Raw genomic sequence first — 52,961 nt, 5'->3', positions numbered from 1 at the left:
AAAAAAAAAAACACAAAAAAAAACAAAACAAAACAAAACAAAACAAAAACATGTGACTTGGCTTTCGTCCAAACTTTTCCGTGAATCAAGGATTACCAATTACACTATTGGAATAGGCGGTTGTATCCACTCCAACGAAACTTTTGCTTTGTTCATGAAGGATAAATGACGTCACAACAAGACATTCCGCTTATCAAAGTGACTGGTCCGAATTGTATGATGAAATTGTGTGGGAATAGTGGACGATGTAAACACGCACACAAGCACACACACACACACGCACGCAGACATACAAATGTACGTAACACGCACGAGACCATGCGTGGCAAAACGGCGTTAGGCTGCGTTCACATAGAAGTATTCGGTATTCGCTATTCGCTATTCGCTATTCGAGCACTGAATACACCGCCACCCGCACCGTCAACTCACCATCCCATGTAGTGAGGATTTCTTCCTCCTACATCGCAGCAAATCTTATTAACAATTTCTAAACTGCATCAGAATGTCAGTCTACATGCTTATTTTTGCTAACGGGCAAATCCAGACCAAAATTGTCATTATTTCATAAACGAGAGACGGTATACGCTGCAAGAAAATCGAACAAGCTCGATTCCCACTTTGCTATACTTTTCGCAGGTATTCGGTACTTTCGAATAGTGCCCTCCTATGTGAACCGGTGTGAGGAAATCCTATCGTTCGATTCAAGCTATTCGCGTGCCCTCGAAAAACGAGCCCGAATACCCGAATAGTATACTTCTATGTGAACGCAGCCTTATGGTACTCAGAACCTGTGGGGTATTCACGTACAAAAATCAGTGTGCGGCGCGGTGTGGTCAACCTCCATTGAAAAAGCTCGCGAGTCGAGCAAGTTGTGCGCGGCGGCTGCCCATTGTGGTGGTACACACAACGTGTAAAGGAGTGGTGCGGTGATAAATGTGTATGATTCCAAAGTATAGCAGCACTAACGATCTCCTTCTTGATGTTGAGGCATTCCCTGAAAATCTCTTTTGCCTGTCGAAGAACACCCTCTCTTCCGATATTTTCTCTTACCTCAGTCCCATATAGTGTAGTTAACGACTCAACAAGGCGACTGCGCCACGACGGCTGCAGCAGCAGCAAATTTGTAACGTTGTCGTCATCTTTTAAGAGCAACTTTCGCAGCATCTGCTCTACTACTGCAGTCCGACACTGCAAGTCTGACAAAATCTTGGACAAAATGGATGGTGCAGTGGATAATGAGACGAAACTCAAAGCTTACACATGGTGTCAAGAGTACCTCGGAGGTGTGTGGAAGCAGATCGATTTGGAGGATTTCCAAATAAAAGATTTGAGGTGAGTGAGGAAAAGGTCTTAATTTGCCATCTCGATGATCTCTGTCTAATAATTTTGTACATGGGCGTTGGTGCATATGGTGAGAGGCGTTTTCGACGCATTGTAATTGTGTACTGAGTACCGATCTTTGGTCAATTTGCGGCGTCTGCGTCCACGTCCATCGTCCATGAAACGTGCAATGTGGTCATGCGCGTTTGAAGTAGTCTGGTGTACACAAACGTAAACGTACACGTGTCATCCAATCATGTTAAAGATAATAAAAAGTTTTGGTACCTCAAAAGCTTCCCTGAATTTCCTTGTCTTGGTTTGTGTTTCAGGTTAAAGTACGTTGTCTGTGAGAATTACTTGCCCCAAAGTGCTCTCATCATGTCTTAGTAATCATGCAATAATGGTTTCGTACCAGAGCCGACGCTGTACAGCGTCGATAAATATTGTACGAAACCACTGACTGCGACCAGCAGCGTGCAGCCCATTGTAGGCATAGCTAACTGCGACCAGCAGCCCCATACGCATAGCGTAATGGGGCTTCGCATGGTAGCATTCAGGATCATGACAGAATTAGTACCGCGGGTAAATGTCAACTTAAAATCCAAAAATTTCTTCGATTTGAAGACTTACCAATTATGTTAAAGTATTGAAAACAGGCTTCGAACAACGTTTGGTTCTGCCAATAGTCCCTTTCTGTTCGAATTGATGACTGAATGTGACTCGGTCGAGAGGACCTTGGGAGAGCTACATACACTGGATACCATGGCCAGCGCATGCGCACACAAACAGCTTATCCGTTCATGGATTTGAAATTTGTGTGCATGTGATGTGTTCGCATGCACTGGCTGTAGTATTCAGTGTACTGTATGTAGCTCTCCTGAGGTCCTGTCGACCGAGTCACATTCAGTCATCAATTCGAACAGAAAGGGACTATAGGCAGAACCAAACGTTGCCCGAAGCCTGTTTTCAATACTTCAACTTAGTTGGTAAGTCTTAAAATTGAAGAATTTATGGGATTTTAAGTTGACATTTACCCTGCGATACTAAATCTGTCATGATCCTGAATGCTACAATGCGAAGCCCGATTACGCTATGCGTATGGGACTGCTGGTCGCTATGCGTATGGGGCTGCTGGTCGCAGTTAATTGCATGATTATTAAGACATGAGAGCACTTTGGGGCGAGTAAGTCTCACAGTGTTAGTTATATGAAAGGTACTTTAACCTGAAACACAAACTAAGACAAGGAAATTCAAGGACACTTTTGAGGTACCAAAACTTTTTATTATCTTTAATCCATAAAAATTGATCATACTGTTGGCCTACACGGTGTGACGTGGTGAATATTGTGGCGTCCAGTCTACTCCATATCTTGTAAGTCAAGATATGAGAGACATTTAGGGGGCTAAATCTAAATTGAATACCAGGGGCCTGTCTTATAAAGACTTGCGATAGAAATCAATCACAACAAGTTTTGTGAGAGCTGCAATGCAAGTTGCGATTGATTTGGGGACTTGCGATTGATTTTAAGGCTTTATAAGACGGTGCCCAGAATATAAAAACGACCCAAGTCCAAATTTTAGTCATTGTTTTTGGAGAGCCGAGACCCTTTTTTACACATAATCAGTCAAATAAGTTAAAGACACATAATCAAATAAATTTAAGTCAAATAAGTCAAATAATAAATCAATTTCTAAGTCAAATGAGACACATAATCAGTCAAATGTGAATGTTTTAGTTTCTAAATTTTCTGTAATACTCCTAACCCTGGACTTGAGTGGTTTCATATTCAGGTACTGAGTTATTTGCCTTGGCTTCTGTAGCTTCTTCTTTTTTTAAAGGACAAGTTCACCTTCATAAACATAAGGATTGAGAGAATGCAACAATATTAGTAGAACACATCAGTGAAAGTTTGAGGAAAATTGGACAATCGATGCAAAAGTTATGAATTTTCAAAATTTTTGTGTTGGAACCACTGGATGAGGAGACTACTACAGCTTGTGAGTCATATGCGTACAACAGTATAAAGAAAATGTAAAAGAAAATTCAACATATTTTCACTTTTTTCGCATGATAAAAGAGCTCTTGACTTGCCGCTTTCTAAAGGCAGGGGGAATAATATTACCCATAACATTTGTCGGTAACGAGTCAGGGGAATGTGTACTTTTTTCAAAAGATGGCATTTTGTGAAATTCTCTTTATATTTTCCTTATATTGTTGTACGCATGTGACATCTAGGTTATTCATACACTGCAGTAGTCTTCTCATCCAGCGGTTACTGCACAAAAACTTCAAAAATTCATAACTTTTGAACGGATTGTCTGATTTTCCTCAAACTTTCAATGATGTGTTCTACTAATATTTCTACATTCTCTCAATCCTTATGTTTATGAAGGTGAACTTGTCCTTTAAAAAACAGTTTTCTATTAACTCCTATGAACTAGGGACAGGGTTCCTCATTCTGTGTATGTGTGTGTGTTTTTTTTTAAATAAATGTAGTAAAGAAACCGACCAAGAAACCACACCAAACACCAACATCAAAGAGATTACACACCAGATAAGTATCACTATCAGCATGAATAGTTGCAAGCATCAAGATCAGTCAAACAGTCATTTTGTTATTTTTTGCCTTTTTTCCTGGAAGTTACCCCTAGAATGTCATATGTGCATACGTGTACAATAGAACTGTTGCAGTAGGATGCCTTAAATTGCTGCACTTTTTTATGACTAATGATTCTGAATACAAATGTACATTGACAATATATTCAGAAAACTCAAGTTCTTGTTTATTTCTGGCATTTAATACATCTTTGAAGAAAAAAATTCCATCTGATTTGTGCAGTTTTGATGAACTTTCATTTTCATGTATTATTATTATTATTATTTTTTTTTTTTTTGTAAGGACAGTGTGAGGTGCCAATTGATGTAATAATAGCCAATTGATGATCATACTATTCTATGCAACCATGAACATTTCTTGGGAGTTGATGGACTGTGATTTTAAGGGACATTTTTTTTTTAAAGAAAATGTTCCTTTGTGAAATGGTAATTAAGCCAAACGGTGAGATGATTATAGAAATAGTTGTTTTTAATAGATGTCATTAAAAGCCTCAGACTTCCTAAAACTTCACTGCATTTATCAGGGCTCCACATCAGCAGTGGCTTAGCCTGGAGCCCCAGCAGCCCTGGGGCAACTAAAAATTGAATGTGATGTCAGGCCACCACATATCCTAGAAAGGTATAATTGTATCTTTTGGTGGTGTGATCAGGCTATGAAGATTCAAAATGGATATGTAACTTCCATTTATTTTGGATCACTAAAATTTGAGATTTTAAGATTTGAGTGGCCCATTCAGCCCACCAGCGACCATACATAGTAGTTAATAAATAGTGGCAAGCCCCATGCTTTGTATTCTCTCTCACTTAATGGAACTTGCATAACATGCACTGTAGACTTCTATGTCTCACTTTTTATCAAGTCTGCTTTCAATAATTGCAAGAAATAAGCTTAAGGATGTTTGTAAAGGCAAATGTGACATCTGGAAGCTCCGGACAAGACAATTGATACAATGTATTTGAATGAGGATTGGTATCTTGACTTCACTGGATGAGTACATGTTAGGAACAGTGAAGAGCTTCTGTTGTACATCCTACAGTAAGTGAAACCACTCATAGATAACACTAAAGATGATTGTATAATGACCACTACTGCAGTTTAAACTACAACTACAGTGTACTAGTCTTTTTCTTTTCTTTCCTTCTTGCTACACATGTAGTATGATTGTTCATTTCCTTTAAGGAAAAATTGTATCAATTCAGCGACTGAAGAAGTGCAGTATTCTTCCAACAAATCTTCTTGACATGATGAATAGGCCTACGTGTAGTTTTCCCCTAAAATCTCAACAGCACTTACGTTTCCACACAATATCCCTGTAGACTTCTCTAGTATTATTGTTTGTAACCCTGTGCCAGTTGAGACTGATTATTGATTTGGCTCTTTAAAGAACCAAAACAAAAAAAAAAAATAGTAAAAAAAAAATGTTGTGAATGCTTGTTCAAGTTTCAGGGTAAGAAAGGTTCATATGAGGCTAAACGGAAACTGATTCTGATAGGTCACATCTCATCTGAGGAGACCACATTGTGGAGCTGATATTAGTTGCCCTGATACATGGAAGGTTATAATGTTCTTCACGGGTCTGCTACTCATGATTAGCTTTACATGCTTCCTGTGCTGAGTTCATGAGGAGGGTAACCACCCATAGTACATTCATTTAGTAGAATGGTATGCCATTATAATGTTGAACAAAACGGGGGGGGGGGGGGGGGGGTGGAGTTCTTTACCCTGAAATATATTGCAGGGTCATGCACAACCTGACGAAGGAGTTAAATTGGCAAATCGGGGAGGTGGAAAGATCCTAGTTTGCAGACACAAACCCTTGTCAGTTGTTACAAACATTGCATCAAAAATTTGTTATAAATGTACCATTGGCACTGTAGCTGCGTCCAGCAGGTAGTACCGGTACAGTGCAGGGAATATGGTAGACACCTACAAGTGTACATGCAAAGACCCTGAAAGGGATACTTTAGCACAGCCCCCATTACAGCTGACAAGAGTTTGTGCTTGCAAACTGGAAAGATCCACCTTCTTGGGCAAACCAAGAACATGTGATTATAATTGATGCAGCCCAAGGCCCTCAAGGGGAAGGAGCTGTGCTGTGGCAAGGCATGAACTGCTTTACTGACTGCTGGAGTGTGCTCAGTGTAGGACCATGCTATTTAACCTCTTTCAAAGGCCCCTTCACTTGTAAATGCTGATAGCGTCTCTCTCAGTGGATGACTTGACTACAGTGTATTACTTGCATCAGGGACTATCAGTCCACTTCTCTTGCAAAGTAATAAAGTTGGAGGGCCTTTGACAAAGGCTAGTTGCATGCTGAAAGACTCAGTACCTTCCTTCCCTTTATTTTGCACACATCTTGCTGTCTTGTCACTTTTCCTTGCATCTGTTGTGAGTCAATTCATTTTCACACTTCCTCTCTGGCCACTGTCTGCTATCTCCCCATCCCTCTCCTTCTACACCCCTTACTGTGTACCCCTCCACCACATGATGTCACAGTCTTAAAGGGATAGTATAGTTTAGGGTGAGACCTAATTTCAGATTTCTAACATTTTTTGTTTTTGTTTGGTGAGATAATGAGAAACCTTTTGTGAAATATGAAAGAGCATGTAATTCCATGAGGAATTCAACTTTTATTTGATGAAAATTAGTTTTGAAATGGCTGAGATATCAAAAAACAGAGCGATTCTAATAAAGTGTGGGACCCACATTTTATTACGATCGCTTTGTTTTACTTTGTTTTTGGATGTTTCAGTCATTCCAAACCCGATTTCCATCAAATAAACTTTGAATTCCTCTTAAAATGGTTTGCTCTGTACTATTTCATAAGTGTTTTCTTGGTATCTCGCAAAAAGTTAAAAGCCCAATTCTCATCTCCACCAATACTGTACTATCCCTTTAACCCCTCCTCATTCCTGTTTGATTCCCCATCACTGCTGCTTGCCCTGTCATCTCTGTACAGCAGCTACACAACAGTGTTGCACAATTTACTTGGCTTCTTCTTCATCGCTTCTCCTTTTAGGTTGAGAGTTTTGTATGAGAAATAAAATTTTGTAATATTGTAAGTGACAGTTGTTGGTCTTATCAGCAAGTAATTTTGAAAATATGGCAGTGAGGATCAGTTGAGACCAGGAACAGTATACTATGTGGATCATGTAATCTTTTTCACATTTCTTTCTTCAGGTCTACAAATGTACTGTAGGTAAACTCTGATCAGATGATTTATAAGCAAATATAATAAACAAACAAACAAAACTTTGAACAAATCAGTCTTAGGGTAAAGGGTACTGTAAAAAAAAAAAAAAATTGCACAAATGGTAACAAGACCTGAACTCAAAAGGACAAGACAGTAGATTTAAATTTCAACTTTCACATGTCTAGGAGTACAGCACATTTGATGTGTAGTATCACAGAGCCTTTTCTTTTTTTTTAAATAATCTTTAAAAATAGACTGCATTATAATGATACAGTCTGTAAACACTGAAGGGGCCTATTTTTTCCCCTTTTTCAATAGTTTATTTTTTTTATTCTTTTTTAAATGTAAGATGGTATGATATCAGATAGGGTATTACAAACCTGTACTCACACATTGTCTCAGACAACTAAAACGCACTGTTCAAAGTAAACTGTGTGGGCACTGAGCCTTTCCAGCCATAGATCATGTGTTACATGTATTATTTAGGTGACACAACATTTGCTCAGACTGTGACATGAAATTGTTCTGGTCCTTATACTTTCTCCAACGATTAGGGGTTAGGGTTAGGGTTGTGATAGATTTCAGGTTTAGTTTGATGTAAGGATTAGGGTTAGGGTTATTTTTGTGGGTAGAATTTATGTTTGTATTAGCATGCTGATATTTCATGGGAGCAAATGTTGCAGGAATTAATGTCATGGCACTGTCTTATAAAGTGCAAGTTTTTTTTTTTAATGAATGTGTTTTTATTTTTATCAGTGCTATCAGCAAAGAGTTTTCACACGCAGGAAATGAGGTGTCCTTGCCAACTAATATTTCAGGTTGTATTCCATGCAACAGGTGTATCACAAAGTCTACAGCTCATCAGTCAAGCATGAATTATCCTTACTTTCTAGAGTATTAATACCATGTACACGTGTATACCTAGCAAACAGTAGGATGGAAGTGAGCTCAAAGTCAGGTGTACAGGCTGTACATTCCTCAAAAGTGCTTTGAGAGGTCAAATAGTTCACATTCCACACATACACATACAGGTGTACATTGTAGAATAAAGAAGAACTGTATACATACAGTGTATGTAGCAGAAGACTACAGCAAAATACATCCAGGCCACGTGAGCCCAAACATATACTCTAGTACTGGAAATCATGTTGTGGCTGGTTTGTTGTTGTTGTTGTTGTTTTTGTTTTTTAATAGCAAAATTATGTGAACCAAGTTTGCATTCAGACTTTGGCAAATTTCTCAGTTAGCATAGACAGAGACTCCAACTCTCCCGTTTTCGACGGGAGATCTCCCGCCGAAAACCCATTTTTGCAAAATCTCCCGTTCTCCCGTTTGAGATTTAATTTCTCCCGCCCTGGCTCTTTGTCTCCCGTTGGAAAGGATTCCTTACTTATTTCTATCGTATGTTGAAAAAATAAGCCTTAGATAGCACAAGAGAGCATCTAGAACCCTAGGAACTTCGCGCTTCGCACACATCAAGTTGGAGTCTCCCGTTTGCTAGGGGTTTCAGGCGGGAGAATCTCCAGATCTGAAAGTGCTTTGGGTTGGAGTCTCTGCATAGACACTGTATGCTTAGAATTTAATGCTGTCAAAGATACAATATGTAAATTACAATGTTGATGTATTTCGTTTACAGACAATATATTAAGTAAGAAAACCCCCAGGTGCTTTGTAGTGCTCCGAACCAAGGAGGTCCCACCTCCCTGCCTGAACTGTACACAGCCACACATCATGCGTGCATAATGAATGTAGCCAACATCATTCAGCCATTCAGTGCTTGAGTATCTCCATTGTTCATGGATGCATGCATTGTAAAGTACATCGTCACAGTCTGTCTTACCAATGTTGAGCTTGTCAATTTGATTTTTTTCCCCATCTCTCTGTCTGTTTCACAGCTGTCTGTCTCGGCTTTGTTCATGTATGCTCTCCGTTTAACCCATTGCCTAGCATCAATGAAGCTTTTACTGTATGATGCACTATATAAACACTGTGGGGAGACTGGGAAAATCAATACAGACCAGTACAGTCACAGCGGACGGGTGCAATTAACTCACTGTTTTCATTTTGACCTGACCTCGCTTTCCTCTTGAATGAACACATTTCGCTCGAAAAGTGTCGCAGTAAAACTGCCGTAACTTTACTATTTGTTCATATTTTTTGATAATTCAAACGGTTATGAAAAGTAAAAACCTCATTTTAACCTGCCATTATGTTAACTTTTTTGAATAACGACGAGAAAATATTCCAAAATGGAGCATAACTTCACTCTCAAAACGGAAAATAATTGTCAGAAATCGTTGCTAAAATGTCACATTTTGACTTCGTGAACATCAAAAAACTTTCAAGTATGTTACTAAGTATGTATTTCTTTCCGGAACTCTAAAATATCACATTCGAGAAGTCATGCGTCCGGATATGTCTGGAAATAATCGAAAGTGGTGCACTTTCTACCTTCGTTCCGAGCACGAAATTTCATAGTCATTCGCATACGGGAAGACAGGGTACAGTCCCACGTACCCACATCTTTGTCGCTCTAACGTCACCTGTACTTCAGTGCCATACGGCACTGCCGTACTCTGATCGTAACTCGTATCGGGAATTCGTGTTTTTGTAATGTTACTTACTATAGTGCAGTAAAATCTGCGTTAAGTCCGAATAATCCATTGTCAAGAATTTGCAACTGCATAAATGGTATCATAGCCGATATATATTCAAATTTTTGCTACATTCTTTTTAATAGGCCAGTTCTGATAACGTAAGTGCTTGTCTTTGAGGTAGGGAGGTCCCCAGCACACTGCTACATACATTATACTTATCGACACCCCGCGTCCCACTCTCATAGCATGCATGTGCAGTTTACTAGGCATCCGCAGCAGCCACCTCGCATCGCACAGTAACAGTACGCTGCATTGCATCGACCAATCAGCTCGCTGGATCGAAGCAGCATGGGAAAGTTCATTCATTGCGCAAGCGCAAATCAGTTTTTCTTAGAATATGACGTCATTATTCTGGTTTGCTGCTCCAAGATTTCTGACAAGATACCTCATTTATTTTCACTTGTAACTTCAAAAATAGGTCTTCGGCAAAGCGAACAGGGCTACATTTACGTCCGCACATGTCTTATGAATATGTATGTCAAGTTTCATGAATATTAAGTGGTGCGTCCAGATGTGTCTGGAAATAATCGGACGGTAGTTTTCCGAGACAGAGAAACATGAAATATGAATAACTTTAAAAATTCTTGATCATTTCTCGTGATTTTTCGTATGTAGATAGAAATCATGATTTTGCATTGATACTGAAAGTTTGAGCGATTTTGGTCAATGTATAGCGGAGATATGAGAAGGTGAAATTTTGGTGAAAATGAGAACGCCCGATTCGCACTGCCTCGGTGACGGTTGAAAATTCAAAACGTTTCGTGGGTTTCGGGGGAGTTAATTATAGTCGTCCGCTGCGACTGAGTACACAGACCAGTACACATGTTTAAAACCTGGCATAAAAAATCCACACATCATGTTTACACAAAAATGTCTGTTTGCTGTTGTTGTTGTTTTTTTCTCGGCACATGTGTTATACAGTGGACAAGGTAAGCAGCTGTAATATTGTAGAATGTAGATTATACGGCATACTGCATGTCCATACTCCTATACAATGTACATCAAAAATAGAACGGTGTACCTCCATCCTTGGAATAGATATTTCAATGGAGATTGTAACAGTAGCTTGAAAATGAAACCATGAAAAACTCATGTTATTGTGTTTTTGTGTTTTTTGTGCTATGAATTAAAGGAATAGTGGTTGAAATTAATGTCATATTATATTCACAATTGAAACCCATGTGCCCAATGAGTACAATGTATATTACTCCTGCAGGACTATACTAGTCCTGTCTGTAATACCTCAGGCAATATCAAACAGAACACCATGACTTTTTTCTTTTAATAACAAAAAAAAAAAAAAAACACAATGATCACAGTACATTGTACTTCGCACAATCTTGTAGGTGGTATAAAAACGATTTATTGATACAATTGTTTTTTGTTTTTTTTTGTTTTTTTGGTGGTCTTCCAATATTCAAGAACATCCACAGAAACAGAATCTGAACAGAAGCATTTGAAGGAGAATGATATAAATATGTACATGTTTGACAATCTCATACAGATAGGTTCTTGCTAGCAGAGTTTACAAAGCTGATGATGTAGCGATATATATTTCTATCTTTGGCAGCAGATTTCAGATTTTTAAGTTTTTCCAATGTATTGTTGTTTGTTGAAGCAGGACTGATAATAAACTGGTTTATTTCCTTTTGTTTCTCCCCGAATGCAAGCCTGTTGGTGCATTCTTTGACCAGTGTGTAGAAGAGATTGATGACAAAGTGATCCGCTGTTGCAGAAACTGAAGGGGGAAATCACATCCGAAGTTAGATGTCAGCAAGAAGAGAGAACTACACGTGCTCCTATGGATGAAGTCATATCCGGACAAGGACTGCCATACTGTGTTCTGTCTATTAATAGAATAATGTCCATAGAATTTCGAGTACCATTAGATTTCATTTTGTTCTGTATCAAACCAAGAAATTAGCACAATATTCAATTAACTCTGAAAATTTTCCTCTTGTACCCCCTCTTTCTTCAGTGACGACAGGTGCAACAACAGACATTATATTTGCAGTTTGCCGGCGCACATGGCTCCAAGATTTGGTGAACCACAGGTTGCTGTCCTGCGAATATTCAGGCGCCCTCTATTGACAGGCCAGGTTGTCTATACTATTATGTCTTTTCTCTTTCAATCAAGGTAGATTTTATTCTACGAATGGAGGCTCTGTGGACGATATGGTCTGTTATATCTTGGCCAATGAATGACAACTACCCCAAAGATCAAAAAGCACATGAAAATAAGTTTACAAAGCATCAAATCATACTCTTGTGAAAACGACTTTATTCTGAACATACTTTACTGCCATTCTGTTTCATGGGGGTTTGTGTTCTGTATGCTATCAAGTTTATGAAAGAAAAATATCCAGCATTGAATAGTGAATATGGATGAAATATTGTGAAATATTTCATCTTATGAAATATTTATACATTTTGCCTCTCATTGAAGTGACTCAATTCAAGTATAGGGACAGAAAAAAAAAACAGAAAAAGAAATAAAAAGATCTGGGTGGAAACCTGTGTCCTCTTGTCCATATCAGAAACAGAGTCCTCCAATGATCATGTCATGTGACTAGGTCACCTGATATAGCAAAGTTTGCATAGGACATATCTAAATATCCTGGCCTTGTGCCTTGGTCTTTAATGAAGTTTACATGATGGCATGTCCCAAGTGCTTTTTTGTTTCTCTCTTCCCTCTTCTTTTGTCTTTCATGCAACCCCTCCCACCAGGGCCGGTCTTAGTAACTACTTGTACTTATGCTCTCTTCCCGCTCATCAGCGTGGAACTTGCAATGGCGGGCCCCAAGAGGTCCTCCTCCGCGTTTACGGGGAGATTTTCTTTGAGGGTGAGACGCCCCTTCTGGACACCGTCATCTTCTCCTTGCTGTCTGAGAGGAGGCAAGCTCCCAAGCTCTACGGCGTCTTTCGCGAGGGACGGCTGGAGGAATACATCCCGGTGAGTTTAAAACATCATTTTTGATGGATGAGCTTCATATTTTTAAGGACTTTGATGGACTTCAGCACTTTATGATATTAGATAAGCCACTACTGTAAAAGTGGATATTTTTGCAAGGCTAATTTTTCGCACTCGGCAGGGTAAGAAGACTTTCGCCTGTTTTTAATTCCTCAGAATCAAGGCATCAACTACTGGAACATAAGGCAAGCAAAAATGTGTGTGTGCTTTTATTTTTTTGAGCTAGTTTCAGGTTGCATGAAATGCGTGAAAATTTCAACACCGCAAAAATTTCCACTTTTACAGTAGTAGAATGTCCCAGAGCAAAGCATTACTGTATGTAGGTAAACATGTTTGACCCAAAGCTGAGAAACCCAATATTGGAACTACTTTATGAATAGAAAAGTGCTCAGAGTTAGACCCTGGGTTGGTGGATGCAAGATGATAACTCTAACAAAGGACACTGCAGATGAATGATTCGGTTGAGGTCCATGTGGGAATCAGGTTTAAACTTTTTGCCAGATAATTAGAAACCACTTATATGAAATAAATGTAAAAGGGCATATAATTCTAAGAGGAATTATTTGATGAAATAGCTGAGATATCCAAAAACCCACCATTTATTAGGAACACTTTGTTTTGCTTTGTTTTAGGTTATCAGTCATTTTCAGAGAAGATTTTCCTCAAATAGATTTGTAATTCCTCTTTCAGAGTTGTATGCTCTTTAATATTCCACAGTAGTAGTTTCTAATTAGCAGGCAAAAAAAGTTAAAATCTGAATCCCATCTCAAACAAACCTAGACCATACCTATAAGGTTTGGGTTCTTTTCCAATTTGTCAAATAATGGCAATAGCTTCCTGTGAAAGATAGATTGTCCCCTTTAACAGTTGGTGAGGATTAGATTTCAAATCTACAACAGGTTTGCTACTGTCAGCATTCTTAACCTGATACAAAATGTGCTTATCTCCCTCAAATATTTATGGGAATTACTCTTGACTTTGAAGCATCGATCATTGTGTGACAATAGTGTGGACCCGGAGGCTTGGATTTGGTTCATTTGTCTACTTTCGGTGTTCAAAGTTCAAAGCTATATAAATCCATTCAAAGCTTTATAAATCCATTCAAAGCTTTATAAATCCATTCAAAGGTTCTGGGAAGAGAAGTCCAGTTTGCTATGATTAAATCCTTCTTTAGTCCCCATAACTCACATTTCTATGAGAGGTTTTAGAGGTTTATCTTCAGAACTTGGCATACAAAAGGAGAAGTACATCGAAAAAGTCTTGAATTCTCTTCAGCAAAGCTCCAAAATTAAGCTTTGCGTACTCTCAACTATACACAGATACAAGTATGTGTGTACTACTTTAATGTTGAAAAGAATCCAGACTTATGTCCAGTGATGCATTCGTCCATGAAGTGAGACCAGATTACACTGTAATAGGATATGTATACAGTAGCTACAGTAGGCTACACTTGTACATGCCTCTTTTCGTAGCCCATTGTTCAAGACAATGTAGTATGCTGTAAACCAGAAACATGTACTAATTGGAGCTGACTGCCTATTTGGTATCATGAAACTTTCATGAATTACTTACCATAAGTAAATTATGAGTATACTACGACAAAATGTAAGTAAATGAAATACAATATTATCTGAGAATACATTGTATTTGTATTGATGTCTGTTAAACACAGAACTTGCATTACATTCCAGGAACAGTTTATAATCATGTGTGATCGCCCATTGGATCCCTACTGTTACAGCAGGCGATGCAAGGCAACTTGATCGTGCCTGGAGGGTGTGCAGCATTATACTGTCATTCAGTTCTTTGCATGGACAAAGAACAAACAAACAAACAAAACAAAAACATGTGCATACATTTTTAGCTCACCTGAGCCAAAGGCTCAAGTGAGCTATTGCGATCGCTCTTCGTCCGGCGTCCGGCGTGCGTCGTGCGTCGTGCGTCGTCCGTCGTGCGTAAACTTTTTACATTTTCATCTTCTTCTTGAAAACCCCAAGACCGATTTTCATCAAACTTGGCAGGTAGCATCCCTAGGGGGTTACGAACTCAATTTGTTAAAATGGGCACCATGCCCCACCCAGGGGGCCCTCAGGGGGCCCAATACCCCCAAAATTAAGGAATCTCTAAAAATCTTCTTCTCTAAAACCAGAAGTGATAGAGCTAAATTAATACTATGAGTTAGTACATTGATGACTGTAGTTTCAAGTTTGTACATGGCAGAATCAGGGGTGCCCCCCTTGGGACCCAGGGGAGGGGGGTGGGAAAGGGTCCTAATGGGGCCTAAATTGTACATTTTCATCTTCTTCTTGAGAACCCCATGACCCATTTTTACCAAACTTGGCAGGTAGCATCCCTAGGAGGTTAGGATCTCAATTTGTTAAAATGGGCACCATGCCCCACCCAGGGGGCCCCCAGGGGGGCCTAAACCCCCCCAAGATGAAGGAATGTTTAAAAATCTTCTCTAGAATCAGAAGTTATAGAGCTAAGATAGTACTATGAGTGAGTACATTAATGACTGTAGTTTCAAGTTTGTTCATAGCAGATCCAGGGGTGCCCCTCTTGGGGGGGGGGGGGGGGTGGGAAGGTCCAAATGGGGGCCTGAATTGTACATTTTCATATTCTTCTTGAGAACCCCATGACCCATTTTCATCAAACTTGGCAGGTAGCATCCCTAGGGGGTCAGGATCTCAATTTATCAAACTGGGCACCATGCCCCACCCAGAGGGCCCCAGGGGGCCCCAATCCCCCCAAATTAAGGAATCTTAAAAAGTATGGGCCCATATTGTACATTTTCATCTTCTTCTTGAGAATGCCTGGTCAAATTTTAGTAGAGCTGTGAATAATTTAGATTAGTGACTGCGTGAAAGGTGAACTTGCGATACTCAGGTGAGCACTAGACCCGCGGGTCTCTTGTACTACATTGCTAATCGTTGCTCATTGTGAAACTAGTCAAAGTTCTGCGCATAATGCAAAAAAAAAAAAAAGAAATCGGGTTTTACAATGCTTTGCATTACCTGCTGGTTTGAGGAAATCAAATATCATGTCTCACGCAAAATTGTTTGTATGACTGACCTGGCAGTCTGGACAGATAGTAGGCTGTATAGAGATTGAAAAGTTCAGTCTTTCAAAGTTGTAAAACTGATATTAATCAAGGCTGCCTACTGGCACTGGTCCAACGGTCCCTGACCAGTAAAAATCACTGTCGGACCACTAACTTTTTCAGGAATGGACCAGTAAAACATGGAAAAACTGGGCACCTACTGGTCGGACAAACTGGTCGGACCAGTAGAAAAAGTGTGTTAGTGTGCAGCCCTGTATTAATAATAGTGATGTTGATTAGAATGTCAGTGTGTAATGATAAGATCAAAGTTGAATTGGTAAAGATTCTAAATCAGTATTTTGTCTCTGTCTTGTCTCTGCCATTAGTCCCGTGCCTTGAGGACAGAGGAGCTCTCGGACCCACAGCTCTCCCAGATCATCGCTAACAAGCTTGCCTGCTTCCACCAACTTCAGCTGCCTCTCTGCAAGGTGCCTAGATGGCTGGACCAGATGCTGGACAAGTGAGTTTGACCATTCCTTCTTCTTCAGTTCACCCACCGTCTAGCTTAAAGGGATTGTATAGTGTTTGTTGAGACCTTACTTCAGGTTTCTAACATTTATTTTATGAGATGAGAAACCTCTTTTGATATGTGAAAGAGCATATATCTCAAGAGAAATTCAACGTTTATTTGGTGAAATTTGGTTTTGAAATGGCCGAGATATCCAAAACAGAGTGATCCTAATAAAAAGGTGGGACCTACCTGTTATAACCATATATCTATGTTTTACTTTGTTTTGGGTTGTCTCAGCCATTCCAAAACTGCTTTTCATCAAATAAATGTTGAATTCCTCTTGAACTTACATGCTCTTTCACATTGGTGACAGCTCTCGCCTCATCTCCACCAATACTATACCATCCCTTTAAACCTGTTTGTAGTGAGCACTCAAGGGGGAAAAAATACACGACGAACAAAACCCTTAATTAGCCAATGTAGATTACTCCTTCTGTGAACAGGTTAATTGATGATGTGATTTTGACCGGATGGGCAATGGTGTGAAATGACTGTATAAGCTGTTATTTTCACGTGGGTTTAATTTCACGACTTACTCGTGGACCTTGAATTTAACAACATGCGAAAATGTCACCATACCCTAGGATAATAGGGCACTTATGGTAAGCCTCGGTGTCAGGTCATGAAAACAACATCTTGCGAAACTGTCTGTGATCTCCTACCTCACGAAAATAATAGCTTACTACAGTACCATGTTATTGGGAATTAACATCCATGATACTAAAATAAATTATGCTGCCAATGATCTTGACATTCAACTGAGGTTCAAGTGACCTTTTAGTCTCCAACCTTTCATTGTCAAGAAGCTTTTGTTTTGCTTTTTTTTAGGGAGATATTTTGTTATTTGAATTGCTGGAGTTGGCTGCGTAATATGGCGAAGGGGTAGGGCTCTAATCAAAAGAAGAAAAATGCTCCCTTTTTTATAGTTAAATTTTTCCTACATGCAGAACAGAGGGAACAATCTGTGTGAAGTGCTATGCAAGAGCCTATATTGTAATAGAACAATAAAGTTGTTCATGGGTATAGCCAGCATTGTATAGAAACTCTGTGAGGTTGCAGCAATTTGCATTAGTCAGCATTACTTCAGTCCACGTTTGTGTGACTGTCTTTCAGGATAATCAATCATCCAGACCGTTTTTATGTTTGTTCTTGTGTTTTTTCATAATTTTTCGGGATGGGCAAAATCCAATTGTTTGATCCTGCGTGCAATCAGATGTACTACAAAGTTGTTAAAAAAGATTAAAATAACTTTTCACGTGCTTGGAAAAGTACAAAACCTTCAATCTTTGGGTTATGAGATTTATTGTGTACACCATGTACTCAATATTTCCCATTGGCAGTACAGACTGAGGTAGACAAATTATTACCATGGTAGATTATTGTGCATAGACATCTCTCTATAGTAATAACTGCAATATTTCTCAAAACTTTATTTTAAGCTGGAGTATGTTGTCATACATGATCATACAACTCCATTTTCAATTTGGCCACAAAGATATTTAAACAGTATTAAGCTGTATATTTTTATCATGTTTAAAGATGAGATGTTATCCAGGGTAGAATGCAATGCAACATTCAATCTCGAGAGCAATCCTGGGTTTTAGGGGGCTTAATTATAACCCAGGATTACCAATCAGTGTTATAGTGCCATGTGACCGCTGAAGATAGACCAGTGATCAATATCCATCTTTCTTTGTTAGACTCAGCGTGAAAGTCATTTGCCTCTGTTGTGTGAAACACGGTGTGTGGTGTAGAGCTACATGTTGAAAGTCACCTTCAGTGTAAAATTCCCAAGATCAAGAGTTTGTGTGAGGACAGAATATTTACCGAAGTGAGAAAACACGTGTAGAGCCACGGGGGAAGGAAGGGGGTGATTTAGAGTGTAATATGAGACAGAGTACTATGCACTTTTCTCTCACTCAGCTGCTCTTTTCTGAATGCACAACAAATTTTGTTTAGGCATGGCTAAATTGTATGACCATACCTTTCAATAAAAATGGCCTTTCTCCATCATTAGTGAGATTGGATAGGTGTGTAGAAAACGTTGTATTAGAGAGGAAAGTGTGTGTGTACAGATACCAGGGTAGACTGGAGGGCATTTGTGTTTGTGTGTGTGTGTGTGTGTGTGTGTGTGTGTGCATGCATGTGTATTATCTCTCTGTCTCTGTAGTGTTTGTGTACATGTGTCTAGCTGTCTGTGTGTCTGTGGACCTCAGTACTTTCTGTTTGTTTTAATGTATTTTATGTTTCTTCTAATACAAATGTGTGCATTTGCATTCTGTTTGTCTGTGTGTGTATCCATGTTGAGATATATCACGTGTAATTTGTATAAATATATAAAGGAATGTATCAATACCTCTACACACTGCAATTTTTCTCCAAATCACTGAACATGCCCACATAATATGGAGGAAAGTGTGTGAGAGTAAGCTTTCATGCTGAGTATTAAACCTATAGATGATATCAATACACATGCTCCCCAAATCAGAAGTCTTGGTGCAGAAAGATACAATGTATTTGACCCCCAATCTATTCAAAAATATACACACTGAAAACCAATTAGAGAGCTTGTGACTGAGTTTGCTTCTCCCCACTCCCCCCCCCCCCCACCCCCACCCCAAAAAGATGCCTACACAGGTTCCAAATGTTCCACATTTTGATATCTCTGATTTTGCATACACTCCAGTTAGCTTATGAGTTGAGGATTAAGTACACATGTATGCATTTTTTATTTGCATTTTACTTCTAAGGCATTTACCTGGCAACGAGCGAGGCAACTGGAAAAAAAAGAAGAAGAAATGTTCAATGCTTGAAACCAATACTACCTAAATTGTGCATCATACATGTAATTGAATCATGCCTTGCATGGCATAGAGTGGGGCACATATTTGAGTTATCTACTCACATGCCACCAGGTCTTCCTTCAACATTTTGGGCTATCTGACCTTTTTCTGTCTGTATACTGTAAAAGTGGAAATTTTCGCGGTGTTGAAATTTTCGTGCATTTCGCGCAACCAGAAACTAGCGCAAAAATAAAAGCACGCGAATATTTTTGCTTGCCATGTGTTCCTGTGCGTGATGTCTTGATTCTGCGGAATTAAAAACACGCAAAACTCTTCTCACCCGGCCAAGCGCGAAAAAAAAGTCACGCGAAAATATCCACTTTTACAGTACGGTACTGGTGTGTCTCTCTTTTCTGATGATACCTTTGTCTAGACTGAAATTCCTGGGGACCGTTTCATGAAACTTTTCGTCGGTGATTTACACCGACAACTGTTAAAAGCTACTGAAATCCTTGCGTCTGATTGGCTGATAGCAAATTTGTCGGTGAAAACCTCCGACGAACTCGTTGATGAAACGCCCCCCTGAAGGTTACTTTTTTTCAAGTGACCTGTTTAGGAGAATAAAATACCAGTCACCAAAGTCCTATAAATTTGTCAGTTTATCATTTTCTCATTTTTTGCTCCTAGCAGCGTTTGTGTTTGACTATTAAAGGACAAGTTCACCTTCATAGACATGTGGATTGAGTGAATGCAGCAATAATTAAGTAGAACACATTCTGTGGGAGTGTGAGGAAAATTGAGTATTCCATTTCAAAGTTATGAATTTTTAAAATTTCTGCTCAGTCACTGCTGGATGAGAAGACCACTACAGCTTGTGATGCCACGTGTGTACAATGATATAAAGAAAACAAAGAAAATCCAACATATTTTCACTTTCCTCCCATAATGAGAGAACACTTGACCTTCTTTCCTTCAGGAGGCTGAGAGAATATTACGCTTAGAATGCAGAGACTCCAACTCTCCCGTTTTCGATGGGAGATCTCCCGCCGAAAACCCATTTTTGCAAAATCTCCTGTTCTCCCGTTTGAGATTTAATTTCTCCCGCCCTGGCTCTGTGTCTCCCGATGGAAAGGATTTCTTACTTATTGCTATTGTATGTTGAAAAAAATAGGCCTTAGATAGCTCCAGAGAGCATCTAGAACCCTGGGAATTTCGAGCTTCGCACACATCAACTTGGAGTCTCCCATTTGCAAGGGGTTTCAGGTGGGAGAATCTCCAGATCAGAAGGTGCTTTGGGTTGGAGTCTCTGAGAATGTGTGAGGGACAAGTCAAGGAAATGAGCACTTTTTTTTTCAAAAAATAAAATTTGTGAAATTCATTGTATATCTTCCTTTTGTCGTTTCATGCATGTGACATCATACACTGTACATGTAATAGTCTTCATCCAGCAGTGACTGCGCAGGTATTTTAGAAATTTGTAACTTTAGAAGGGATTGTCCAATTTTCCCAAACTTTCACTGATGTGTTCTTCTTGAAGCATTCACTCAATTCACTTCCATTCTAAATGCAGGTGGACTTGTTCTTTAAACTTGAGTGTTTTTGATTGAAAAAAATATCACAGATGAGTAAGGGAAATAAATTTGTTGATGAGATATGTCTGTGTTCTTGGCATGCCTACGTTGTCTGTGTAAGCATGTATTGCGTATACATGAGATTGACTTCATCTATTGTATGTAGATGTGGGGCAAAGATGACTGTTGTTATCAAGCAATACCCAGATATGATTTGAGATCTCCTATCGTGTGGGTCTTCATGTTATCAAATAAACAAATACCACTTTTGGTAGCATAGATCTGGTTTTCTCAGGTGTGAGTTTTCTCTGTGCAATCCTACAACTGCTATTGCATGACGCATGTATTGAGAGACGGGAGATAATACAACGTCAGATGTAAATACGCAACTGTGGAAGTGTTGTATCAGCAAAAGAATTGGAGAGAACTTGACTCCATGGCTGTGTATTGCCACACCCTCCGACAGTGTAGTTGAAATCATGATTTCTTGATGCATTGTTAATTTATGCAAATTTTACCCAGAGATGGCCACTGATGCATGCATATTGCTAGTTATGGTTCATGAATGGTAAATTCTAGGTAAAACCCTGCTGTATGTAAAGGTTTAACACAGACATAAATTTCTAGTCAGTTTCTCATTCATGATTAAATTCCTGGTTGGGGAAATCTATTTGTTACCATGTTACAATGTTGTATGGTTAATTCCTACAGATGTACAATTATACATATCACAGTGTTTGATAAAAATCAGCATTTTCTTTGCAGGGCTTTGACATAAGCCATTCATCTAAATGCTAGGTTTTATGTTCTAATGCAGTGTTGATATTTTGTTTTATATCTACCATGAAAGTGTGTTCATATTTTCTTTAGATGTATGACTGTCTAAAATGATGAATCGCTGATTCACCTTTGACCTCTGTGGTGTGTAAATTGTATTTCCTGTCTTTACATTCTGCAACTTTGTGCTTCGGCTCTTATGAAACTGCTTTCAAAAATATGTAGATGCTAAAGATGGTATTTATTGCAGCAACAAAACTCAGTTGTTAAAAGGTTTCCAAAATCTGATGACAGTGTAAAATGTTGGTACTTTTCCATGGTTGTAGGTAGTGGGTTTCTGTTTCCATATGAACCTCAATGGAGTGCTTGATCCGTAACCAGCAGGAATCTATTATTGTTTTACGTTGGCTTTTTGCCAAAATATGAACCATAGATGAAAGGAAATTAAAAAGCAACAACAACAATGCGTCTCCAGGTACAAGGACAGGTTATAAATGCCTGAATATAATTGGTGAGTTCTATGATTGATGGAGGAACAAATTACCTGTGGCTCTTGATAAATTTTATGTATTAAAGAATAATTACACATTGTATGATTATCAGTTTTTGCCATTATGAGAAGAATTTGCATCGAACTGATGGAAATGCAGGCTACAATACCTGATCCGAAGTGTTTGTGTGTTTGTGTGTGTGTGTGTGTGTGTGTTGGGGGGGGGGGTTAGAGGTGCGTTTTCCTCTTTTTATAGTGCTTAAAAAAATGAAATCGTGGATAAAATTTGTACTGCAGTATGTTACAAGTAATACAAGGGTGCTGTTACTGTGTAAAGTGTTGCTACCTTGCAAACGCATCCAAGAGTATTCCAATGGGTGTAGTGCAACTTGATGCACTGTAGCCGTATTCCGTTCTATCCTCCCAACCCCCTTGCATGTTTTTATATGGTCAATCTACAGAAATACTAGCCAGCAAGCGCTGTGTTTTGAATAATAAAATACTGCAGGTTCACTAAACTTTGCAGATCTTGTGCTGTCGCAAAGTGCACTTTGGCTTTGGACCAGTCAAGGGGATGTGAGTGAATTGACCTTGGAGTTTGTGTGTGTGCGTGTGTGTGTGTGCATGTTTTGTTTGCATTTTGACAGCGGACTGAACAGTCTGGTCTAGCTCTGACATCAGCTGGCCTGATTTTGACGTTTTGCTGGCCTTCAGTAGGTGTACTTGTTAATGACCTTTAAATAGTCTTTCTTTCAAACCTTATGATTTTACCAAACACTATCCCATCATTCTCTCCTTCCACATTCTGCTGTCCATTCTGATTCTTTTGAGTTTACCATACATGTACAGCTACATATTGTATTTGCCTGACATCTTTTAACCTGTTGAGGACGGGCTGATTTTGCTACAATGTACATTTCCCATTGACACTTTCCCCGAGTATACTGGGGACCTGTCTTCAACGGGTTAAGACTGTGTCTTTCACAAGATTTGTAGCCTTTGTTCAAGTCCCTCTTGATGTTGCAAGAGAAGTTAGCAGAGGGTTGTCACTCCAAACCTAGTCTAGCCGACATTGAGGGGTGAGACCTTTCTGAAATTTTAAAAGTCATGCTTTCGAATTGCTGAATTTTGCTGCCAGTCCAAATCACTACCAACCAGCAGAGCTCTGCCTCGAGAAGCTTTGAAATGATATTCAAAAAGTTGCAGGAGACATACCTTACTTTGCAACAACTGATGAATGCTAGGTGAATTCCTGTCTAAGAAACTTCATTGAGGGACCAGGCAAATAAAAATCATTTTTATACTAGTCTGTAGCAAAGAAACAGTAATTAATTTCTACAATACAAAAACAGTAGAAAAGCCTCTCCAGGCTCATGAATTACCAGCAAAAAGTCATTTGTAAGACTGACGTGAATTACCAGTAAAAAGCCATTTGTAAGACTGACGTGCTCGGCTTCAGCACAAATGATTGGACGACGTCCTTCAAAAAAGGTTGCAGACCTAATTGACAGAAGTCAATGGAAATGCAACCTCACTGATAGGTTGCTCTTCTTCCGAGTCTTACTTCCCCAATACCTGTTGGAGGAAACATCTGATATTGTCAGGTGAACAGTTATCAGCTACAAGGGCTGTACCAGAGTTTTGTCTGTCTGTAATGAGTGATAAAAGGCCACCAGCCAAGCAGACACTGTTTACGTCATAGGCATGGGCCGAACTTGACCCAGGAACAATTGCAATGCTGGACTCCCCCCCCCCCCCCCCCCCCAATTTTGTGAGTTTACAGAGAGAAATCAGGCCATGGCCGAGCTCAACTTCCTCAATCCTGTCGTCACTGTGTTCTTTATGCATGAGTAACGCCACTCTTGTGAAAATTTTTCTCGTTAGATTTCAAATTACCTTGTTGCCAAAGCTTGGTCCGAGCTAAACTCTGAAATTGCATTACATTCTCCACAATCATCAAATTTTGCCTTTCTATACCCCTCCTCTCTACAAATTTGCAATAGTTTAGCAACATTTTAGCATGCAGATTATTGGAATCAGTTTTCCCAGAAGTGATGCACTAAATTGCTCTTGTGGTAATTATTCAATTATTTCCAGTCTTGTATTCAAAATTAAGTTAATGTCGTCTGCTGAACTTCGAAGCAATGAATTACAAGTTTAAGCCTGTGTGTGCAGTGGTCATTAAAATAAGCTCAAAAGGAACTGAATGATTTTTTTTTTTTTTTTTGTGAGAGGGCATTTGCTCCAATGAAGACATATAATATAAAATGGCAGGTAAATGGGAAAGCTCAAAAAATGTCCTACCTGAAATTGTCAAAAGGATACAGTAATGAGAATGGTTATTACTCCTCACTTTTGCTTTGAATTTGGTTGCATTTGTAATTGTAAACTACCTTACATATTCACCAGACGAGAGCTTGGATTGGTATCAAACAACACAAGAGATTCTTATACTGCTCAAAAATAATAAAAAATCCCATTATGAATTTGATGTAACAAATGTGAATAGCAGGGCTGAGCTACAGCAGAGCCCCTGGTACTGCTCACACACACACCAAAAAAAAAAAAGAAAAGAAAAAAAAAAGGAGGCTCATCCTCCATTACCTTTTTTTTTTCTTCCTTTTTTGCTATAAAGCTTGGTGTAAATGGGGGTCTATTAGATTCCTAGTGTCACCTTGGGGCAACCTTTACCTGGTTTTGTAATAATCAAAGCTACTCTAACCAAGTTTTAACTGACTTGTGGTCAGTCATGTCAGTGATGACAGAATGCTGTGTTTTAAAGGTAGAATCCTACAAAGCATCGTAGAAAGTTCTCAGGAGAAAAGTTTCATGATCATAGATGGATTTCATGATTGTTCCGGTTAATTTCACTGACATGTTTATTGCCTGATGACCCTCTCAACCTGATGAGAACAACTTTTTCCCCTTGCCATTAGGATAGTTTGAAGGAAACTCCTGTATTGTTAAAAGCTACATCAGATCAAAAGTGCATTACTTGGGGCAATCAAACTGGTTGGCAGAAATACACTTGTAAGTGACCTTTAAACACCAAGAAATCTGATAGTATAGTGCCATCTACAGTGTGATGATAAAGGTTGCGATAGGGGTCGACTGTAACACTGAACGTGTAGCCTTATTCTTGCTATGCCACTGATAAAGGTCCACGAAGGGGAGGACCTCTCAAGGTCACTTCTGTCACATGAGTTATCACATGACTCAGTCACATGACTCATCAGGCCATACAGGGAGGAAAGTTCCCCAACCCTGGTGGGGTGAGAGGGGGTGGGGTGTGGGAAGAAGATGCAGTGTTCACAGACATGACAGGTTGCAGCGAATCTTGCTATACTTGTAGTCTTTACTCCTGTGGCGAAATCAATGAAGGGTCAGAGGTGCTCTTTCATACCAATGGAAAAACATATGAAATTTGATTTCAAATTTTCTTGGACATGTTTGAATTCATCTCACATTTTCATTGATATAAATGTGATACAGAGTATCAGTAGAAAGAGCAGTTATATCTTTTCAAACCTGATCTCAAAGTTTAGTGTGGGGAGAAGTCCCTTCCAAACCATTGATAACTCAACCTATAGGCCAGTGATCCATCTCCTCTTTTTCTTTCTAGTTCTGTTGATTACTGCACAGTATTGTTGTACATGCTGAATGTTATACCACACAGTTGATGTGAATAGATCTTTCTTTGCTGGTAGATTTTGAAATGAGCCTTGTAGAAATAGCTTCTCTACATTAATTTCATCAAGTTTCCTTTTTTTTAATGCACAATGTGAAATGCTGCGCAGCTGTGTTGGTGGGTTTTATTCCCTGGTTGCTCCTGGGTAAAATAAGTACTGATTCAATACCCATAATTCTTAGAATATGCATAACAAATTGAAATCAACGAAATTCCTTGAAAATATAATCTGTGACGATTGATATGATATGTTACTTGCAATGATTTGACGATTTTGACGTGGAGGTGTACTATTTTACGGAATTGCCCTAAAATTAAGCGAAGCTGTTTCTTATGTTTTGGGTCCTGTGAGTTGTAGTGTTGAACTAGAGTGTAAGCCTTTGGTGAGATTGAACATTTGATGGGGTGATTTTTACTGTATAAGTAGGACAGCCATGTTTTATCTGCAGGGAACATGGGAGTGAGTATCTAGCCTGAATGATCAGTTTGTTGACATAAAATGAGGTGTGTGTTTGCATTCCTACCGTGGCTCTTCTTGAACTATGTATTCTGTGTCGAGTGCCTCACAGTTTGATATCTGTATAGATAAACATTACCCTCAAAAAGTACAGTGTTAATACATGGCTGTCTGTAAACTGCCTCCTAAAAAGTTCATATTTGATTGCCTAGTGTTGTGGTTGAGTGGCTCTCGTCTCTTTTATTACTGGATGTTTTTGCTGAGGTTTTCAAAAATCGCTTCCCATGAAGAGACCGCCCTTGTGCGATAAATCTTTGTGTAGCCATGACGGGATTTATGTCTTTACACCAGCAGTATTCTTCAGCATCAGACCTATGAGCGAGGGAATATTTACAAAAGATATTGATGTGCATACAAAATTATTTGTTTGCACTGGCGTGCAAGTAATTCCTCTACAGGCCTTTGTGTGATGCCTTTACACACAGAAAGGTCGCATCATCAACAGACCTGTGCCCAGAGGCAATTACAGTGTAGTGTGATTATTATTGTGACTATCTTTCTTTTCTTGTTCTTTATGTGTGTGTTTTTTTAAAACTATCTGTTATGTCTACTTGTGTAGATTGATAACGTTTGGTGTTCACTTGTTGTGTTTTCTTGAACAGCAAATGTGCTGGAGCTTTACAGTCCGTAACGTCTACAGTGTCTTGTTTGTCATTGTGGTTTTGTGTGTGCGTTTGTGTAGGTGTGGCTTTTATCTGTGTTTATTTGTGTGTCTTCTATTGGGAGGGTGAATTATTCTTTATGAAACTGCCATCAGGTTTGACCAAGGATATATCTCTTTGTCTGAAAATGTTGAAAAAGGGACCTGTCCTTTCCATAGTATCTGTCAACTATTTCTTTGCAACAATTGCTTGTAAAAGACCACTAGAAACATTTTATGTTCCCTATTTCTTTGTGACTATGGTATAGCCGGTTCTGGGACATTTGCTTAATTGCAACAATTGCTCCTATGAAATACCTGCACACCAAGCCAAACATCATCTCTACCCACAAACATAATCCAAACCCTAATCCTAATCTTCACATACATGTAGAATAAAATCTATTAAGCCCTATCACAACCCTAAGGCCTAACCCTAACCCTAACCCTATTACAGTGTAGTTAAAGTTAGGAGAAAATACACTGTAAGACCAGAGCAATTGTCGCAGGAACAAATGTTGTGTCACCTGTAGAGCCTCATCTTGTTTGTCCCTTTCAAATAAGGCATTGAGATAATCACAGTGAACTTCTGTGTCTGGTCACATATGGACGTGATGAATGTGTATTTGCATACAATTGAATGCATCAGGGTCAAAGGTCAAAAGGGATTCTAGCTACCAGGAGCAGTTACAGTATGACTGTTTGATTTACTCAACGTGTTTGTCTTGCTGTTGGAGAACACAGACTATCTATTGAGCAGCTGCTGTAATTCGTGTGATCCTGTGGAATATTTGAAGAGTTTGTTTGCAAAAAGCGATATGTCCATATTTGAAGATTTTGAAGTACGGTCTCTATCATGAAGTACAAAATAATACCTTTTAAATGATATATTGGTCACTACATATGAAGGTAAATTTTTGAAGTTATGGTCAAAAGAAGCAAAAATTTTCTTATTATTCTCTTTATTTTTCTTGACCTTTAATCGCAAATATCTCCATTTGACAAATATGGACTTATCGGTTTTTGCAAACAAACTCTTCATTTGTACATGCCTTGTACACAAGTATGTGTAGCATGCACTGTAGTTCAGAATTCATTGCCAGTTTCACTATCAATATTACTATCATGATCATGCGCAAATAAGTCAATTATATGCCTGTTGTTTGCCTACTTTGTAGTTTTCACACATGAAGGTGATTTTGTTTTGCTGCAAGTATGATTGATTAAATCGGTTATCGAGAGTAAAGAACAAAGTTCAAAGCACTTTTGAAGTTTTCTATGACCAACCAAATCTGCTAGTTTGATATTAACCCGTTGAGGACGAGCTGATTTTTAAACTCACATTTTCCACAAACACCTCCTTGAGTATACATGGGGCTAGTGTTCAAGGGGTTAAAACTCTAATACCAGAGAAAAGATGATTCACATTGATAGGTAAATACTGCTGTACAGTATCTTAAAATGTGAATTCATGCAAATACACTGCAATATGTATGTATACAAAATGCTGTGATATTGAGGGTGGCAATTCAAACTTTGCATGAAATACTCACACAAGATTTCAATGTGAATGGTGTCATTAATATCACCGATTGTACAGTTAGTGTATTTGCCATGTGACCTGACAAACTTTCCTGTCTTTTTCCATTTGAAATATAAGCATTGATTTGCAATGCTTACCAGAAGTACATTGTACCATGGTATTTCAGGAGTGGGAACGGTACCAACTGATTGCTGTGGTATTTTGCTGAATTAGAATTATCTAAAAACACCTCTCTTTGTGAATGCAGTTTAAAGGGATTGTATAGTTTTGGTTGAGACCTAATTTCAGGTTTCTAACATTTTTTTGGTGAGATAATGAGAAACCTCTTATGAAACATGAAAGAGCATGTAATTCTATGAGGAATTCAACGTTTATTTGATGAAAACTGGTTTTGAAATGGCTGAGTTGTCCAAAAAGAGCGATTCTAACAAAGTGTGGGACCCACACTCACACTTTATTACGATTGCTTTGTTTTACTTTGTTTTTGGATGTTTCAGTCATTCCAAACCCAATTTTCATCAAATAAACTTTGAATTTCTCTTAAAATGGTATGCTCTGTACTATATCAAGTGTTTTCTTGGTATCTCGCAAAAAGTTAAAAGCCCAATTCTCATCTCCACCAATACTGTACCATCCCTTTATTAGTCTTCCTTATTCCCCATTCCACAGAGATTTTCTCTCGTCGTTGACTCATCGGAAGCTAAGTGTCATCCTTCCGGCCACCAACTGAAGTGTATTGGATCACAGTCTGATGAATCCGACTTGTGTCAGTTGACTATGGGGTCAGTGTCAGACATGTCAGGTGGTGATCTGATGAGGCAAGATCGTCCAATGAGGATCACGCGCGACACATCTGACACTCACCTGATACTCCACGGAGTCAGATCATCAGACTAAGGGCAATACAATTTTGTGGGTGGCCAGAAGCAATAATCTTTGCTTCCGATGAGTGACCGATGACAGAAAATCTCTGTGGAATGGGTTAATAGTATGTGAAGAGTTTGTTTGCAAAAACCAATAAGTCCATTTTTGAAGATTTTGAAGTGCGGTCTCTGTCATAAAGTACAAAATAATACCTTTGAAATAATATATTGGTCACTACATATAAAGGTACATTTTTGAAGTTATGATCAAAAGATTCAAAAAATTTCTTATTATTCTCTTTATTTTTCTTGACCTGTAATCGCAAATATCTCCATTTGGCAGATATGGACTTATCGTTTTTTGCAAACAAACTCTTCATGTATTACTTGAAGGTTTACATGGTGAAGTAGATGAGGGAGGAAGGTTTGCGGTAACACCATGTGTACGTAGTCCGTGCAGGGATCGTTACTTGGCAGAAGAAGGGCCTAGAAAGAGAAGAGTTGAGGAGGGAAGCGACATTGGAAGAGTAAAGTCTTCTTTTTGATATAAATTACATTGTCCCAACACATTGCCTGTGCAGAGACTCCAACTCTCCCGTTTTTGACGGGAGATCTCCCGCCGAAAACCCATTTTTGCAAAATCTCCCGTTTTCCCGCTTGAGATTTAATTTCTCCCGCCCTGGCTCTTTGTCTCCCGTTGGAAATGATTTCGTACTTATTTCTATCGTATGTTGAAAAAAGAAGCCTAAGATAGCACCAGAGAGCATCTAGAACCCTAGGAACTTCGCACACATCAAGTTGGAGTCTACCGTTTGCTAGGGGTTTCAGGCAGGAGAATCTCCAGATCAGAAGGTGCTTTGGGTTGGAGTCTCTGCCTGTGATATTTGAATGCGTGTGAGAACAGCGCCATCTATTGCCCGTGTTATAATGATGGGAGAGATTGCGTTATCTCACAGAATGTATTCATTGATATGAACAAGAGATAGATGAAGAGATGAATTATACACATTGTACAAATAAGCCTGACTTCATCTGTTTCTATGATCTACAGATGGTTCAACAAGGCTATGAGTGTCTCGTTTGAAGACGACGCCCGGCAACAGCTTCTAAAGGAGATCCTGTCACATGACCTGGAGATGGAGAAACGCTTTGTCAAGTGAGTATTAGACCATCAACTACTAGCCCTGGGCCCTGTTTCATAAAGCTGTGCGTAAAGTTACGCACAACTTTACGAATGATGTTGATATGGCAAGCCAAGTGGGTTTTCTAATCATTATGAGTTTCAATAGCTGCAGTTGAAATTTGCATGATAATTATTATTCTTGCATGTCAACAGATTTTTTAGTTGAAAGTGTATTTTTGCCCCAATGTAGATTAAATATGGACATACAGTCATACTTTGTTAAAATGTAAGGGGAAAAAACACACATATTAGCACTTCATATTCCAGTCAATCGTAAAGTCATGCATAACTTTATGAACGTTTTTTTTATGAAACAGGGCCCTGGGCTACTGCTAGCCCCTCACGAGATGGGTCAAATATGTTATAATAGAAGAATTTGCGGCGGGGGCAGTCACTATATGTAGGTATGCATTAACATGTTATGTGCCACGGTACATACACTGTACAACTGTAGAAAACATTACACATGATTCCATTTCTCACACACATAGAGCTCTTTTACAATGCTTGGTGACTGAGTAGCAATATTCCTAAGGGTATTTTTTTTTTTTGTAAATTTTTTCTGATTATCTGTTGAGGTTGTGTCTTCAAAATGTAATGTCACCCAGACCTGTTCATGGAAGTACGTGTATGTGTATTGATGACCAAAAATATAAATTTGCAGTCTGTTTTGGGGGTTGTGTTTTGAATACTGGCCATTTGCCAGGAAAAAAAAAGAAAATTGCCTTGTGTGTCACATGAAAGCTTGCGATTTTGTTTACAACTTTGCTGGACTGTGTTTTCTGTTATAAATGCTTCGGTGAAAAGTTGTAGAGAAAAGTTGGCCATTTGCATAAAAAATAGTTGCTGCTTTGTCATAAAGTTTACATCACAGAACAACGCTTGCAATTTTCTCTACAATTCTGTTGTACTGCGTTTCTACAGAATATTCTAGCATAAATAAGTTCCTTTGAAAAACAGACTGTTTTTAAAAAATGCTCATTGCATTTGCATTGCTGTCTCTGAATAATGTAGCACACAGGACCTCAGTGCCATTGCACACAGAGAGTTCAATGTGCAACTAGTGTCTGACAAAGTACTTAGTAAATCTGTTTCACTTTACCATGCTGTGCTGTGAGATAATCATTTTTAATAAATTGTTTCAACTGTTCATTTAGAGTCATCAGTGAACTCTACTGGTACTTGATCATGTGATTGTCTGATTTATTTCTCATAGCATGACGTTGCAATGTTGCAGGGATCCGTTGAGGACGGTTTGATTTTTTGCTACAACACTCATTTCCCATAGACACTTGCCCGAGTATACTCAGGACTTGTCCTCAATGGGTTAAAACCAGAAACATTGCCAGCATGATATCTTCATGAATTAACAACTGGCATTCAATGCATTGTGTATCTATAGACAAAAACTTTTACTGGCATTTTACTTCTGCTAATCCTTGCTCCTAGCAAATTTTGCTACAGTTTTGTGGGTGTGACAATTTCTGGTTTATAGTACATAGATGCTCATTTTGCCAAAGGAGATTTGATGACTAGAAGGAATGCGAGAGATCGCCCCCACTCCCCACTCCCCTTCTTCCCTTGAAGGGTTTGAAATACAAAGGAAGGACTGAAGTATTCCACCCAAATAGCACTTCAAGCTCTCAGGTTCTGAAAACATATTGTATATTTTCAATAACAAAATCATTATGTGTTATATAATACGGCTTAGTCAAATTATTTCGAGAACATTTACCTATAGCTAGTCCAAAAAATCTCCTGATCCCAATGTATAGACTATTTTCAAATGTTGAATAGGCCTTCAATTTTATTTTGCCGCATCGATCTATAATCTAGTGCCCATTTGTGCTGCAAGTGTCTGTTTGTTATTTGTATTTAATAGCATTCGATAGTATTGTAAAGACTATTCTGTTTTGATCGTGATTTGACATTCCTTAGCTTTGAATTGACTGCCATTACTTTTCTCAGTACTCTTCCACTGTAGGTGAACAGTAAGAAAGAAAAAAAAAACAGAAGCAATTATGCAAATGCTCGTCACATGATTGAGTCTATTCAGTTGCTGTCTGGTAGTTGCCTTGCCTGTGTCATATGACGCAGAAAATTGATTTCACCATATGACTTCATCAGGAGTCATGGGGCCTTTGCATTTTTTTTTCATCATTTGCTACTGAACTATATTTATGGGCATACCAGGGTATTGCTTTTGTTTCCTTCATGAATGGTGTGAAAAGTTTCTGTAATTGATTCCTATTACAGGAAGCTGATTTCAGAAACAAAGAGTCCTGTTGTCTTCAGCCACAACGACTGTCAGGAAGGTGAGTAGACCATCAAACTAGCCTTTAGTCACAGGACTACTGAGTTGACCATCAAACTAGCCATGGTCACAGGACTTCTGAATTGACCATCAAACTAGCCTTGACCACAGGACTTCTGAGTTGGCCATCAAACTAGCCTTTAGTCACAGGACTTCTGAATTGACCATCAAACTAGCCATGGTCACAGGACTACTGAGTTGACCATCAAACTAGCCTTGACAACATGACTTAGGTTGACCATCAAACTAGCCTCGACCACAGGACTTCTGAGTTGACCGTCAAACTAGCCATGGTCACAGGACTACTGAGTTGACTGTCAAACTAGCCATGGTCACAGGACTACTGAGTTGACAGTCATATTAGCCATGGTCAAAGGGCTACTTATTTGACCATCAAACTAGCCATAGTCACAGGATTGTTGAGTTGACTGTCAAACTAGCCTTTGGTCACAGGACTGTTAAGTTGACCATCAAACTAGCCAAGGTCACAGGGCTTCTAGTTGACCATAAAACTAGTCTTTGGTCACATGACTTCAGAGTTGACCGTTTAGCTAGCCATGGTCACAGGAGTTCTGAGTTGATCATCAAACTAACCTCATTCGCAAGACTTCTGGGCCATGCCAAGATTTGATTGAATTGAAACATATTTTCTAGTAAATTACGGTACCGGTATCTGCAGAGCCCTACCTCTGCCTTCTGTAGAAATCATGACAGTTGGTTGCCTCAGCGCTGGAAGCCCAGACTGTTGTAATTTGATCTTTCTTTACAAAGACCCCTCGTTGATAATTGCGAGTACACTGGCAAATTTTTTAACCATTTTGTCTTTTCTACTACCCTGTCAAAATGTTTATGTCAGCTCCCCATTGAAGGAATGAGAATACAGAAACTTTTACAGTTATCCTTGTATGCTGTCCGTCAGTTTTTAGAAAATTAGAAAATTGCAATATGAGTTGCAATAAATTCAAATCAGTTTATTTTCATAATCCTCAATGAAAAAAATGAACATCAGATAACAAAATAATAATGATGCATGATATCCAGCTTGGATGCACAATAAAATGTTACTAAGATATAAATCATGGTGGTTAATCCATGAACATATGAATCAAAGTAAAAAATTTAATTCTTAAGTAAAAAATACAAAAGAAATATGGTACCTACTTAAAAGCAAGCTTGTTAGGTGTAGGTATTAGATTTCAAGAGACTGTACAGTACTGGTTGAGGTAAGGATTCATCTTGTAACATTTTGCAAGATATTAAGAAACCACTCTATGAAATGTTAAAGAGCATACAATTCTAAGGGGAATCAAAAGTTTATTTGATGAAAATTGGTTTTGAAATGACTGAGATTTTAAAAAACAATGTGAAACAAAGAGATCCTAATAAAAGCAGTGGCTTGTCAATTTTATTAGGATTGCTTCTTTTGGATATCTCAGCCATTTCAAGGCCAATTTTTATCAAATAAACACTGAATCCTTCTTGAAATTACATGCTCTGTCATATTTTATAAGAGATTTCTTATTATATCTCACACACACAAAAAAGATGTTATAGACCTGAATCCTCACCTCAACCAGTACTGTACAGTCCATTTAAAGACCCGTAAATGTGTATATGAAGAATATAATCTCTTTTTTTCCTCAATCATCTGACTCTCAGGTAACATTCTGCTGGTGAATGAAGACAACTCAAATAAGAAGAATCTCATTCTGATTGATTATGAATATTCCAGCTACAACTATCGGTGAGTGGTTGGCATCCTGTTTTTTCTTCCATTCATCGCACAGCTGGCACGGTTTAGTAACGATTAAGCGCTTGAATAGCTGTATTTCAGAGCGTCTTTTCGCAGATCACACTTTACAGAGTGTGTGCTTTCTTTCCAATGTTAAGATAGGTTAGGAGAGTCCATTTGAAATGAGTTAAATACATCATTTTAAAGCATAAAGTCTGCTCTTTCAGAATATGCTCTTATCTGAAAATCCATGTCTGGCGACTTTTTGTTGGTTTTGTGATTCAGGGTCACATATGTAATTTCCTATTTTGTCTTCTATGTTGATGGACACAAGTTTGTATTACATTGTTAGTGTAAGTGTAATTATTATTTAGTACAAGTTTTATTGTAATCAAGGATGTTTTATGAAAACACGCACACAAACAGCAGCAAATAAACTAGTGTATCTGAATCACTGCAATCATACACCATGCATGCAGGGAGTTTGATATCGCCAATCACTTCTGTGAATGGGCCCAGAACTACTGCAAGGAGGAACCTCCGTACTTTGAGCTCAAATCAGAGGATTTCCCCACAAGAGGGCAGCAGCTCACTTTTATCAAGGCCTACCTGGCAGCTAGCCAGAAGATGGGGATGTACCAGCCCAGTTGCCATGGCGATACAGCGGAAGAAGAAGAAGCCATTTTGAGAGAAGTAAAGAGGTAAAATGCCAGGATTATGTCTAGTCAGCCATTTTTCGTTGGCTCACCAATTTTAGTCAGGAAAAGATCCATTTCTATTAGAAGTTGATGTAAAATCTATTCCATTGTGTGAAGATCAAAGCATAGGCCTCGATAATGGTGTTACTTTTCGTCTCTGTTTAATTTGTATTACTGTACATGGGGATAGCTAAAAAATGTTGAGAAAATAATGTCCTGAATAGAGTTGACCCTTGTTTTACCATAGCCACGCATTGTTGAAGAACAATTAATTGTAATGCATTGGGATTCTTAAAGGACAAGTTCACCTTCATATATACATGTGGATTGAGTGAATACAGCAATATTAGTTTAACACAGCAATGAAAGTTTTGGGCAAATTGGACGATCCGCTCAAAAGTTAATAACACTTTTTTTAAGTATCTGTGCAGGATGAGAAGGCTACTACAGAGAATTTCACAAAATTCTATTTTTTGAAAAAAATGCACATTTCCTTGACTTGTTACTGATGTATGTTAAGAATGATATTCCCCCTGCCTTCTGAAAGAGGCAAGTCAAGTGTTCTTTTATTATGCAAGAAATGTTAAAATATGTTTTTTTATGCCTCCGCCACGAAGTGGTGCCGGAGGCATTATGTTTTCGGGTTTTCCGTCCGTCCGTACGTCCGTCCGTACGTCTGTACGTCCGTACGTCCGTACGTCCGTCCGCTTTCGTTTACGCGATAACTTGAGTAATATTGACTTAATCTCTACCAAACTTGGTCAAAGTATAAAGTATGATGGGGCAATTAGTTGATTAGATTTTGGGTGAAATCGGCCAAAGGTCAAAGGTCAAGGTCAAATCATAAAATTGTATCCGTTTACGCGATAACTCAAGACTGGATCGAGCAAATTTCACCAAACTTTGTAGGAGGATGATGTATGATAGGACAATTAGTTGAGTAGATTTTAGTGACATTGGCAAGAGGTCAAAGTTCAAAAGGTCAAGGTCAAATGCTAAAAATGTTGCTATTTCCCCAATATCTATATGCAATGCCCGAAGGTATTTTCTTGAAACTTGGTGTAGACATGTACTACTGCGTAAAGATTCTCCAGAGAGAGTTTCATGTCAAAAGGTCAAAGGTTAAGAGGTCAAAGGTTAGGTGAAAATGTTACAATTTCACTTTTCTCGCAAATGGTTCAATGTATCTTCATGGAACTTGGTGCATACGCATGTACTGACTGGCAGGGATTATCTAAGGAATTTAGGGGTCGTGGGTCAATAGTCAGGGGTCAAAGGTCAAGGTCAACTGTTCAAAATGTTACTATTTCCCTCATTTACTAGTCTATACAATGCTTGCATTATTATTTTTAAAACTTTATATACCTGTATTACCTAATGGAGATTCTCTTGGAAATTTCCTGCCAGAATGTCAAAGGTCAAAGGTTAAGGGTCAAGGCCAGGTTGAAATGCAAAAAAATATATATATTTTATACTGTAATTACACTCTTTCTTCATACCTTGAAAATTACTCAATGCATAAACTTATAAAAGGGCCAGTCAGAAGTCAAGTAAAAATCCTCAATTTCCCAAATACATGTACCTGCACTCTTAGACAATTATAGCGATTTTTTTTTACCTAGTTCAAGGAAAGTGAACATTCAAGATATTTCTGACAGACCTGTCATTTCAATGGTTTGCCAGTTACGTGTAACTGTCATCACACATTGTGAAGACATTGCACTATACACCTATTGGGCGAATCATGCATTATGGCGGAGGCATCAGTCGCAATAGCGACATTTCTAGTTTTTTGTAGATTTTCTTTATATCACTCTACACACATGACATCATAAGCTGTAGTAGTTTTCTCATCCAGCAGTGAGTGAGTAGAAACTTCTGAAAATTCATAACTTTTGAACAGATTGTCTGATTTTTGTCCCCGCCGAACGAGTTCGAGCAGGGGACTATGAAACGGGCTCCGTACGTGTGTGTGTCCGTGTGTCCGTCCGTCCGTCCGTCCGTGTGTCCGTCCGTCCGTCCGTCCGTGTGTCCGTGTGTGCGTCCGTGTGTGATCAAAATCTTCAATTTGCTACTTCTCTGTCATTTATGAGCCAATTTTGATTCTGTTTGCTTTATATGATAGCACCACATGGGAGCTTTGAAACTTCTACACAGAATTTCAGTCGTGACCTTTGACCTTGACCTTTGACCTATATTGTACATTTTGCTACAAAATGCTACTCCTTCGCCATTTTTAACCCGATTTCGATTCCGTTTGCTTTATATGATGGCACTAGGTGAGGGCTTCAAAACTTCTACACAGAATTTTGACCTTTGACTTCTTTGACCTTTGACCTTGATTTTTGACCTATAGTACATTTTGCTACAAAATGCTACTCCTTCGCCATTTCTAACCCGATTTCGATTCCGTTTGCTTTATATGATGGCACTAGGTGAGGGCTTCAAAACTTCTACACAGAATTTTGACCTTTGCCTTCTTTGACCTTTGACCTTGATTTTTGACCTATATTGTACATTTTGCTACAAAATGCTACTCCTTCGCCATTTCTAACCCGATTTCGATTCCGTTTGCTCTATGTGATGGCACTAGGTGAAGGCTTCAAAACTTGTACACAGAATTTTGACCTTTGCCTTCTTTGACCTTTGACCTTGATTTTTGACCTATATTGTACATTTTGCTACAAAATGCTACTCCTTCGCCATTTCTAACCCGATTTCGATTCCGTTTGCTTTATGTGATGGCACTAGGTGAAGGCTTCAAAATTTGTACACAGAATTTTGACCTTTGCCTTCTTTGACCTTTGACCTTGATTTTTGACCTGTATTGTACATTGGCTACAAAATGCTACTCCGCCGTTTCTAACCCGATTTCGATTCCGTTTGCTTTATGTGATGGCACTAGGTGAGGGCTTCAAAACATTACACAGAATTTTGACCTTTGCCTTCTTTGACCTTTGACCTTGATTTTTGACCTGTATTGTACATTGGCTATAAAATGCTACTCCTTCGCTATTTCTACCCCGATTTCGATTCCGTTTGCTTTATGTGATGGCACTAGGTGAGGGCTTCAAAACTTTTACACAGAATTTTGACCTTTGACTTCTTTGACCTTTGACCTTGATTTTTTACCTATATTGCACATTTTGCTACAAAGTGCTACTTCCGGCGGGGACATGTATTACGCACCGCGTAATTTCTACTTTTCCTTGTTCTAAAATTTTCACTGATGTGTTCTACTAATATTGCTGCATTTACTCAATCCACATGTCTATAAATGTGAACTTGTCCTTTAAGCCTCTTGTGAAGTTCTCATCTTGCCCAATGTAGATTCGTGATACACATTCCCAGATCAGTGCTCTATTTTTGAAAGGAGGGCAATATTTTGTGATATTTGCATTCAGCAAAGACCATTGGTATGTCGTTTGTGTTTTTATTATACTGTACAGAAAAGACAAAGGAAAAGAAGGAGTAGGTATCAGAACATGATATGCACATCTCATTAAATACAATGGAGTGCTTTAAAATTTGTTATATTGCCCTTGCATGCAGTCAATATAGGTTTATATTGCCCTTTCATGTAGTCGATACAGGTTTATATTAGCTTGATGAAAATCCCAAATCATGAATCCCTTTATCAGGTTCAGTCCAGTCAGCCACTTCCTGTGGGTCCTCTGGTCAATTGTCCAGGCCAAGATTTCTCAGACCACATTTGGATACATGGTAAGTTGACCAGTCACTGACCACCGACTGTGTGGTCAGTAACCATGCTTTGTTTGTGTCATTCAGTCCTTGTTGCGACCAGTAGTCATATCGTCTAAGCAGAGTGGCACTTTTCCCTGGCAAAATAGTTTGTTATATGTGCCTCTCAGAAGAATAGAAAAGGCTGTGTAATAAAGATACATAGCCAGGTGTATGGGAAGTATTCTCATAAAGATTTGTGACATTCCAAGCAAGATGTGAAATGATAGTGTAGATGGAAGGTGAACTGCTTGACAACATGTGATGAAAAGAAAAGGAAAGAAGTTACACATTTCTGTCAAGCAGAAAGGTTTCATTCATGATATTGGGTGATTTGGCATGTGTAATTTTGAACAAATTAATGATAGATACTGATCCAGTTTGATTTGATGAACCCTTTTTTTTCTTTACGAACGAGCATGGGCTGCATTTTGGTTCTTTGTTTTGATGAAGTGATTAATATCCTCTACTTATAAGTTGGTGCATGCAAGTCACGTCACATATTTGAGAGGTAGGGTTGGGGTTATTACCTCCTTCTTGTGCAAGATTGCATGATCTTAATATTGATCTCTCCATGCAGTGATGTCAGCATGCAATGTGACTGGGAAATCCCCAACCAAATTCATTGACATGCTGTGTGTATAATTCTGGGATAATAGCTATTATTATACTGAGATTACATGGCTGTCTATATCATACTGTACAAGCAAGAACTTATTGGCCCGAAGGTGGTACAATCTTTGTCCATGGTTTAAACCATGGACAAAGACTGTAGTTTTGGATGGGGCACCAAGCGTTGCATGGCCTATTAGTACTTCGGTAGGAGATCAGTCATTTGGTTGATGAAATGACCATTTGGTTAACGAAATGACTGATTGCGTAATGAAATAGGCCATGCAACACTTGGCACCCCATATGTTTGTCCATAGTCTAAACCATGGACAAAGATTGTACCACCTTCGTGAATTTGAGCCACAAAGTACTAAAGTGTGATGTCATAGCCATTCATTGCTATAGAAACTGGTTCTACACCAAGTCACCTGCTCTATGCTAACCATGCTCACACTTGGTTCCAACCCAGGCTATAACAAAAGACTGTGACATCTTCACTTTGGTACGTCATTGGCCCGAATTCACGAAGGTGGTACAAATGAAACCATGGTTTAAACCATGGACAAAAACCATGGAGCGCCAAGTGTCGCACGGAATATTTCGTTACGAAATCAGTCATTTCGTCGATGAAATGATTACATAACGAAATGACAACATCTTGTAACTAGATGAATATTTCGTCCACGAAATGATAATTTCGTTAACGAAACGGTCATTTTATCGACGAATTGACCACTTTCGTAACGAAATATTCCGTGCGACACTTGGCGCTCCATGGTTTTTGTCCATGGTTTAAACCATGATTTAAACCATGGTTTCATTTGTACCACCTTCGTGAATTCGGGCCATTAGGTATGGGAGAAATGTTGGCTATTGTTTCCTTGAGGTGTACCTTACCTCCTGTGTGTATATATATTAAAAAGAATGCTGTGATTGAAACAACAATGGTACTGTCAGCTTTAGCTGGTGGAAGGGGTGTCTAAAGAATTCAGTTTGACATTCTGTGTGGGGTTGTTCACATTGTTGTCGTTGGTCTTCAGTGTCACATTATGCAATGTGGACATTGCTTGAACGTGAGACAGTGTGAGACATTGAGACGTTTTTTCCCCCTTATTTTCATGCATTTTGTTCAATCATTGGTGGTTTGGAGACTGACATCGTTTGTGATTTCATTTGTTTGCCTTTCTTACTCATTTCACACGTACATGTTGTACAGTGTGCGTGCTACGTACAGAGTGCTGTCTACAGTGTGCAGTCTACACACTCGTCATGCTTGTCATACCTGTGCATACCACTCAAGCAAATGCACAGCGTAACAGCTATGCCATGGCAAGCAAGGATATTCATTTATAAGCCAGTTTTGAGAACTCCGCTCATATGCACATGGGTACAAATGACCTCTTTCTTTTTTTTTGTCTTCTTTTTTTTTCATTTGGTTGAAGGACAGGCCCACCCATTATACATGGGGATTGAGTGAATGGAGTGATATTAATAGATCACATCATGGAAATTTGGGGAAAATCAGACAATCCATTCAAAAGTCATGAATTTTTAAAGTATCTGCGCAGTCACTGCTGGATGAGAAGACTATGATGTCACATGCGTAGAATGATATAAGGAAATTATAAAAAGAATTTTATGAAAGTTTATTTTTTTTGGAAAAAGTGCACATTTCCTGGACTTGTCACTGGCGTATGTTTAAGCATAAGATAACTCCCCATGCCTTCTGAAAGAGGCAAGTCAAGTATTTTAACCATTTTATTATTCGAGGAAAGAGAACATATGTTGAATTTTCTTTATATCATCCTGTACATGTGACATCACAAGCTGTTGTAGTCTTCTCATCTAGCAGTGACTTGTAGATAGCAGGAGCTTCAAAAATTCATAATTTTTGAACAGATTGTCCAATTTTCCTCAAACTCTCACTGATGTGTTTTACTAATATTGCTGCATTCACTCAATCTACATGCCTATGAAGGTGAACTTGTCCTTTAAAGCACTTATTTATTCTCAAAGTGGCATAGTGTCTAAACCCCCCCCCCCCCCCACTCATTACAAGGTATTGAATTCATCAATCATATTTAAAGGAAGAATCAACTTGCATAGGCCAGGTGACCGGAATGGTCTGTCAATTAACACTCGATGAAGCAACCATTTTATTAATGTGCATAGAATGTACACTGTGTTAACAAATTTTTCCAATCAATAACGCCAAAAACCATGCTTGCTGTCAAGTGGATGTGCTGGCAAGCACCATTTTATAAGGATTTCATGAATAATCATCACAGATGATGTTTATCTCAGTGAATTTAAAAACAACATGCCAGTTTGTACAAATGACCTTTTTCTTCTCATGCTCACAGAGTATCTCCATTGTGGCTTATACTTCGCTTTGAAGTCATTTTGATGCAGGTATTTTAATTAAAGGTTGTAACAATTCATCGCTCTAAATGAGAATCAAATTAGGAGAACGAATGTGGAATTTAAAGCCATTTTTTTTTTGGGGGGGGAGGGGTGGGGATGGGTTACAGTCAGCAGTTCCTAAACTTATGATGACTGATTAGTTCTTATATTATTGATAAATAAGATTAGTTGAATGAACTTAGGGATAATTTTAGAGCTTATTGAAACAGACCCCTGGTTGCTTAGTCTGGCTTTATCGTATGCCAAGGAAAAGACATTTCTATGTCATGATGATGAGAAAAACAAAACAAAACCAAACAGAGACTACAGACAGTGTCCACAAATCTTTAAAAGTTTGTCTACTGCCCTCTTGTGGTCATGGAACTGAAAGCTACAACTTCCTTACTTGCCAGATTTCATTCAAACAGTTCTCAAATTCATTTTTTTTTTTCAAACCAGCTGTTTCAAATACTAACTTGACATTAGTTTTTAGGTTCCTGCAACATTTCTTGCCAGGAGATCACCCAACAGTAAACACACACTTCACATGATTGCCACACGGAGATCATACCTTCTTCCTATAACCAGGTGATGGTGTAAACTACTATAAATAGATTAGTTAGTCTTTTGTACACAGGCTTCATAAAAAGATTGTACTATTCATTAAAGGTAGGGGATACCTTTTACAGACCTCCCAAAATGCAGCAAAACATTAAATATGAACCTAAGGGGACTTGTTTAGGCCACTGCTGAGAAATTTGGAAGTCAACAGTTATCTACAATTTGAATAATGCACAAAACTCAACTACTCAGTAGTTCTGTGTGTCAGCCACACTTAAGCCTTTTTGTTGCAGTCTTCTGTATTTTTTATCTATAAACACAAATCTAAAAGTATAAGAGCTGATGTAATAACATATAGAGTGTGTGGCAAGAATGTATATAGAAATGTTCGTAAGTTTTGATGAACTTTCTTCACAAAATATACATGATGGACACACATGCAGTGCATGGGTCTGCAAAGGTAGCCTAGTAATGTACTGGAATTTACGGTGAGCCCCGAAAAAAATTCAATTCAAAAATCTAACGGTCAAAAAAGTGTACTAAATGTTACCTTCCACTTTCAATACTTCATGGGAGTTTCTAAAATGATACTCTCTTCAACATACCACTGTATTTACACAACTCTTCATTTAAGGCATGCAAATGGGATTCCCTACCTTTAAGCAATGGTTTCCTCATTTTGTGATGAAATTGCACACATGGCCAAGGGTCTGTTTCAGACTTTGCCGATTTCATGGCACTGCATTGGATGCGTGTTAGATTTTAGTTGAGCAAAGAAATACTTTCTTTTCTTGTGTAGGTTGCTGGTTCTGTAGGAGCCCAGTTATATTGAATATTAAAACGCTTCAACCATAGCGATATTACTTGCTGCTCACCTACACTCTGTGGTAGACTCACCATGATTTTTCTTTTCCTTTTAAATCTCATGAAATGTAGATGTGTCTACATTTCAAGTCAAGAAAAGGCACTCCTCTTATTGTGCACTTTTGTTGTGCATTTTCAGCTTTCCTTTGAGGAAACAATAAGTCCAAATGTTTCCCCCTCTAACCTGTATATTATGCAGTAGGTTTAAGAATAAAATGAGTGTTTGTAAAAATGTAAAATCTTTGGTTTCCCTTTGCCTTTGGTGTGTCGCAAGGCAGATGATTACAGCAAAGTATCCATTGTGTTAAAAAAAACCTTTAGTTTTTATCTATGAGTTGATAGGGCAAAGATTAGACTTTTAGAATACCAGTAATGACTCGAACCATGTCAAATTGAAATAAATTATGAGCTGCTGGGTTGGTCATGAAAATTTTCCTGGAGCAGGTCGGGCGGGTCAAATTATAGATCGATGTGAGGAGGAACAAGTTTAGAACAGGCTTTAACTAAATTGCACTTTTTTCATCGTTGATTTTTTTTTTTTCTTCTTCTTCTTTTTTTAGTTGAAGGAAAAGGTGTAGTTGGTTTGTGCGAAGGTTCCATAAAGCTACACTGCACACTGGCACCGGTCCGACGGTCCCTGACCAGTAAAAATTGCTGACGGACGAGCAAATTTTTCAGGAATGGACTAAGGAAAACATGGAAAAAAACTGGGTGCATACTGGTCAGACAGATGGCTGGGACCAGTAGAAATTATGGGTTAGTGTGCAGCCCTGTATAGAGTGATAGCTAGAATGAGGAGAACATAAACTTAATGTGGAGAGATTTGTGATCAGTGTAGATGAAGATTGGTAAGGACCGAAATTTATATGACTCTAATACATAGCAATGCTACTGTGCAGCATCATTTTAGATGAAAGAGTGTTTCCTAACACAAATTTCAATGCATAGGACTATGCTGTGGCTGTTCTGCTCATCATGCTATACTAAAAACACATATCATTATTAGCAGAACTATAATATGAACAAGTTGTCCACTGCGTTCTGTCACCTCTAAGTGATGAAAAATGTATCTGAAAGCAGATAGAATGTAATTTAGTTGTGATTAAAGAAGAAAGTTGTTCTTAGAATGGAACACAATAAAATGACACAGGAAAGTCATACTGTAACTATCTTGATATTATATGTTAGAGGGAAGAATTGTTTTAAAGGTAGGTCCTTAATGTAAGATACTAGCAGTATCTACATCAGTAGAAATAGAACTTGTGAGCACAGGTACTATGATCGGGGAGGTGTTGCCTTCCCTGCTATGATTTACACTGTATATATGTGTACATACATGTACTTGTGTGGTTACATAGTACGTAGGTATTAAGGCCCCCATCTCACTAGGAAGGTGACCATGGTGACCATATGGTGATCTGTGAAAAATTTACAAATCTTGGCGTGATCGTCGTCCGTCTCCATTTTTTACCTTTGAGGCGATTACACTACGGTTTCTCCACGCTCAACCTGCGCTGTAGGCGATAGCGCCATGATGATAATACGACTCTGCCACGTTGTTGGCGCATTTCCAGGCCGACGAGACGCGCTGCTTCTGCGATCATACTGATTTTATTGCGATATTCGTACGCTTATCAAGACCTCGCTACAACAGTGATACGATCGGAGCGACAGTGATTCGTTTACGCCGGGCTTATGCTACAATCTCAAGGGATCGGGGTATGAAGTGGGTTTCATGATTGCATTTCTTCAGTCAGATGTCAGTGTCAAACCAACATGGATATGGGCAATTCCGCGGTTAGTAACGTTACATTTAAAGAAATTTAGATATTTATTTCTACTACTAAATCACCATTTATTCAGTTCAAGTCAAAATCATGTTAAAAACATGTTCATCCTTCCCAGGTTTATGATATAGAAAAGAATGAATACAGTCTAATATTAGAATTGCTATGGCAACTAAAAGGGCTGGTTATTAACGTTACGAAAAAAGGACATGACAAAAAAATCAATGTCTTGTAACAAAAAGTGTGCAAAAATTCAAGTTACTTCAAACAAAGTGTTGCATTAATTTCAATTATTGCATCATGACAAATGTTCACGCAAATATTTTTAGCAGTTCGACTGATAATTTATTAGCTAGACCCCCAAATGCATGGTTAGTAACGTTACGGTTAGTAACGTTACATTTGTCTGGAGTAATTCCGCAGGTCATTTCACCCTTTTGTAATTGACAAAATGTCACATGACTTCTGGAGTATTTAAATGTATTCATCTTTTACCTTTTAGCAAAAATTTGAGGAAAATTTTCAAAGCAACCCACTGTAATTTGCATTTAAGTGAATTTCAGCATCCCCAGTCCCACATGTACATTTTAAATGATGGTTTTAGATCTCGCAATATCAATAAATACGAAAAATAAAATCTACTGAATTTGAAAGACCTTAGTGATTGGTGAACATCCATGGCATTAGTTGATACTTAAATTAAAGAGTAAGATAAAGAGGCACATTTCTTTTATTCCTGTCATGTCCACCTAACTGCGGAATTGCCCATATGCAGAATATGGTTTCACCCTTACATCTTAGCATTCTAGAACACACCAGAACCTGATGTAATATTGCACTATTAGTTAAGTCATCCATTCAATTAAAAGGGTAAAATGTGTGTATATATAATATTAAAGAACCGGCTTACGAGCAAACTATAAATCGTATCCTGCAATGAGACAATTTTATGAAGATATATTTGAAAAAATTACAACTTAATTTACTTTCATTGACTTGCGATGGTATATGACAAACAAACAATTTAACAAACAGAGTAGATTCATACTAAGTGTACGTGGAAAAAAGAATTTTATACGCTTTTCTCCATGTCAACCTTCCTGGTCTGGTACATCACTTTCTTTTGTTCATGGTTTGTTCCTGTGACGTACTACCGTAAAAGTGGTAATTTTCATGGGCGATGGGGGCCGCTTTCGAAGAGCTTGAGTTATGCTTTATGCATTGCTACCCCGTCCGAGCTACAAATGTGGTGCTTTTAATGCGCTTGTCAGGTGATTGTGATACGCTCTAAAACCACGGCGCTCTCGCTACGGAATTTTGGACATGTTCAAAACTTGGCGGCGACCATGGCGATGGTGGCAACCCTCTGCGCTTCTAAAGCACTCAAGATATGATGGGGAAGACTTTAAAGCGATCAAGCCACGATCCGCTGCGCTTTGTCGATTTTTTATGGTCGTGGTGGAATCGCCGTCTAGTGAGATGGGGGTATAAGGAATGATCAAATGAATGGTATCTTCATACAAGAAAGTGATCCAAATGGCATGTCATGTCACGATGGGAAATGTGTGGATGTTTAGCATCTCAGGAGCGACCCATGTCATGAGTGATGGCGAGAAATATGACATGGTTAACTGACGCAATGGGGGCGGGGTGGCAGGTTCACGTATATTTGATTGTGCTTTTGGAACGACAGATCTCGTGAGAGGCTGGCTAAGAATTCAGACAGCTGGCGGAGATCTTACAGAGAAAGCGCTGACGGAGTCTACGCGCCTTCCTGATATTCAGAGGAGGTCCGTGATTGCGTGAGTGGAGTGCCCGGGAGTATCCATTCATTCTGATTCTTTTCATTCAATATGACTGTTTGTCAGTTCAATATACTTCATATCCATTCAATGTTACAGTTCATTCAATGTGACCCATTGATCAATGAGTCCATTTTGTATGATCATCATCTGTTCAGTGTTATCCAATTTGCTCCTATCCAATTACTCCTATTCCCTTCTACGTATTCAGTACCATTCAATATGATCCAATCTACCAGCAAAGTGACTGGTTGTCCATTCAATGTATCTATTCAATGGGACTGGCATGTATCTCATGTCAGTCTGTGATTTGTCTGTTACCTGGATCATCATCTGTAGTCCAGGCTTACAAACACATTCTTTGTTGTACACATTCCACCCAGTTTACCTGTTTGTAAACAACAAAAAACAAAACAAAAACAAAATCAAACAAATTTAGAGTTGCTGCATTTGATCATTTAAAATGTGTATTGAATAGCTAATGTTTAATTCATTTTCTGCCTGTGTTTTCAGTGACTCGCCAATTTGTATGTTCCAACCAGTGCATCACATTGCACTTTCTCCATTGGATGTAGTTTGTTTGGTGTTGATAAGAGAGTTCAATAACAAAATAACCAAAAAAAAAACAAAACAAAAAAAATCATTTGGCAGTTACCCCGCCCAGTGCTTACGTCCATGGACAAGATGTTATTGCCCACCATGCCCCTCTCGACTTAGGTGTATAAATGGGTACCTGGCAACGCTAGGGTAGTAATAATGACAGGGCCCTCTGGTAGAGCAGTGGCAACACTGAAGAGGCTACTCTGGGTAAAGATGACATTGTTATTGTTATTGCTGTTGTTATTATCAAATTTGCACTCAAAGATATGTCACCAATTCATAGCAGTATGATGTATCAGACTCAATCAAAGGGTTATTAAAAGTCTTAGTCATGAGACCAAATTCTTTCAGATCAATTGTAAAAGATGAATCATAAAAGGGGTTTTCTCTTACATGCATTTAAAGTCGAAAATTGATAGTCGCTGAATGCAAACAAAAAGAGCAAAAACCTTTTTTTTTTTTTGTCATTTCGCCACAAGGACCAGAACTTTAAAAGTAAGATTCTTTTGTGTTGATGATCATTTAAATTTGATTATCCCCTTTGCCAGTGGTACTTTTTTCAACGTCTCATATAAGATTAGAATGGTTGGTGTTTCCTGCACTTTATCTACAAGATCTATTGACGTCGTCTACCATTGGAAGCAGGGAATGATTTTCCTTCTCAAAATTGAATGGCAATTTTCGTCAATGGTCATACATTTTGAACAAAATGGTGTAGAGGTCATGAAATGAATATGCTATGCAAATTACATTTTGTATGGTAGTTATAGCAAAATGCTTAGAAACTTGCTCTCCAGTACCAGGAAAATTGCTCCCCAAAAAGCATGTGATTTTACTTCTGATATCTTTGATAATGAGGTGATTGTAACAGTAAAGTTGCCTTCCTACCGATAGAATGCTTGAGTGATGCATAAATCTTGTCTCACACCAGAGTATGGTACGTCTGTTTGGTCCTTGTAGGAATATGCTGTGGCCCGGTTCAATGAGTATCTCCACCACAAGTCTATGATACCACTAGACATGCTGCCGAGTCTCCCCCCTCCACCGGCCTCCCTGGACACGCCCAGTGCCTCCTTCCAGCAGCCGGTAGACTCCAGACAGTCCATCTTGACATGAGGCTCTTTGGTTGCCTGGCAACCGCATCCCGACTGGCTTTTGGAACTGCAACCTTTTTTTATGAAGCGCCTTACCATCGTTTGATGCTGTGTCCGTGCGGAGTCACTTTTGTTTCGCATTAACCCCGGCTGCGAAACCATGGCAGTTTTGTTCAGTGCAAGAATGTGTGCATCAGAGCGGATATACTTTTATCACAAACAATCAGAGGTATAATGGATTTAAGACATGAAGCTCAAAATGGCCACTGCCAGTGTTTGAAAAACATGGAGTAACAAATGGCCACAGATGGCTCCTTGACAGTATCACCTCATAGCTGACAGTTTCGTCACAGATACTTGCTGTGGGGAATTGGTTCAAATGGAGTAGTGTGGTAATAGCACTCTCAAAAGTGCCAAGTTGTTTTTGACTCTAGCAATCTGAAATAAAATCAGTTAGCATACTAACAGAGGGTGAGGAGGTAATCAAACAAATTGTGGTAGATTGCTTGATTTTAACTCTTTTCTTATATGCCATTGTAAAAAAAAAAAAAATCATGTGAAACATTTGCACAATTTGTAATTATCAACCCAAGAACTTGTCACCCCCTTTCTTGGGGAGGGGAGGGGGTGGGGGATGTGTAAAATGTCTCCCGTTCGTCACACTTCAAATAGTAGGGTTGTTTGAGGAGCTAGAATTCACTTCTTTTTATTTTGACTTGAGAAGAAAGTGCAGACAGACATGAATTCCCGAGACCAAAACATGGCTACAGGTGGCTGCCACGCCCTCCTTAGAAAGATACATCTATCAGGATGAGTGAGTTCATCTAAGCTCTCCCTATGTGGAATATCACAACTGTTGCCTTTGGCTTGCCCTATGCTGCTGACTGCCTGCACTCCAGTTTAATGTAACTTTAATAAAACAAGACATAACACAGACCCCCATCCATCAGCTACAGGAGGAACAGGTTTATACTTTTTTTAAAATATGAGGAGCTGAAACCTTCAAAGTTCCCAAACTTTGTGTTCTTACCTTCTTACACTTTTGTTCTCCAATGTAAAGCCCAATTTTAGCAACTTTTCTGCCCTGTGTAACACATGCCATGCTGTATATTGTCAGTATATTTTACCTTTCATTGCTGCATTTATGCAGTGTTTAGTCTCTGAAAAATTGATTTTTAAGGAAGCTTTATTGTTTGGGCAAGATGTGAGGTTATGCATATTGTTTTGTGGGTTATTATTATAACAGCAAATAACCACTCCGTTTGTATCTTCTTCAGTGACTGGATAATATCAATGCATATCTGTTGCTAATAGAGAATATTGGGTTATACTCTCCCCCCCCCCCCCCCCCCCCCCCCCCCAAAAAAAAAAAAAAAAAAAAAAAGTGGAGAAAAATAGGACTTCAAAGATGTATGGTACAAGCCTAATCTGAAACATGTAAAAGTTTTGTTTTTGGTTGTTTGGATTTTTTTTTTTCATATCATGTACAGGGATATTTGTTTGTACAAGAACAACTCAATTGATTTGTAAAATGTGTAATGTAACCTATTGTTGCAACCTTATACAGCATGCACTGCACGTTATAAGGAAGAGAATTAAAAAGAGATCATTGAAGCTGAAAGTTGTTTGGTGTGCAACACATGAGACAATGTAATGAGAATTATTTTTACTGAGGCTTATCTGTTTAAGGTTAGTGATTGTAACTTTAGCTATCACTCTTGCACTGTGCGCTGATACAAAGTGTTTAGCAATGGAACAGAGAGTGCATCTTTATCATCGCTTAAAAGATTCAATTATTGAAAACTTACAAACTTACAGCAACCAAATCAGCAGAAAGTATTTACAGAGGGTAGTTAGTAGACCAAAATCATAATTTGTTCAGAAAGAAACGGAAAAAAAAGGAAAGATATTGGCATATAACTGGATGCTCAAGTCATCTTTCCTCAAACCGGTAGAAATTCACATTTGCGATTTCAAAGTTGATATTAGAATTAATACCCTTACCAGCCATAATAATCAGCAGTTAGCACTTGAGTCTAAAAGAAAATACATGTACTGACACAATACATTTCATCAAATCACAACAAACATATGTTTACACATTATCATTGCCTTAGTAATGGTGGCAGTCAAAAGCACATATCAGTGCATTTTTGAAATGACTGGATTTGTATGTGTGTCTGACTTTGTTGACCTATTAAAAAAAAAGGAAGGGGAAAACAGCAAATATGGCTGATTTCAGAAAAAAAATCCTTTTTCTCTTTTTATTATGACTTCCATGTAAAGTACATGTAAACTGCTGTCTTTTTCAATTTTTATTTTTATGATATCCTGTATTATAGTGTATATAAAGATGTATGATTTTTTTACCTGTATCCAAATACATGTAGTGAGACGGGAAATGCCTCTGAAATTAAGGTTGTAAACCATTAATGCATATTAACTGGGATAGATAAAGTCAAATGTAAGTACAGGATGTCAAAGTTTAATGTTAAACAAGTTGGATTTTCTTTATTTTTCACATTTTCATCTTTCAGAGTTAGCAGCAACCGTATATAAATTAGAAGGGATGATGTCATGACCCCCCACATTGCTTTTATGCACAAATCTTTGCTAAATTTCTGTTTAGGAAATAAAGACAAAAAGAAAAAAACTGGTTTCCTTCATGATTTTGAGTCACAGTAACCCACGGATTGTGATGTTAAAGGGGAAATGCTGTAGTTCAGTTTTTTACCCCAAAACATGAATTTTATATATTGTTTGCCAAAGCCAGTTGCACAATTATGCCTTGATATAATGTCTCAAGCTAATTTGCTCAATATTAGTTTGTGAATCTTTAGAATTCCATAAATTTTGTAGCTAGTTTGATGAAAATTATACCTTTCTGTTCATCAGATATTATTCCACTTTAGCTTTTGACCATCTGAGCATTGAGAATTTAGGGTTTCTGGGACGAACACTGAACTAGGGCTTTCTGTAGCTTAGTTGGTAGAGCACCGGGCTAGCAATCCAAAGGTCTCGAGTTTGAATCCCGATAGAATCCCATTTTCTTTGCTCACTTTTCCACTTATAAATTATCAAATCTGATTTGGTTTACCTAGATTGGAAAATTGTGAAATCAGATGGCAGATGAAGGAGAGATATTCCCTTTGTATTGGCATTTCTACATTTATGGACATGATATAAGGTGAAAGGACCTCAAATTGTGTGAGGAGCTCGCTGATGAATGAAGAATCAGTTTGCTTGGTCATACATGGTCCTATTATTTGTATATATATATCCCATATCTTTTCCTCTTGCTCTTTTCATACTCTTGGTAATATTGTTATTTCTGATAGCTTTCCTTCAGCGAATAAATCTATGATAGCATTAATTATTTAAATTATGCCTATTCATATTCACATTCCTTATCCCTGTGAAAATATTGATTTGTATATCATCAAGAAAGAAGAAATGTTTTGATGTATTTGATACTAATTATTCTTCGTGAGGGCATATCACATGGTGCATGTTTACAACTCTGCCAAAAGAGTATGATCAATGGAGAAATGTTATGTTTGTATGGTATTTCACACACTTCTCAGACATGTAAAAATTCAACTGGTAAAGATATTAATCCATGTATAACCATGTCTTGTGTGTGTGTGTGTGTGTGTGTGTGTGTGTGTGTATGCTATGCATTTTATTTTCTTTATGAAAGACATATCACATTTTGCATGCTTACAATGCATTTAAAAGGGCTTGATCAATGCAAAAATGCTATGTTTGTAGTTGAGAGATTGGACAAACACAAACAGATTGAAATGATAAGAAATGATTCATGTATTATCACGAAAACATGTTTGGATGAGTTAATACTGATTTTTAAAGGGAGACACATCACATATTGCATGCTGAAACTTTGTCAAAAGAGATTGATCAATGCAACAAAAAAAGAAAAAAAGAAGAAAAAAATCAACATTTGTATTTCAGACACTGTTCAAATGTAAAACTTCATACATGTTCAAGGTAAATCCTGTCAATGCAATTCTAAGAAATGTCTGTATAGATCATTACAATGCAAGTATGTCATTGTCAGTGATGTTGTGTGTATACATGTACATGTATGTAAAGACCAAGTCATGATTTTTCCTTTGTTTATTATCTTGCACATTCTTCTTATATCTCCTACTTAACAATAAAGGGTAATTTTCATGTCAGTTAGTACATGTATGTGGCTCCTTCATCTTGATGGTAAGTTTTATGGTAATGTGTCTTCTGATTTTTACCTTTAATCGCCTCATTACTACTACAAGTTGTATTGCAATAATTCCACAGACATCCTGTGC

At 38.4% G+C, this 52,961-nt stretch overlaps 1 protein-coding gene across 3 annotated transcripts; it reads left to right on the top strand.

The window, feature by feature from the left end:
• The first annotated feature begins 924 nt into the window (after window positions 1–924).
• LOC139726059 (choline/ethanolamine kinase-like) lies at window positions 925–49,952 on the top strand. Of its 3 annotated transcripts, XM_071637141.1 has the most exons (10): window positions 925–1,332; window positions 11,767–11,887; window positions 12,565–12,741; window positions 16,186–16,319; window positions 30,294–30,398; window positions 32,682–32,740; window positions 34,399–34,483; window positions 34,951–35,172; window positions 38,811–38,892; window positions 48,500–49,952. In XM_071637141.1, exons 1-10 carry the CDS (start codon window positions 980–982, stop codon window positions 48,653–48,655), a joined length of 1,494 nt encoding a protein of 497 aa, XP_071493242.1. In that variant the 5' UTR covers window positions 925–979; the 3' UTR covers window positions 48,656–49,952. The 3 variants fall into 3 exon arrangements, with proteins under 3 accessions (XP_071493242.1, XP_071493243.1, XP_071493244.1); XM_071637142.1 differs by lacking the exon at window positions 11,767–11,887 and having other exon boundaries at window positions 928–1,332; window positions 12,516–12,741; XM_071637143.1 differs by lacking the exon at window positions 11,767–11,887 and having other exon boundaries at window positions 930–1,332.
• Window positions 49,953–52,961: the final 3,009 nt, after the last annotated feature.

The sequence above is a fragment of the Diadema antillarum genome, unplaced genomic scaffold (assembly GCF_040938485.1).
Source record: "Diadema antillarum isolate AM-2024a unplaced genomic scaffold, OU_Dant_1.0 seq00000076_RagTag, whole genome shotgun sequence".
Lineage (NCBI taxonomy): Eukaryota > Metazoa > Echinodermata > Echinoidea > Diadematoida > Diadematidae > Diadema > Diadema antillarum.
The sequence above is the reverse complement of the archived record's forward strand: the minus strand, read 5'-3'. Positions and strand labels throughout refer to the sequence as shown.

Excerpts from the sequence above, each read along its gene's own strand:
- LOC139726059 (XM_071637141.1), top strand. The coding sequence starts at position 980 with ATGTTGAGGCATTCCCTGAAAATCTCTTTTGCCTGTCGAAGAACACCC. Across the intron at positions 11,888-12,564 it reads GCCCTCTATTGACAGGCCAG|CGTGGAACTTGCAATGGCGG; the intron begins GTTGTCTATACT and ends CCCGCTCATCAG. Across the intron at positions 32,741-34,398 it reads CCACAACGACTGTCAGGAAG|GTAACATTCTGCTGGTGAAT; the intron begins GTGAGTAGACCA and ends TCTGACTCTCAG.